Source organism: Mustela erminea, chromosome 11 (assembly GCF_009829155.1).
Source record: "Mustela erminea isolate mMusErm1 chromosome 11, mMusErm1.Pri, whole genome shotgun sequence".
NCBI lineage: Eukaryota > Metazoa > Chordata > Mammalia > Carnivora > Mustelidae > Mustela > Mustela erminea.
Genome location: NC_045624.1, coordinates 49,312,736 through 49,383,359, shown reverse-complemented (window position 1 = coordinate 49,383,359; position 70,624 = coordinate 49,312,736). Strand labels below are relative to the sequence as shown.

At 42.0% G+C, this 70,624-nt stretch overlaps 3 protein-coding genes across 14 annotated transcripts; 2 read left to right on the top strand and 1 right to left on the bottom strand.

Moving 5' to 3' along the window:
- Nucleotides 1-7,749: 7,749 nt before the first annotated feature.
- Nucleotides 7,750-33,877, top strand: NFE2L3 (nuclear factor, erythroid 2 like 3). The gene is made up of 4 exons (XM_032305655.1): nucleotides 7,750-8,646; nucleotides 27,706-27,882; nucleotides 31,758-31,841; nucleotides 32,450-33,877. Exons 1-4 carry the CDS (start codon nucleotides 8,062-8,064, stop codon nucleotides 33,638-33,640), a joined length of 2,037 nt encoding a protein of 678 aa, XP_032161546.1. The 5' UTR covers nucleotides 7,750-8,061; the 3' UTR covers nucleotides 33,641-33,877.
- A 4,492-nt stretch (nucleotides 33,878-38,369) lies between these two features.
- HNRNPA2B1 (heterogeneous nuclear ribonucleoprotein A2/B1) lies at nucleotides 38,370-48,764 on the bottom strand. 8 transcript variants are annotated; one of them, XR_004277018.1, is made up of 14 exons: nucleotides 48,538-48,763; nucleotides 45,525-45,560; nucleotides 45,317-45,427; nucleotides 44,990-45,136; nucleotides 44,480-44,690; nucleotides 44,237-44,338; nucleotides 44,075-44,155; nucleotides 43,296-43,358; nucleotides 41,866-41,985; nucleotides 41,484-41,606; nucleotides 40,779-40,861; nucleotides 39,699-39,928; nucleotides 39,263-39,400; nucleotides 38,370-38,716 (listed from the first exon to the last, which is right to left on the bottom strand). XR_004277018.1 is itself a non-coding variant. In XM_032305646.1 (12 exons), the coding sequence occupies exons 1-11, from the start codon at nucleotides 48,541-48,543 to the stop codon at nucleotides 40,800-40,802; spliced, it is 1,062 nt and encodes a 353-aa protein (XP_032161537.1). In that variant the 5' UTR covers nucleotides 48,544-48,763; the 3' UTR covers nucleotides 38,370-38,716; nucleotides 40,779-40,799. The 8 variants fall into 8 exon arrangements, 6 of the variants coding, with proteins under 6 accessions (XP_032161537.1, XP_032161536.1, XP_032161535.1 ...); XR_004277017.1 differs by lacking the exon at nucleotides 39,699-39,928; XM_032305646.1 differs by lacking the exons at nucleotides 39,263-39,400; nucleotides 39,699-39,928.
- A 435-nt stretch (nucleotides 48,765-49,199) lies between these two features.
- CBX3 (chromobox 3) lies at nucleotides 49,200-60,733 on the top strand. 5 transcript variants are annotated; one of them, XM_032305651.1, is made up of 6 exons: nucleotides 49,200-49,577; nucleotides 51,021-51,072; nucleotides 53,938-54,080; nucleotides 56,728-56,890; nucleotides 58,975-59,069; nucleotides 59,438-60,733. In XM_032305651.1, the coding sequence occupies exons 2-6, from the start codon at nucleotides 51,049-51,051 to the stop codon at nucleotides 59,562-59,564; spliced, it is 552 nt and encodes a 183-aa protein (XP_032161542.1). In that variant the 5' UTR covers nucleotides 49,200-49,577; nucleotides 51,021-51,048; the 3' UTR covers nucleotides 59,565-60,733. The 5 variants fall into 5 exon arrangements, with proteins under 5 accessions (XP_032161542.1, XP_032161543.1, XP_032161540.1 ...); XM_032305649.1 differs by lacking the exon at nucleotides 49,200-49,577 and adding an exon at nucleotides 49,717-49,849; XM_032305650.1 differs by lacking the exon at nucleotides 49,200-49,577 and adding an exon at nucleotides 49,725-49,993.
- The last annotated feature ends 9,891 nt before the right edge of the window (nucleotides 60,734-70,624 follow it).

The following is a 70,624-nucleotide window of genomic DNA, read 5'->3' as shown; positions in this document are numbered from 1 at the left end:
CACTTCCGATGGCTCCTGGCGCTCAGAGCAACCTTGCTCGCATCTCTGCCTCTGTCTTCACATGGCCTCCTTCTCTGTGTGTCTGCTTTTCTGGTTCTTATAAGGACACTCTCAGCAGACTCAGGGTCCACCCTAATCCCATATGATCTCATCTCAGTCCTCACTTTACATCCGCGGAGACCCTATTTCCAATTTAGGTCACAGTTGGAAGTTTGGGGTGGATGTGAATTTGGGCGGACACTATTTGGCCCACTATAATATTGTAGACAATATTTGTTCAGGAAGCAACAACTCTGATGAGAATTTATCTTTCTATACAGGAGGTGGAAGGCTGGCAGGGGATGGCAGGGGGCTCGGAATAGGCTCTACGGGGGGCCCAGAAAGCCTGCCTCTTTCTTGTAGTTTGGCAGTCAACAAGCTGCCTTGAAGTTAAGATCTGACAGAGTTTCTGGAGTCCAGGATAATAAAACTAGAAATTGGATAAAAACAGCAAGGACAAAGATACAGTTAAGCAGGAATTGGTTAATGATGTGGATTAGCACAGAGAACATTACAGCTACTATCAAAAATGCAAATATGCTCGAAGGGGAAGATCAAGCAAATGAGAGAATTCAGGTGCTAAACTAACCATCAGTTCAGGAAGTAAAAAACGCATCAGCTTCACTAAATAATGATCAGAGTCGTTGGCCTCAAAACTAGCTTTTGATAGCAAAGGGGCAATTAATCAGGCCACTAGAATCTGGATTTCTATTAAGTCCTTATTAGGGATTCTTGGGGTTTCTACTTTCTGGATGATCAGTGACCTTCCTCAAAACCCAACTCATGTGTGGCTTCCCTATTGTCAAGTAGTGGGAAAGTACAGAGTGAAGATCAAGGTGATAAACTTTCCAGACGTCATCAGGCAGGTACCCGTACTAACCAAAAAAGTAGGGAAGTCGTATCATAAAGTCAGAGAAAGATGCTTTCGTGTTTCCCTTCCAGCTGGAGATTGAATCCAGAATAGAGTGTATCTTATTTTCCAAACTATGCGGTGGTGTTTTCAGGACTGAAAGCCTCATAGGTAGGTGAGAACATGAGTTTGATAGTAGTTTAACAGAACTCCTCATTCACGGCCAAGACTTTCAGACACATTGAAGGCCAGATGGGAACTTAGAAACCTGTCCAGTTCAAGTTCTCTCTGTGCATGTAAGAGGTCTGAGGTCTAGATACATAGGCACCCCTTCCAAGATGACTTGCTTGGGCTAAACTAGGATTAGAACCAGGAATCCCAAGCACTGTTCATGATATGCTTTGAACATTCTCACCAGGCAGCCTTCCTTAAACACCTAGAATGTCAGAGTAAAGTGCTACTCTGCTTTGAATAAGTCACTCTGGGTTTGCATAAGTGTATCGAGTCACTGTGAGGGGCTAAAATAGTATCTTCAGTCAAAAAGAGCTAGATACCAAGTAAGTGCTGAACGAATAGTTTCTAAATGAAAAGAATTCAGAATAAGACCAAGGGACAGAGGCTGCCCAGATGTGCCCAAGACTGGTATCCATGGTTTCCTCTTGGTCTTGGGAATACCACGAAGCCCACCCTCCAGCTTTCCTGGCTTTTAAGCATGGCCATGAGGCTGAGTTCTGGCCAATGGAATGTGAGTGGAGTCACGGGGGTCACTTCCTGGCCTGGCCCACAGGTTCCTCCCATGCTTGGTCTTCACTCTCTTTCTCCACCACCAGCTGAACGAAGATGCTGAGGACCTGGAAGAAGATGGAGCCACTGTAAGGATAGGGCCTGTGTCCTCAAATGACCTGGAAAAGTTCAGGCACTCCTTATCCCAAACACTTTTTTGATCAGCGAAATAAGAAAGAAGTAAGCTTGCACTGGGCCAAGCCACTGAGATTTGGGGGTTATTTATTATAGTGATTAGCTGCTCCGATCAGGTTTGTGTGGGCAGTTAACCAGAACCAGGCCCAGAATAGTTTAGAAGCTAGACACTTTGGTTGTGATGGACAGGACCAAGATTGGCAATGCAAACTCCCTTTGCTCCCAACTGTGTTTGCTGCAAACCTGCAGATTTCTCCTTCCCTGCTGATCAGCCTCACTCTGTCCCCTCGACCTCTCTTCCTGATTCCCTTTCCATCCTCTGCAGGCCCCTTACACACGTGCCCGTGTGCGTGCCTGCACACACACATGTGCACACAGCAACTTCAAACTCTTGAAGCTTAACCGGAATGTAAAAATTCTAATTCGCACTATAGAGGTGAGATGGGAGGCAGCAAAGCTCCTTCGCTTGGGAGTTCCCTGGCATAGGCCTGGCCTCAAACAAATTGATTTCACACAGGAGGAGTCTTAGGTTCCCAGATCTGTGGTGTGCACTTCATCCTGTGAGCATGGAACTCAAAACTGTGCCCTAAATCCAGGAGTGGTTATTTTTTTTGCAGGAGATCAAAAAGGAAGAGCATCCTAGGAGGGACAAACCAATACGTTATTTTCCCTGAAACTTTGCCAAGAAGATTTTAGCAGGTTTGACACTTTCAAAAGCCATGGGAAGCATGTATTGACTGAAGAATGACATTTCCTCTTGCTGGAGGAGGAGGGTGAGTGATGAAGAAACCAGCCAAACAGCCCAGAGGAGGTGTGGATTGCAGTGAAAAGTGGAGAGATTGTGGGTTTGCATTCTGAGTATGGTATCGCACATGGGAAGGTCTTGGTACACAGTGGGGATCAGCACCTTGCAGCTTCTACTATGAATGCTGTGTGCGAGTGCATCGAGGTCTGTCATCATCATCACAACATTCAAAACAGCTTCATAGTCAACCTTTCAGAAAATTCTGGACTAACGAGAGAAAGAAGACAAACTCTTCCTCTTGATTAGGCATCAGCTGATTCATCATCACGAAGGCAGGTACTAGACAGCAAATGAGTCCATTTATAAATCTATTTCACAGAAGCCTGTGGCAAAATGTCTTAACAACTGCAGAGTCATTTAAATTCTAGTGATTATGCCTAGTTGGAAACTAGCTATGCTGAATTCTTCCTTCTAGATAAAATGACTTCTATCTCAATTCATATCTTGGACTTTGAATAGGCTCTTTTGCTCAATCCTGGAATTCCTACTACAGATTCAAAATTTCCTGTGGCTAACATTAGCAGAAACTTTCAAAAGAAGGATGCCAAAGTTCTAACCTGTTTTCTTCTTTGCTGGTTTTGGATCGATACTTATAAGAAATTGATGCAGAAGGTGGCACTGGTGCTCAATTCACAGCAACTGTTGATGGCTGTGTTTTGTGGTAACTATCTTTCACGCCAAGCTACAATCTTACATTTTAAATTGGGGTAAACTAGATTATTGTGTCTCAGGACCAGCATGTACTACTGCAATGTTACTTCGTAGTTATTAATTATTCATTAACTATCTCCTTAACCCACAGGATGTGTTAGTTATGGAGGCTGTGTAACAAGTTACCCCAAGACTTAGTGGCTTGAAAGAATATTTATTTTCTTTAAAGATTTTACGTATTTATTTAAGAGAGAGAGAAAGCAAGAGAGATTACAGAGGGAGAGGGAGAGGGAGAAGCAGACTCATTGCTGCGTGGAGAGCCTGATGCAGGGCTTGATCCTAGGACCCTGAGATCATGACGGGAGCTGAAGGCAGACACTTAACCACCTGAGCCACCCAGATGCCTCTTGAAAGAACATTATATTCAAGTTCTTTTTGGGTCAGGTATCCATGTGCCATTTAATTGTGTCCTGTGGTTTGAGGGTCTGTCACAAGGTACGATGGAGGCGCCAGAGAGGGCTCCAGTCATCTCAGATCTCAAGCAGGGAAAAATCTGCTTCAGAGCTCCCTCGAGTGGCATTGGAAGGCCTCAGGTTCTCACTTGGCTGAAGATGCTAGTGTCTCACCACCTGAGCTTCTACTCAAGATTACGTACAACATGTTCTTCTCCAAGAAGAACAGAGTAAGAGATGGAGAGAGGAGGAAAGTGCTGTGGTTGGATTTTTTGTGTGCCCCCAAAATTCATGTGTTGAAATCTAACCTCCAAGATGATATTATTAGGTAGGGCCTCTCCGGGAGGTGGTTAGGTCATGAGGGTGGAACTATCATGAATGAAATTAGTGCCCTTATAAAAGCCACTGGGCAAGCTCCCTTGTCCCTTCCACCATGTGGGGATACAACAAGAAGTGAGCAGCCTGCAACCTGGTAGAGGGTTCTCTCCAAAACCTGCCCAGGCTGGCACCTTGATCTTGAATTTCCAGCCTCCAAAACAATAGATTCCTGCTGTTTATGAGCCACCCAGTCCTATGGCATTTTGTTATAGCCACCAGAACAGACTAAGCAAGCAAGCAAGAAGCCACTGAGTCATTTTGTAACCTAACCTTGAGGATGGCATCCCATCACTTTTGCCATATTCTATTTGTTGGAAGTAAATCACTAGGTTTAGCCCACACTCAGGGGTTGGGAAGCACTGGGAGTCATCTTAGAACCTGACTATCTCACAGGAATGCTACTGAAGGCAATGCTAATTGCCGGCGAAGGACCAGCTTTCTTTTTTCTCCCAGTCTGTCATAGGTCAGTGCTTTTGTAAAATAAGAATTCATTTCTAAAGACAAGGGCATAAAAAGGGAAACCCACTGATCATGTGTTGGATGTCACACAATGTCAAATTGCTGTAAAAATCTCTAAACTCTCCCAAGTCTATTACCAACCTCATCTGAGCCAGAAAGTCTGTGGATCGGCACCAGTCTTGGACCATCCCTTGACTAACACTGATTTAAGGACTTTAACAAACATAGGTGACTTTTCAAGGCTTTTACAAGATAATGGTTTGCACTTTTCATTTGGCTATTCCTGGATGGAGGGATTTTAGAAATTTTAAAAAACCGAAGTAGAAGTCATTCCTCTAATCACACTACTCTCTGCAAATCTAAAATTGGGACCTCTTGTGATTAAAGTCAAGAGTGTGTGGGATTGATTCTGAGTCTCCTGTTTAAGATTTTACTGCAGGGTCCTTTATGTGTTCCCCTCTTCACCAGTCTGTAAGCTAGAATTAAGACACTTTTGAATTAAGCAGTCTGATAAATATGATTATCTAAGCACATTTTTAAAGATGAGAGGAGAGGGGTGCCTGGGTGGCTCAATGGGTTAAAGTCTCTGCCTTTGGCTCAGATCATGATGCCATGGACCTGGGATGGAGCCCCGCATCGGGCTCTCTGCTCAGCAGGGAGCCTGTCCCCCGTTCCCCCCCCCGCCCCCCGCCGCCTGCCTCTCTGCCTACTTGTGATCTGTCTGTCAAATAAATAAATCTTAAAAAAAACAAAAACAAAAACAAAAAAAGTTGAGGGGTCAGCCCCCTTCCCAATGAACCTTACACAGGAAGTTTGAATGCCTTTCCTGATGCTACGCTATTATTCAGATCCCTCAAAACACTTCTCCAATCTAAATTCCTCAATTCAACTGAAAAAATATATATTTTGAGCACCAACTCTGTGTGTAAGATTCTGGAAGCTCTGACCCTGAAGAAAATACCATCCCTGTTCTCACCTTGTTTATAGCACTTCCTTTATTGTCATGTACATGTCAATATTTTGGCACATAAGTACATTCTTTCTCTAGTTTCTGAGTGTTTCAAACACCTCTATCTAATCTCCATAATGAAATCATAAACCTGCCAAGAATTTCATGTTCTTCAGTCTTCAGCACAGCGGCCGGTGGTGTAGTAGACATTCAGTTAAAAACCCGAGTTCAGTGGACATGAACTGAATCCAGAACATGAATCCCATGTCCAGAGACCAAGTGCCGTGAACAAGGCTTCATTCCCAAACCTCACTAGCCTAGCAAGCATCTCTCCTCTAGCCTTTTTGCCACCCCCTAACCCATCCTTCAGGGCTTAAAGAGAAGCAGCTTTAAGAAGTCTGCTTCTAGGGCGCCTGGGTGGCTCAGTGGGTTAAGCCGCTGCCTTCGGCTCAGGTCATGATCTCAGGGTCCTGGGATCGAGCCCCGCATCAGGCTCTCTGCTCAGCAGGGAGCCTGCTTCCTCCTCTCTCTCTCTGCCTGCCTCTCTGCCTGCTTGTGATCTCTGTCAAATAAATAAATAAATAAAATCTTTAAAAAAAAAAAAAAAAAAAAGAAGTCTGCTTCTGTCCCCCTAGCTCCCAGTGGGAAAAATGAAATCTAGTGTGAACTTTTCATACTTAGACCCAGAAGAGAGAGCCAGGTAGAGAAAGGGACCTTTAAAAACAAGTCTTTATTGGGGCACCTGGGTGGCTTAGTGGGTTAAGCCTCCGCCTTCGGCTCAGGTCATCATCTCAGGGTCCTGGAATTGAGCCCCACATCGGGCTCTCTGCTCAGCAGAGAGCCTGCTTCCCCGCGCCCCACCCCACTGCTACTTGTGATCTCTTTCTCTGTCAAATAAATAAAATTTCTAAAAAATATATTAAACAAACAAACAAACAAGTCTTTCTTGCTCAACTCCTTACACAACTGCTAACCCTCAGTTGCTCATCTCCTCTTTCTCCCTCCCCCATCTGAGGAAGGGAGTTAGGGTTAGTAAAAGCTGCATTTGCAAGGCCAAGGGCTGAGTACCGTGTGGGCAAAGAAGTGAGCCAGACAGGTTTGTTTTTGTTTTTGCTTTTTGTCCTCAAGAATTTACAATGGGCAAATGAAACCAATATTCAGCTACAACACAAAGTGCAATGTGCCAAGTGTTGTAATGTTGGCGTATGGAGAAAACACTGTGGGAGAACGTATGAGGGAAGAGATTAATTCCAAATGGTGTAAACTCAGAGGATGTATCTTTGGGGCTAAGCCTTGGAGGATGGGTAACATAAATAATGAGCAATACTCAAAAAGGACTTCCTATACCAAGTGCTGTGGTTGGTGGTTTAGATGCATCTCATTTAGGGTTCATTAGGCCTGCTGGGGAATGTGTATTATAAGTCCCTCTTTACAGTGAGGAAACTGAGGCAAAAAGTAATTTATCCAAGGTCCGGGCTAGTAAGAGGGGGAGTGGAGGATTTGAACTCATACAAGCTAACTCTATGGTGCTCTTAGCCCTTAACAAGCAAAGGAGACCAGAAGGGAAGGTCTAGCCGTGTGCAGGGAGGGCTCAGGGGACAGCAAGGGGTTGTGATGCTGGGGCACAGGACCTGGAGAGGTGAGGTGGGAGGTGTGGGGGTGTGGGTGAGAACTAGGGTTTAGGTGGAGTGCTGTTTGATCTCAAAGGCAGCTGTGGAATCTGTATGTCAAACTCTGGGCTTTACATAGAATATTTCATCTAACTTAACCTCATCCCTACTGGACAGGTACTATTATCCCCATTTTAAAGATAAGAGAACTGAGGTACAGAGAAGTTAAGTAACCTACTCAAGGTCACACGACTAGCTGATCGGGGCTGGGATATGAAACCAAGGGTTGGGCTCCTGAGCGTACGGCGCCAGCCCGTGTTCTCACGTGAGTGGTAGCCCTTTACATGCCACCCAGTGTCTCTACTTTTCCCCCAGTCTACACATCCTGTCCCTTCCCAACCACCTTTGCTCCTGACCCCCTATTCCACCCGGCACATTCAGCGACAGCCGCCCGGCCCGCAAGCACTGAATTTGGACCATCTCGGGGCCGAACACTCTCTTCTCCCAGAAAGCTTTGTGTTTTCCCGAATAAAGAGCTCTTTAGCTGGGAAGCCCCGCCCCCTGCGGGCCCCTCCTACAGGCGCCAGCCCGGGGCGGCTGTGGGCGTGTCCCCGGCGGCTGCGCCCGCGGCTCGGGGCGGGGCCTAGTTGGGAGGCGGAGCTTGATCGCGTCGCTCGGCGGCCGGGCGGCGGGGGAGGCAGAGTGTTCTTGCAGGTGTTTTCTCTCCCGCCTCTCGTGACCCCCCCCCACCCCAGCGCCGTGCGGGCTGCCGAGGGAGCGCCTTTGTGCCCGGCCCCGAGAGCCCGCGACGGCTGCTACGCACCCGGGTCCATTGTTTCGCTTCTCTGTCTTCCGGGCAGGTGCCCGCAGCGCCCGCACGTGCCAAAGCGGCAGCAGGAGAGCAGGGACCCGCGGGCGCCGGCAGGGGCGTCCCGGGCGCGCGGCTGGAGATGAAGTACCTGAAGCCTTGGTGGTCGGACGGCGGCGGCCTCCTGCACCTCACCATCCTGCTGAGCTTGGCGGGGCTCCGCCTGGACCTGGACTTGGACCTGGACCTCTACCTGCTGCTCCCACCGCCCACCCTGCTCTGGGATGAGCTGCTGCTGGCCGGAGGCCGGACGAGCTCCGCCTACGCGCTCAGCCCCTTCCCAGCCTGGGGAGGGTGGGGGCGCGCGGAGCAGCTGCACCCCAAAGGCCGGGAGCCGGACCCAGCGGCGGATCCCGAGGGCCGGCTGCTTTGGGAGGTGCGCGCGCTGGGGGTCCCTTTCATCCCCCGCACCCGAGTGGATGCGTGGCTAGTGCACAGCGTAGTGGCCGGGGACGCCGACGGGGCCCACGGGCTGCTCGGCGCCCCCGCCGCCGCCTCTTCCGCGGGAGGAGTCGGCGCCAGCTTGGAAGACAGCAGCCAGGCTGCACCCGGGGATGGCGGGGACCCCCGAGCGGCTGCAAGTAGCCCCTCGGCCGCCGGGGAAGAGGAGAAGGCGCCAGCAGAATCGACGGCTCAGGTGCTGGACGCCGGCGGCCGCGCGAACCAGGTAACCGGAGAAGGGGACGCGAGCGCCGTGCTGGGGTAGCTGGCCAGGAGCCCTGCAGGCTTGTGACGGACCCACGGAGTGTCCACAGCCTCTCTGCTTCCACCGTCCTCCCCTGGGTGGTTGCAGTTTGAAGACCACCCTTTCCTCCCCTTTTTGTGAATCCAAACGAAATCTGTTAGTGCGGTCGCTACGGCTTTTAGGTGTTTGAGAAAAAGTAGGCGAGACCATCCGTTTGGTTGTAGAGGACACCTTTCCTGTGTTCGGTGGCCGTCAGGAGTAGTTCGGGGCTGCGGAGGGGAGAAGGCATGCTGGTCATTTTCTTGCCTACGGTTTTCGTTCAGTACCTCGTGTACACGGAGATGTCTTTTTCTGGAACCAGCGGATCCAAAAGGGGCCTTTGCCACCGGTAGGACGCGTTTCTCTTAAGAATCCATGCTCCCGGTCTAACGTGATGGCCCCTGCCCAGATTTTAACCCAGTTGCATTTCCTTTTCGCTATTTACCCCTGATTAAGGAACCGTGGCCAGCTGGCAGACAGTGCTGCTGTGACCTAACCATCCCCGGCGCCTAATGATCCTCCTCTCTTCTGGACCATGTGTAACTTTTTTTTTTTTTTTTTTTTTGAGAAAAAGAGAGAGAGAGAGCACGAGCAGGAAGGAGGGGGCAGAGGGATAGGGAGAGGGACAAGCACTGCTGAGAACAGAGCCCGACCCTGGCAGGGTCCCAGGTCCCCAACACCATGACCTGAGCCAAAGTCAGTCATTTAACCGACTGAGCCATTCAGGCACGCCATGTGTAACTTCTTAGGAGCATGAAGAAAGCAGGTACCCTGATGGTCACCTAGTGGCTAAACAAGTGCCCTTTGGTTTATGGTTTCAAATCCTTCTGTTTAACATCCTTCTGAAACAAAGTTCACAACGATGGACTGATGGGAGTGTCCCTGATGCTCCCATGGGCTCTTGGAGTCTAAAGACACTTATTACCAATTACCCAGGGTGCCTTCAACGGGGCCTTTAAAAAAAAAAAAAATTATTTATTTATTTGACAGACAGAGATCGCAAGCAGGCAGAGAGGCAGTGAGAGAGAGATGGGGAAGCAGGCTCCCTGGCGAGCAGAGAACCCGATGCGGGGCTCGATCCCAGGCCCGGCGATCATGACCCAAGCCGAATAGAGGCTTTAACCCACTGAACCACCGAGGCGCCCCCAACAGGGCCTTTTTAATTATCTCATGGCCCAAACCTTAGTGTTAGCAGTCGGTATCGATCAACAGGTGTTCCTTGGATGTTGTTTTCGCGGAGTGCGATCTTACGCAAAGTGGGAACTAGAGCTAGACAGGTTTGTTTGCCGCTCTTCAGAATTGCCCTGTTAGTGTAGGCGGTTGCCAGACGAGCTTCTCCACCCTCTCCCGGAGGGGTCATTGTGCTGAAGTGCCTGTGATTCACTGTTATGCAGATCCGATTCCTTCCTCTTCCTGAGGCAGGAACTAATGGGGTGGGGGGTGGGGTGGGGACTGAGTCTTGGTGGGCTTCTGTCCAAAACAAAAAGTAGAAGGTTCTTGTTGCTCTCTCCTCCGGTGTCGACCTTCACCTGAATCCTCTGCGTCCTAAGGAGTGGTGCGTGCTGCACTCCAGACGTTCCTGATTTTGTAACTGGTGTGTGTGTGTGTGTGTGTGTGTGTGTGAGAAACCCAGTGCCCTGTGCTGTGGCATATGCCACCCACTTTGCAAAGCATACCAGGGCCTGCAGGGAGGTGAAGCTGTTCACTCTGGGAGGACTTCCTTCCCCTTCTCAGCGTTACTACCTATTTGGGCTGGCAAATCTGCTTAGGGGGAAGCTCTGGGGCCAAGGACTGGCCACATCTCCATGGAGGGTTGGGCCCCACTGAAGTTTATACAGGCCAATCTCCTGGCATTGCCTTCCACAGCCGGCATGCGTGGACCTGCCGGATCGTGGTAGCTGCTGGGGTGCCCTGGTTAGGTTCGTCCTGGCCATGATCCGCTGTGGAACACCTTATAGTTTTTACCTTTACTGGTTATGCCTTTTAAAAACAGAAGCAAAAAAAAACCAAAAACCAAAAAAAAAACCCAAGGCGCTTCTATCTGGTAGTAGGTCCGTATAGATTGGTAACAGAACCTGAGCTTCCTGACTCCCGTGTTAGCACGTTAATTAAGCACCTGTGCTGTACCCAGGGTCTGCAAAACAACATGCAGCTGTGTGGGGTGATCCCCCCCTCCCCGCCCCAGGCCTCAGCACCACTGCTCTCTGATGCTGGACTGACTTTTACAAGCCGATTGCACCATCCATCAGTTCCGAGTTTACAATCTAGAACCTTGACTGGGGGGACAATGACACCAGGGTTTGCAGTTAGCAGACCGGGGTTTAGGGCTATCACTTACTACTGTCAGGTGATGCTTATTTTAAGGTTCGTGCGAATTAAATGGGAAAAGCATACATGAAGTGCCAGCCCAGTGCCTGGAATGTGATTGTTTTGCCTCCGATCTCCCGCTGCCCTCCTTAACCTGCCCCCACTCACTCTGCGTGCCTTTGTCTTGTTGATGAGTCTGCCCAGGTTTTTTGCTGGCTCAGGGGGTGTGGTGTGTTGCAGCCCGACGGCCTGGTTTTGAATTTCAGCTCTACTCCTTACTGCTGTGTGACCTTGGGCCAGTTTCCTCACCTGTCTCTGCTTCAGTTTCCTGACCGGCGCAGTGAGAATCGTGAAGGTACTCGCAGCGAGGTACCTCCCCCACCCAGGACATCGTGAGCCTTCATCCATTCCACATCAGAGGCTCAGACATTTGCAGGGTCCCATCTTAAGCACTTGATAAAAGTTAGCTACTGGTATCTTTGAAAAGAGGGAGAGCTTTGTCCTGTGGGAAAATCAGGGGTTTATGGTGTTTGTTTTTAAACAGATAATTCCAGTGGCTTATATTTGAGTTGTACGAGATTCTGGTTGTATAGGATAATTTTCCATAATTTTTGTCCATTTGCAAAAATGTGTTGGATTGGGGGGTTTTCCAGGTATCAAAAGAGGTGCCACTTTGGTTTTTAGCTGGGGGCGGTCATTATCTGAAAACAGTATCCGGAATTCCCCGGGGCAGACCTGCTTCCCTTCAAAACCATTCTCTCAACATTCTCTCAACAACCGATGTAGCACATGTTTTCAAAGTAGTGCCTGGGTTAAACTGGGACTTGAATGGTTCTTGCAGATTTGAATGTGTGAGCATATTTGAAGACAAGGGACTGCCTGGAGCCAGCCCCAGTATTTGAGAGAGCTGGTCTCCATGTTGAAAAGGAGAAGCTTGTAGTTCTCTCTTTTTTTTTTTTTTTTTTAAAGATTTTATTTATTTGACAAAGGGAGAGCAGCAGGGAGAGGGAGAAGCAGGCTCACTGAGCAGGGAGCCAGGTGTGAGTCTCAATCCCTGGACCCTGGAATCATGACCTGAGTCCAAGGCAGACTCTTAACCCACTGAGCCACTCAGGCGTCCCACTTGCAGTCCTTTTGATAATGGTTTAAGCCCCAGAACCAGGACCGTGCACTGGGTGAGACCCCGGCAGGACCTTGTGGCCTGGACGGGGTGTCTTCAGGTCACTGGAAGAATCTGATACAACAATCAGTACTCCCTTCTAAGAGTAAAGAAGACGAGGAAGCTCCTTGATTGTTAGAGTAAAATTTGTTCTTAATTTCAAAAGCAGAGTTAATCCCTGGTGTCTGGGCAATTGGAGATAGACGAAGTTTCAAACACTTGTTTTTAACTCATAACTGTGATACAGATAGAGTCTTAGACCTTCGTACAACCCAGTATAACAAAATTTCAGAGAAGGCTCTTTGCTAAAAGACTCGGTTCGGTAAAAATTCACCTGTGGTCTTAAGGGGAAGGTTGGCATAGGTCACATATGAGTGTCCCGGGGCTGCAGTAACTGGGTGGCTTGAACAGCAGAACCTTACTGTCTTCAGTTCTGGAGGTGAAAAGTTGGAAATCAAGGTGTGGTTCCTTCTGAGGCGGTCCAGGCCTCTCTCCTAACTTCTGGTAGTTTGGTAACCCTTGGTCCCTCCCTCATTCCCTCCCCTATTTTAGTTTTAAGTAATCCCCACACCTGTGGGCCTTGAACTCACAGCCCCAAGATCAAGAGGCGACCCTTGGTTTCCACTGTGTCACCCCAGTCTCTGCCTTTTTCACAAGACATTCTCCCTATGTGCTCATCTGTATCCAGTTTTCCCATTTTGTTAGGACACCAGTCATCCTGGATTAGGGCCCGCCCTACTCATCTTAATTACATCTACAGTGACCCAATTTCCAAATAAAATCACATTCAATCAGTTCTACTGAGGGTTATGGCTTCAACATGTGAATTTTGAGGGACACATGTCAATCCATTACACGCTCATGCCCCTTTTCCTGGCAACTCTTGGGGTGTTCAGCTCGCTTAGCAAGTAGGCTGCAACAGTTTCTGGAAGCAGTTGATCTTAGTGGAGGATCATTGGCCGCAGGATTTGGTGTATGCTCTTGAGCGAACCTGAGTTGGTTGGTTGGTTTTGCTGACTTCATGTGCAGCTAACCCCAAGGAACCTTACTTCAAACTTTTTCCAGTCAATCCTTCACCTCAGTTTGTGGTTTACAGAACTGTCTGCTCTTCGGTGTCCCTTGTATCCTTTGGCTACTCTCCATTCTCCCTGCTTCTCAGCTCAGAAATCCAAGTATAGGGCCCAGGGCAGGCTGGGCTGGTGGGTAAGTGTGCCGGGCTCTGGGGTCAGACCAGCTGCTGCAGATCTCTGCCCCACGGCTGCCTGGCCATGTGGTCTGGGGCGCACTCCTGAACCTCTCTGTGCCTTCATTCCCTTCTCTGTGAAGTGGGATGGTAAGAGTACCGTAGGGAGTCATGGTGAGCATTAAATGAGATCATACACGTTAACGGTGTTGGTACATAGCACGCCCTCAGTAATGTCAACAAGTGCTGTTCGTTCAGCTGGGGCTGTCATGCCTCTTCTCCGATTTATTCCCATTCGTTCTCTTGCCAGGTACAGGTTTCCAGAGCTCACCTTTTCTCTTCACTGTCATCTGGGGAGCCTCCACCAGCTCACTACCTACCTGCCGATTTGATATTTTGTCATTCGAGGCTCGGCATTTGGCTCGTGTGACCGAACTCCCAGCTCCCCTGGCCGAGCTCACCTCCCACTACCCGTGGCCTACTTTCCACCTCACACTTTCTCCCTTCCTTTTCCCCAGACAGCCCCGCAGCACCTCACTCTGTTACCTTTGCCCAGAATGCATCCTTTCATTCCTTCCAAGTCTTCTATTGTTAAGATCTCAGACTCATCTCAACTATCGTCACCTCATCGACAGGCATTTCCTGTTCTTCCTCCGAGCCCTGTTGCACTGTGTACCATTTCGTCTATGGGCCTTGGTGTGCTCTACTTGGAACCGCTGTGTCTTGAGCATGGAAACTGGGTCTTCATTTAACCTGGAGGTAGCAGCAGAGACAGGGTGAAGAACAGACACCTGCCCTGCCAGCCTCTCCCGAGAACTGCTCATCTATCCCCCTCACGGGCCTTCCAGAACTTCAGGATCCCGTGAGTTTGAATGTGTCTTGGGTCATTCAAGGCTAGAAAGTAGGTCAGATCTGAAGTCCTGATAGGCCATCTGACCATTTAATGCCAGTTTGAGTGGATGGGGGCCGTGGAAAGCTGACTCTCAAGCATTGTAATTAATCAGGTGGTGAAACTTAGGATTGCCTAAAGTTCTATAGCAGGTTAGTGACCTTACCCAGAAGAGAACAAGTCAGCCTTCTCACGCACTGAGTTACCCGCCTCCCACCCACGACAAAACTCCAGGCTTGTGAAGGCACACTTCCCCCTTTGTGGCAGACTTTTGATACGAAGAAGTTATTCTTGGCATCTCGTTGTTAAGGATCTGTGTGAATATTCACATATACTTCTGGGCAGCTGAAGCCGGCCAGGGCTCCCGCGCACCCCCAGGTCGTTTCCGGTTCTGATAGTTTTGGCAGAGTGTGGACGGGGGCATGGAAGCAAGGCACAGCCTTCGGAGGTTGGAGAGAACTGGGTTCCCATCAGCATCAGGGTTCTTCGGAGAACAGTACCAGTATAATCAGTATACGTGTATGTTTCAGAGATTAATTTCAGTTGGCTGGTGCCATCATGGAGTCTGGCAGGTCCAAACTCTAGGGTACCTGGAAACCCTCTGTGGGGACTTGCTTCTGCCGCAGGCGTGAGGCAGAATATCGTCCTCAGTGAAACCTCCGTTTTGCTCTTAAGATTCTTCCACTTGTTGGATGGGGCTCACTCAGATTCCCAAGATCTTCTCTTCCTGAAAGTCACTTGGTTGATGTAGCTGTTAACCACATATCCTGAATAATAGCCTATCAGCAACGCATTGGTTAGCATTGATTGCATAACCGAGGGCAGTACTCGAGCCACTCTGACGCATGGAACCAGCCCTCACACCACCCCAGCTCCATCTCTGCTGGGCAGCCTCGGTGAGCCGTGGTTTCCAAATTGCAGAAGGGGAATATTAACCTGTTTGCGGGAGAGTTCGTAGGAGGATTAATCACGCCGTATGTCACAGGGCCTGTGTAGGTCCCGGCATGTGATTTAGATGTGTCACAGAATTTGCTGATTGCCCCGAGCTGGGGGTCGAATCTCCAGGAAACTGCTATCCTCTGGAGGACCATACCAGACTGCTGGGTCATGCTGGGGCCTGCTTTGGTGAGACAAGAGGAATCCTTCTCTCCATGAGGGGGAAATCGTGCTGGAAGTAGCTGAGTGGATTGGGGATGTTGCATGCTGAGATCGGACTGAGGGAGGAATACCACGGGCAACTCAAATATTTGGAGAGCTGTTATGTAAGGAAGGCCTTGGAATTGTTGAGGAGGTAGACCCTGAACCTGAAGGCTCATCTAAAGGGAAAACTTGTTTTGAAGGTAGGCTCTATGCCTAGTGTGGGGCTTGAACTCCTAACCCTGAGATTAAGAATTGCATGCTCTAAGTACCGAGCCAGCCAGATGTCCTTTTTTAGCCTTTCTTTCTTTTCTTTTCTTTTTTTTTTTTTTGAGATTTTATTTATTTATATGACAGAGACCCAGTGAGAGAGGGAACACGAGCAGGGGTAGTGGGAGAGGGAGAAGCAGGCTTTCCGCTGAGCAGGAATCCTGATGTGGGACTCGATCCCAGGACCTTGGGATCATGACCTGAGCTAAAGGCAGATGCTCAGTGACTGAGCCACCCAGGCGCCCCTTTCTTAGCCTTTCTTAATTGCTGAGTTTTCTTGGGGCGCCTGGGTGGCTCAGCCAGCTAAGCATCTGCCTTTAGCTCAGGTCATGATCCCAGGGTCCTGGGATCGAGTCCCACATCAGGATTCCTGCTCAGCCGGGAGTTGGCTTCTCCCTCTGCCTGCCACAACCCCCCTGCTTGTGTTCCCTCACTAGCTCTTTCTCAAATAAATAGTCTTCAAAATATAAAAGAGCTGAATCTCTCCGAGGGTGATCAGTTACTAAGTTGCTTGTTAAAATGCAGATATGGGGGCCCACCCTAGACAGGCTGGACTAGAGCCTCTCAGGTGGGGGACCTGGGAGTCTGCAGTTTCCCCAACTCCCAGTGATCCATCAGCCCAAGCTTGCCCTCAACCGTAGTGCTCTTCTCCCGTGGCCCCCCAGTATCCCACAACCCCTGCCTGAAAGGGGGGCCTGCCTGGTGAAAGCCTGCCCTTCCCCAAATTTAAGCCCCAGAACAGCAAAAGTCCTGGGCCACAGGGTTGGGGCTAGTAGTCAGGTTTACCAGGTGCTTTCAAGCTGAAGCCACATCTCTCTAGATCCCTGCTGGAGGATGGGGAACTCACTGCCCAAGAAGGTAATAATGATGAATGCAGAATGTCAACAATCAGGTTGGGGTCCTGACCCCACACATAGTTGAAGATCCATGGAGAACATCTGACTCCCCCCAAACTTAACTACTATTAGCATAGTGGTAACCAGAAGAGGGGATGACAGGTACTCTGTGGGCTACGTGCATTGCATTCTGTGTCCTTGCCGTAAAGAAAGCTAGAGGAAATACAGTACGGGACTGTAGGAAATCCACGTATAAGCGGCCTCCATGCAGTTCAAACCTGTGTTCTGGCATCAACAGGAGCTTGCACAGAAGGGCAGTTTAAAGCTCTTGATTAAGTTCTAACACAGGCAAAGCCAAGATAGAAACATCAGAACAGGAGAGAACTTTCTAGGCAGGTAGAAATGTTCCACGACAAGTGGAGATGTGAGCCAAGTGGGCGCCTCTGTTGATCAGAGTGGTACAGCTGAGGCGTATGCATTCCTGCCTGTGTGAATCTGGCCTAAAACCCCAGATGGACTAGTTCTGCGGGGAGCCCGGGGACTGGTATTGATGACAGAAGCATGGTGGCACGCGACAGTGGCTGACACTGGGTGATGGCTCCAGGGAGCTTTTATGTGTTTGAAATGTTCGATAATAAACATACAAAAACAGTGTGTGTTTTGAGGCCCCCTTGGCCTGCCTTGCCTCCCTGGGTTAGCCGGCACAAAATTAAAGACTCATAAATGAAATTCTCCTGCTTACCTCCCTGCTGCCCCAGCCCCTCAGCCTGTGTGAAGGGGACACGTGGCAGGAGAAACAGCACCTGTTAAAACCAGAGCCTGTGAGCTGGTGCCTGTGCCCTTGTGGCCTAGGTGTGGGGGCTTGTGCTTAGAAACACGGCTTCTTTTTACACTTGCCTTCCAGTGGCCCATCACATGGAATGTGTTCGTTGTAGCCGCGGGGAGCGTTCCTGCCAGGTGTCCCGCTGCCCCCTAGGCACCTCCAGGAGATTCAGACATGAGTTTAGCCTAGAACACGCGTTGTTAGGAAAATTCTCAAGGGTCTGTTCCAAGAGAACAGGGACTCGAGAGATGGGGTCTCCGGGCACTGTCATCTCGCAGTTCGTGGCCAGTCTTGTTTTGTCCATAACAGCCCTCCCCCTACCCCCTTATTCTGAAACAAAGCCCAGACATCATCTCTTATGATTTTTGCGCCAGTTCTTGGCAGGGACCTAGCAAAGAGAAAAGAAAAGCCCAGCTACGTCCCGTCTTGCTCTCTCCACGACCTTTACTGACTCTGACAAACTTCTGTAAAGATTTCTGTATATGGAAGAACTCTAAACATAACCAGAGGACAACCATGAACACCCCTAAGAAAGAATCAACTCTTAATTCCTTAATATCCCTACATTGCCAGTGGATATTCAGGTTTCCCCTGAACACTCCATGGCTCCTCTCTCCACGGTTGGTGTGTTGGACCCACAATGGGAACAGGATCCACACCTGCCCCACAGACCAGTGTGCATGTGGAAAAGTGATGCTCACACTGCCAGGGGGCGTCATGTCTGGCCCCCTCCCACCCACTCCCCCCCTCCGGGGTGGGGGTGGCGCAGCCCTTCCCTGCACTGATCTCCTGCTCAGGGTGGGGTGGCCCAGTGGCCCGTGTGGGTGGAGGCCTGGCAGGAAGCAGAATGTTCCCTCGCTGGCCCATGTGAAGGGACTTCATGAATGACTTGGTACAGGAGCAGCGGGGGGTGGGGTTGTTGTGCCCGAGTTTTCGTGTCTGAGAGACCACCAAGGAGCCAAGCACTGATGCAATCACATGAGGGTTTATTTGACAGGCTTAAGCTTGGGCCCGAGTATACCCGATGCAGCGGGGTAGGGACTTGGACCCCGAGCTTAGTTAAGGCAGGGCTATTTATCAGCCATTTTTGGATCTGAGCCCTCCTGTTACTAAAGCAGGGTGGGGCTTCCTAAAATAGGGTGGGGGTCCTTAGAACTAAAGTAAAATGGGGGAAAGTTCAGCCCTTGGGCACAGAGGGGTCTGAGATGGCTGTATTTATGCTAAGGCTAAACCTGAGGTGGGATGGCTTTGATTTTTCTCCGCCTCCACAGGGTGGGGGGCGAGGGGTGTCCGAACGCCCAGAGACCAACCACGGCATGGGGGGCGGTGAGGAAGGAGAGGCGTGAAAGTGTTACCAGAGCGTGGTGAGGAGGGTGCAGTCACCAGTCCCTGAAGATCAAGGGGGAGAAATGACCTGACCTCGGCCTTGTTCACCCTTCAGTCTCCTGCCTCTGCCTCCCACTGGTGAGCCCAGCTGGAAGGCAACCTGCTCCGGAGTCCCCGAGCTTTACCAGGGACAGCTTCTGCAGGCATACCAAGATTGGCAGGGACAAGCAAGAACTAGTACAGTGGCTGAGAGGCAGCTAGGAAGTCTGCAGAGGTCTGCAGCCAAATCCTGGTTCTGTCACTTAAAAGCTGTGTGACTTAGGGCAAGTTGCTTAACCTCTCTGGGCCTCTGCTTCCTGTTCTGCCCCAGGAGGTAACAACAAGTCCCTATCTTACAGGGATGCTGAGCAGCATAAATGAGATCATGTATGGGGTGCCTGGCCCATAGCGAGTGCTCAATAAATGTGAGCTATAATTATTATAAACGGCTATTAAAAACCACCCAGGCCAAATAGGACACAGCCTCTCTTTATCTGGCTCCTTGTTTCTCTCTAGACCTGATGACTCCAGCTTGCCTCCAGCCTAGAGACAGGCCACACAATTCTTTGGCCTTTACCCCTCTCTCTCTGATGTCATGCTTCTCTGTAGGCACCACATTGTTCTTTGTCTTTGAAGGTTCATCCAGCCCTAAAGGTCAAAGCAGGTCTCGGTTGATCCTCCCCCAGAAGCATAAATGAAAGGCCCAGTTAAGCCAGCTGGAACTGTTCACAAAGACTTTTTTCAGGGTCAAACTCTGCATCACAGTATTCAGGTCCCAATACATTATAATAAGTACAGGCTTGGAAATCATGTTGCCAGTTACCAGGAACGTCAGAGAGTCCGCAGAAAGAGAAGCCCAGCTTTGCTCCTCTTGTTCCCTTCCCACCATCTCCACCGACTCAGAAAACCTGAGTGCAGGGTTCTGCCCCTTACCGTTGGGGGCAGAGGTGAACAACAGCTGAAGGACAGCTTTCGTTAGTTTCCAGCCCCTCAGGAAAGAAAAGATCCACGTAATTGTCATTTTAGATGGAGTAGGATACGTGTCGTAAGGGAAAATCTGGAAGCCATTGTATTTGAGAGGAGGGCTGAGTTTTAGCCGAGGCACCTAAAATGGCACGTTCTGGACCCATGCAGAGGAAGAGATGAGTCACCTCCCAGCCAAGAGGGCTGTGGTGGAGAGGACCTTTCTGGCCGGTGCCAGTTCAGCCCAAGTCACTGGATTTTTTAGCTCTGGTTATTAGGCGCCACAGCTCCCAAGTTTACGACGGCTTCCTATGGCAAGCATGGAAACTTCCTTTTTTTTTTTTCTGAGTCTCAACCCCACAAAAGTAAAAATCACCTACACACAAATAAAAAGTAACTTAATGATAGGTTTGAGTGACCTGTTCTTCAAGAGCATGGCCCATAAATCTCCAGTCTATACAACCATGCTTCTAAAGCACATATACTCTGTATGTATCCCAGGTCCATGTCACCGAGTGGAGAAACAGGAAGAGAGCAAAGATAAGAATTACTGGTGCCAGGGCCTTTACTCCCTTCTCTTGACCTCCTGATGGAGTGGCCAGCAGTTAATTTGTTTAATTGCAACTCTTCAGAATCACAGAGTAGAAAGGAGTAGTAATTAGTATAACATCTTAAATGTATAAAGTACGTTTCCTCCTCTAATTCCTTAAAATGTTAGGAAATATCCTTTCACTTCAACGGACACGGAAACAGAGAGTCAGAGTGGCCCAAGGTCATACAGCTGATAGGAGTAGGATAGGCCTTTTTACTCAGCCATTTTTGGATCTGAACCCTCCAAATGGCTTTTTTTTTTTTTCTTTTAAGATTTTTTTTTATTTTGAGTGAGCACAAGGGGAGGAAGGGGAAGAGGCAGAGGAAGGAAAAGAATCTCAAACTGACTGTATGCTGAACACCAAGCCCCACCTGACCTGATCCTGACCTGAGCCAAAATCAAGACTCAGACTCTTAATCACTGAGCCACCCAGGCACCCCTCATAGGGCTTTTGAGGCCCTTTGTACTTAAACTACAAATGCAATAAGCCTTTTTGTACTTTCTAAATAGAAATGTTATAATATTGAATCTTCTACCCCTCCCTGCCTTGAGATCTGGTCTCCTTTCTTCCTGCCAAGATAAAATTTTTAACTGTGATGTCACAGATTGGGTTCCCTGGGAGGGGGACTCTGAGATCAAGTGCCATGGGCACTACAACTAGAGAAGGGAAGATAAAAAGAAAGCAGGATTGGACAGAAGCAGAAGTTAAGCTTGATGCAGGCTAAAGAAACCAGGAGCTTGGAGGCTAACGTGGTTCATTACAGTTGTCCCACACTGGGCCAAGATGGCCAGGCCGTTATACTCTCCCCACCCAGGGGAAGGGTATGACATTAGGGGAAGTGGTGTCAGCAGTTGAGGTGTTCTTAAAGGCACAGCTAGAGGCTCTCTGCCCACTTGTCCTTCCTTGAGGGCAGTCTGGGCTACACAGCTCCATGGGTGGCACACTAACCCAAGGAAAATTCTTCTCATCTCTGTGATGAGATCTCTGTTACCTTTATGGCAGCTGTCAGTAAATGATAGTTGACTGAATGTGTGAAGAACCAGCTAAGAAAATACTGAATACCTAAGGCTGTGCATGTTAAAGCATCTCTCTTCCCCACATCTGTGGAATTCCACCTGCCATCCAGATCCACCCCCCCTTTTTTAAAGATTTTATGTATTTATTTGACTGAGAGCACAAACAGGGGAGCAGCAGAGGCAGAAAGAGAAGCAGGCTCCCCAGTAAGCAAGGAGCCCAGTGTGGGGCTTCCTCCCAGAACCCTGGGATCATGAGCTGAGCTTAAGGCAGACACTTAGCCAACTGCAGACCCTTAACCAACAGAGGCACCCTAACCACCAACAGCTTTCTTATTGCCAGTTGCCGTGAAGACGTTTCTGTCCTTACCTTGTGCAGCCTTCAGGCAGCATTCAACACCATCAGCCACTCCATCCTTCTTGAAACACTTTCAGATTCTGAGACATTACTGTCCTCTGCCTTCCCCTGTACCTCACTTCCTACCTTCCTCAGTCTTGGCTGATTCCTCTGCATGACTGCAGAATGTTGTGGTTCCTTGGGACCGGGCGCCAAGCCTCCTTTTCCTTGCTTTGTACTCTTTTCCTAGAACCCTGTGGGGTTTTGTTGTTGCTGTTGATGGCATTCCCAGTTTATACCTCCAGTTCAGACATTCACTCTCAATTCCAGATTCCCATCTCAGCAGTGTAGTGGAACATTTCTACTTGACTTTTCACATGTCAGATTTAACATATCCAAAATGGAAGAACTCACTGTGTTTTTTTCTCGTTCTCTCCATAACTGTCTGCCACGTTATTCAAGCCAGAAATCTGGGAGTCATCCTTCATTCTTCTCTTCACTCTATCTCCTACTTCCTGTCTGTCAGCAACCCTGTGTGTTCTTTCTCCGCAGTGCATGGGTTCTTCCACTTCCCTTTCCATTGCCACCGCCCTCTTCCAGATTCTTAACTTATGGCAGCAGCCCACTCACTGGTCTCCCCACTTCTACTCTTGAATTTGTACAGACAGAATGGGAGGAGGGGAGTAGAATTCTGTGCTATTAACAATCAATAAGAAAAGGACTGACAGCCCAATAAAAAAAATGGGCAAAGGCTACAAATAGTCACAGGAAGGAAGTAGATGCTTTAAAGCTTGTGAAAAATGTTCAGCCTCACTCAATAGAAAGTAAAACTACAATGAGATATCAATTTTCATCTATCAAATTGGCACTTTTATCCACTGGGGATACGAATTTAAATTACCACAAACATTTTGAAGGGCTATTGGGTAAAATCCATCGAATAAAAAAAATGCACTCATCTTTTGACTCAACATAAATTTTGGAAATTTATTCTACTTGCACGTGTATGCAAAGAAGGATAGATGAGACGTTTTAATATTGTTAGAAGGAAATATTGGAAACTAAGGAAGTAAGTTATGGTAACAGGCGTACCAGTTCACTGGAGGTTATCTGCGCCTTCAGTGCCTCCCTCTCTTCACACAGCTCTCTTCTGTTTCTTCAAATCTCAGCCCAAATACCACCTCTCCTTTGAGCCCTTCCCTGGCCCCGTTCTAAAGAAGGTCTCCTCTTTCTTTGACTTGCCATCACTTGAGTTCATTTGCATTTCTGGCTTCCTCCCTTTAAAAGAAAACTTGGAAGTGCCAAACAATGTAGGTTTTCACTGTTGTAACCCCAGCATCTCGTGTAGTGCTTGGCATTCGGTATGTATTCGGTATGTATGAATTGAGTGAGTGACTAAAAAAATTGTTGAATCTCAAATAAAAGTCCATATATTGTCCTTACTGGTGAACCATTAAAAGCATTCCCACTGAAGTCAGATGCAGAGTGAGCATGTCAGGTACGATTTTCTGATTTAATGATGTATTTGGTCTTCACCCCCCTTTCTGGCCCAGAGCTCCCAAAACTGTGGGTTTCCTAAAAGTTAAGAGCAATAGGAGCATCTTTTGCTATGTACTATCTGGTCTTTTTTCTTCCATTCTTAAAGTATCTCCAGAGCCATAAAGGTGAAAGGAGTGTCTTTTTTTTTTCTTTTTTTTAAGATTTTAAAAATTTATTTGACAGACAGAGATCTCAAGTAGGTGGAGAGGCAGACAGAGAGAGGAGAAAGCAGGCTCCCTGCCGAGCGGAGAGCCCAACGCAGGGCTGGATCCCAGGATCCTGAGCGCAAGGCAGAGGCTCTAACCCACTGAGCCACCCAGGTGCCCCGAGTGTCTTGTTTTTTGTAACAAGCCTGCTGCAAGCATTCTTGATCTATGTTAATAAGGTGACTTTTGGAAAGTCCCTAAAATGGGGCGTGCCAGGGCAATCAGCCAGATGATTAGAGGGTTGGAACTTTTGGCCCCTACCTCTCAGACCTCTGGGGAGGCAAGAGCAACTGGGGACTGAGTTTATGATTTATTCAGTTATGCCTACATAAAGAAGCCTCTGTAAAAACCCTGAGGGATAGGGTTCAGGGGCCTTCCAAGCTGGTGAACACGTGGAGGTGCCGCCCTGCATCTGGAACCTCTGTGTATCTCATTGTTCCTGAGTTACAATCTTCTATAATAAAACAGTCACCTAGTAAGTAAAATTTTCTCTCAAGATCTGTGAGCTACTCTAGCATATTAAATAAACCCAAGGGAGGGGGTTATGGGAACCCCCAATTTCTAGCCAGTGATTCTGAAGCACAGGTGACAACCTGAACTTGCACTTGGCATCTGAAGGGAGGTGAGTGAGCAGTCTTGTGAGACTAAGCCCTTAACCTGTGGGATCTAATGCAATCTTCAGGTAGGTAGTGGCAGAATTAAGTTAGCTTACAGGATGCCCAGCTGGGTTGCAGAAATTGCGTGGTGTGTGGAAACGCACATATCTAGTGTTGAATGAAGTAGTGTTGTAGTAAGAGTATCGAGAGTAGACACACCAATAGTGTTTTCCTCGTATCAGGTATCATCACTATTATTTAAATGTTGGAAGAGGTGAAAATGATAAAGCAACTGTTAAGACTACTGTATACACTTTGGGGAGAAAATGCAGGTTAACAAGATTTAATGCAAGAATATTTGAGGCAACCTTTCCAAAGTGATTTTGCCATGTGTGGATTTTTAGGGCAACTCATTCGTGAGATGTAATTTCAAACTTTTAAAAGGTTTTTTTAATAAAAAGTATATATCCTTTACTCAGATTTACCTGTTTGCATTTTGCCCCATTTGACTTTTCTATTTTGTAATTATAGTTAGCTATCTATCTATACATAATTCTTTTTGTTGGGAAACATGTAAGAGTGAATTGAAACCATTTTGTCCCTCAATACCCAAATACTTAAATGTATATTTATCAAAATTATCAAAATCAGGAAACTAACGCATATCTAAGACTGTTATCAAATGTGTCCATAGTCTTTTGTACCAGATGTATAGTCTTATACCAGATGTGTCCTGTATAATATATTTTTCCTCTTGGGTCAGCATCTAACCCAGGATCACACTTTATGTGCCAAGTCTCTTAGTTACTTATAATCTGGAAAAGTTCCTCAGCCTTGGGTTTCTTGACCTCTGGATTTTGGAAGAGCATCAGTCAGTTTTATAAAATGGCCCCTATTTTTATTTATTTTTGATGTTACCTCATGATTGAGATTATGAATTCTGGGCAGGAGTAATGGAAGTATGGTATCTCTGTGTCAAGAGGCACATAATATTGGTTTATTTCCATTCCGTGATGATGGATTTTACCACTTGGCTGAGGTGGTACTTGCCAGGTTTCTCCTGTAGTGTCACTATTTAAATGTTTCTCATCAAACCTTACTCCCTAGTTTGAGCATCCATTGATGATTTTTTAACCCTACCATTCTCCCTCTGTATTTATTAGTTGCATTCTACTGTAAGAGATTTTTCCCCCTCATTATGTGTATTTTATTTATAAAATATATTTTTATATTTTTGTATATTTAATATATACATTTATATTCAAATGGACTAATTGATTATTCCTTTTAGTTCCATTTAATGGTTATTCATTATTATAAGATAGGATTTTTAACCAATTTCTGCTTCTTGTAAAGTGAGTAGTGTTCATACATAATTTCTCTACATCCAGTTTGTCTCTTCTAGAGATTTTAGGCAGGCCATTACCACTCTCAAAGTTTTCCCTACCCCCCTAAAAAAATCCTTCCCAGACTGGTTTACTTGGTTTTCTTATGGGCTTTATCCAGGCCTGTATTAGCTACCTGATCCCTTTGTTTCACTTGTATAACGTTAGAACGTCGTCTCGTGTTTGCAAGTTCGTGTGTTGTAACTCACATACTACACACTACACATTAACTAGAGACCTTGCTTCACAGCTCTAAAATAGGTCTTGCAATTTAGAGTTCAGAAGCTCTTGTGCCCACTGATAGCAAATTTATAAACAAAGTTAGCTGCCTCAGGATTCCAGAATTTTGGATTTGATTAAGCAGCTTGCCTTGGCAAAAGATAGACATTGAAAGACTGATGACCAGTCAGTTACTTTTTCCTTCCTTCCCCAAATTTAAGTAGGAATCAGAATTGTAATTGCAGGAAGGAGCAAGATAATGGCAGCTCACCCATTGGAAGAGGATCCCTATCAAAGTCTGTGGATGTTATTATGTCTGGGAGTTCATCTGTTCATCAAATACCTAGTAAGGGTCTACTATGTGGCAGGTTTTTGGATAGGCAGTGGGCATACAGAAACTAAACAGCCTCTACCCTCAAGAAACTAGCTTTCTAGAAGGATAAATGACAAATAGATTCAGCTGGTGCTCAATGCTATGAAAAAAAAGTAAGGGATATAGTGATGGGAGAGATGCCTTTTTTCTTTTTTTTTTTTTTAAATAAAAGATGGTAATATTTGAATAGAGATCTAAAGCTTCAAAGCCATGGGGCTGGGGATGGGAGAGTGAGCAGAGGGAGAGCCCCGTAAGCAGAAGGAGCAATGAACAGGAGCTGAAAGGTGGGAGAGTGCCTGGTATGTCTGAGGCTGAGCGGAAGAATCAGCCAAAGAGTAGTTGGTGAGGTAGGATAATAGGAAAGGCCCTTGGATGCCAGGTAAAAAACCTGTTTCCAGGAGGAGGGAGTACGGAAGGGAAATGCTGCTGATGGGTCTGGTCAGGTGAAGGGGGAGAATGCCAGCTTGGAGAGGGCCTGGTGAAATGTTTCAGAATGCCCACTGGAGTGGGTTCAGGAGAGAATGCAGGGAGTCCAGGTGATTCTTTGGAGGATTATGCTCTAAAAGGGACCAGAAAAATGGGACTGGACCTAGAGAGTTATATGGGACATCAAGGGAGGGATTTTTAAAGAAGAGAGCTTAGCTGTTGGTTAGTGGTGAGAGTATCCAGATAAGAAACACTGGATGCAGAAGAGGATAGAGCAGCAGCAACAGTGTCCTTGAGCACATGAGCAGGACCGTGTACAGAGACTGACTGAGGCAGGAACAAGACCAACACCGCATCAGGAGGGAGGCGGAGTGTGTCAGGTAAGGGCAGTGAATAGAGAAGCACATAAAATCAAGTGCCCTCTAGCGTGTCAGCTTCCTTTTTCTCCTCATTTTATCTCCTCGCTTCTGGCATCTGTAGATTTTACATTTCTTTGACCTGTGTGTGTGTGTGTGTGTGTGTGTATAATTAGCATTTCTTTGCTTTTTAGTGTGGGGGTGGTGCTGCTGTCCTTGAGTTTAGCCCAGTGTGCTATGGCTGCTGAAAAATAGAAAAATTAAACATTGATCTTCTGAAAAGAGTTTGAGAGGCCTTGATGTTAGAGGGGGGAAAATTGTGCGCTTTTCCTATAATTAAAAGTATCAGTATATACAGTGTATGTTAATGGTTAACTTTTAAATCTCCAGTTAAATTAAAAAGTAGGACTCATCTGGGTAAGTAAGCATAGTCGAAAATATCTATGGAGATGCTTGTTAGTCTAAGCTTTGTTGTTAACTTTCTTTTTTTTTTTTAATAAAAACAAAGTTTTCCTGACTTTAAAAGAAACATGTTGTAAAATATTCAAACAATAATGTATAGTGTAGGCAGTTCTTTTCACCCACAGTTCCCCAACCTTATTCTACCTTTCAGAGAGAACAATACCTTGTAATAATACTTTTCCAGACTCTTCTATATATATTTGATCACTGTTTCCAGCTTAGCTGTTTGATCTGTTTTCAACAGAAAATGAAGTAAAAACTGCCTATTGGCCACCCTAACTTCTAAATCTAATCAAATTTTTAACTATTTTAAACTTCAGGCTTTATAAATGCATATAATTTAAATTATGCAGATTCAACAGCTTGTGTCTCAGTGAGTTTCTTGGGCTTTGTTTCAGAATTAAAATATTTCTTAAATAGTGAAATAATGCAATGCAGATCTTAGCTTTTGACTTACAGTTTCTATGATCACTGAGCAGTAAGTATAATGCAGTTTTAAAGGTTGTTTTGGCTTCTTTGGGGAAGTATGAACTTCTGTGTAGCACATTTTTGGGTACTTTTATAGGAGAATGAAGTACTGAGAGAGAGGCATGAAGCTATGTGTCACAACTCCCAGAATGAGGAAAATGAGCAAAGAGTATCAGCCCAAGAAAAATCACTACAGCAGAAGAATGAGGATGAAAGTAAAATAGCAGATAAACCTGACTGGGAGGCAGAAAAGACCACGCAATCTAGAAATGAGGTAAGCATATCCGAGTAGCGCAGCCTTACCATTTTGGCTATAAGGTATTTTTTTTTCCTTTTTAAGATTTTATTAGAGACAATGAGTGCACAGGAGTGGTGGGAAGGGCCACATGGAGAGAACAAGCAGACTCCCCCAGTCAGCAGGCAGTTCGATGATGATGACCTTATGGGTCCAGATCCCAGGATCCTGACCTGAGCCCAAGGCAGATGCTTAACCAACTGAGCCACCCAGGTGCCCTAGTAAGATAGATTTTATGGCTTTGACAATATGTGTTGGTAATGAATTTTCCATGTAAGTGCCCTACTGTAAGCAAATCAGATATATGAAAATATGTATTTTTTTAATAGTTGTGGTAGTAGTTATTTGATTTACAAAATAATCAGCCCATAGAATTAGTTATCTTTGGTTAAACTCAAGATTGTGTCTAGAGGGAGTGTATTTATATACACACACCCCACACCCCAGGAAGTTGCTTCCTGATTTTGCTATTTGCCATGGCAAGGGATAAAGAGGTAACTGCCATGCTAAACCCAGGAATCCTCAACCAGCCCTCTGTAGAGGCACCAAGCTGCCTAGGTCTGGGATAGTGAGGCAAAACAACTTGAAGGCAAATCACCCCTTAAAACCAGCTGGGTCTTGGGCTCAAATTCCTTACAGAAGTCTCCATGCTGAATTCAGGAGCCCATTTTCTACCTCTGGCCAGGCCCGGTGGGACAGGCTCCTTGGCTATTCTAACCATACCCTTTGACTAGGAGATGATGTATTATAGAAAGATGAATTCCAGAGGCCAGGTTGAGAGATGGAGTCTTTCTGCAGCCTGTGCTTCCTTTCCTTCTACTCTGGTTTCTCCTCAGCCCTGCTGATACCCTAGTCCACAACCCTGGCAAATATACACTCCGGAGATAGGCCTGGAGGTTCGAGAGACCCTTAACCCATGTGGCACTTCACTTGGAAGGTGTACCCTTACAGGTCTTGCCCTGATGACTCTCAGGCAGTAACTTGCCCCAGATGGGGAACCATGTTTTTATATTTAACGTGACGTTTTAGTTAGAATAGTGAGAGACACTGACCAGGGTCACCTGGGTGTGGGCCTCTGCCTTCAGCTCGGGTTGTGATCTTGGGGTCCTGGGATTGAGCCCCGTGTTGGGCTCTCTGCTTGGCGGGGAAGCCTGCTTCCTCCTCTCTCTCTGCCTGCTTCTCTGCCTACTTGTGATCTCTGTGTCAAATTTAAAAAAAAAAAAATTTCTTGGCAATCCAGATTACACTTAACAGGCTGCCTGGGTGGCTCAGTTGGTTGAGTGTCTGCCTTCAGCTCAGGTTGGGATCGAGCCCCATGGGACTCTATTCAGCGGGGAGCCCGCTTCTGCCTCTGCCTGCCATTCCCCAGCTTATGCTCTGTGCCTAATAAAGTCTTAAAAAAAAAAAAAATCACGTCTCCATTAACTGAATGAAAAGAATGTCTTAGTTGTCCATTTTTGTGTAAGATCTAGTGTCTCAAAATTCTTAAATTATGTAGTAGACAGAAGAACTCTGTTGCATGGATTTCAAACAGATGTAAAGGCCCTTAACTAGAAAGCATGTAACACATCTGATATTTTAAGGAGTTTTTGTTATTGAAGAAGTGAGGGCATGTTTAAGGGAAACATCATGAATAAGGAAACTCTCAAGGACCAGTAAAATTATGAAGCTGTTAGCCCCATCAGGACAGAAGGGAATCTGGGAAGAGCAAGCCCTCAATTGTTTCTAAGGCACATCAGTCCCTCTTTCCATCTCAGATCTGTGTCTCGGATAGACCCAGACCAGGGCCTGGCTCAGTAGGAATTAGCCTCTCAGTTTGCCATCTCCATGGGCACTGAACGGAACACATAAAGATTTAATGAAACATACCTGACTGGCCTGAAGGATCAGTCCATAATTCACTTAAAGCAGAATGGGCTTTATACCATAGCTATGTTCTAAATATTAAGGCTTTCTTTTCTGCACATAGTTTTATTTACCTACAATTTTAAGATTTTCACAGGAATCCAGATTTGTGCTGATACTCTTGCTCAGACACTTCGGACCATCTGCAAATTTTGGTCAGTGGTTGGGCCAGGACTAATGACTCAAGTTTGGGATCATTAACAGAAATAGAACTCTTCTGAAATATCTTAAGAAATTAAAAACCATTTTGAATTAACAGTCAAGTTAGCAAGTAAGTCTCCAGCCCACTAAGAATGTATGATTTGCTAGTAAATGAAGAAATCATATCTACCAGTTGAGCTTAGATGGTCCTGTAGCATCTACAGATACAGAAAGCCTTAGATTTATTGTATTACGTGCCTTGAAAACATGGCCTCATAGAACCCAAGGTATTTAGTGGAAAGGGAAACCAGATATTTGTATACACTTAAAATAATTAAGTCTAACACTGGTCTGAACCCTAAAAAAAGGGGGGGAACCCTCAAGTACAAAGCTAGGGGAGGGGAGTTGAGGAATGTGAACTTACTAAAAAGTAAGGATAAACCCCTATGATAGACCAGAACCAGAAATCTTGAATAAAAGTATTTTAAGTGCATAGCAGAACACAAAAGCCAGAAAGGGAACTCTGTAAATACAACAAAAAGGCGACTCAAATCCATAATTTAAAAGCTAATCAGACAACCAAAACTGAAGCAGCTCCAGTGAAAAAATGGATACAGATGTCACAACTGAGCCTGGGGTTAAATGAGAAATGAAGTCTCAAGCCCATACCTGGGGATACCAAAATTCCCCACTTAAAGCTCAGAATTTGAAGTCTTCTGTTAGGAGATGGGACTAGGACGATCCCAGAGACATGAGCAAGAAGTAGTCTATCCATCCTAGAAATGAGAACCCCAAATGAGCCTGGTGTTTGAAGTCTGAATCCACACTACCATTACAATCAGGAAACCTGATCCAAAAAAGCAAGGACTACAAAATGGTATCAAAACTGGTCCTTGCAGAGAAAAAAATATTTTTATAGTTGGTGGGTAACCCTCAGTATGTGGGATTCCTACAGAAAAAGTTAACAACAAAGATGAGCTCACCCTTAAATATAAATGAGAAAGTTCTGGGATGAAGATGAAGCAGTCTTCAGAGTGTTTATGGCAAAATATCTTGAAAATTAAAGTGATTTTAGGACTCAGATTAAAGGAGTACAGAGTCCCAACAAAGTGAGTAAAATCATGAAGTCTCCAAAACATCAAACTGAAGTAAAACAGACTACAGGAGAACAAAACTTTTAAAATTACTGGAGGAAAAAAGAGATTGGCTATAAAATGAGACTGACATCAGTAGCAGGACATGCCTTAGTGCAAAACATTAAATTTGATCATCTTACCACATAAATCACTGTTTAAGCATGAAAGCAAAAATAAATCCAGGTTACAAAAACTGAGTTTACCACTGGTGGAGCCTCTCTAAAAGAGCTGTCAAGAGGAGTTATTTCAGTAAGAAACAAACCTGAAGACTGGGATAAAGCAACAACGAGCCAAGTTGCCAGAAACATTGTGGTAAACCTAAATATTTGACTTGTAAAAATTGCATAATCTTATAACCAATTTGGAGGGTTAGCCATGGTAAAAACAAGGCAGGATGAAGAATACCAACCAAAAGTTATATGGAAGATGAACACTGAAACAGGAATGTAAAAATTCCAAAATAGGCATTAAAAATCCAGGAGAAAACCTGGTTATCCTTTCAAGATTAAGCCTACTGCTTTCGGCTCAGGTCATGATCCCAGAATCTCAGGATCATGTCCTGCATCGCATCTGGCCCCCAGCTCCACAGGGAGTCTGCTTCAATTGAGCCTAAAGCCTCAATTAACCTCTTCTGTCTTTTAACTTACTGGTGAACCTTATGTTTCTTTATAGAGATCTCTGAATGTGACAGAAACGGCTTTCTCTCTGGACGACTTCTCTCAGATGCTTTTGTCACAGCCTGAAAATTCACTGGAGGTAATTAGAACCTTGGCTTTCATTCTTGTAGGTAATCACTGATCCATGAATGTTTAACCTCTTTAAATGGGATGACAGTTTATATACTGTTAACAGTACTACATTATGTTAAGTGCACAGACTGAGGATTACTTTTTCTAGAACTACTTTTGGAGAATTAACCAAGTATGTATACTGTTCCTCCTCCTAAATGATCACAAGGATAGAATAAAATTTGGGATTCACTGAATCAAAAACAGTAAATACTTAACAAATTAAGGCAAGGTTATTTTTCTGATAGCATTTATGTCATACTCGACTATACTGCTCTGATTTACTTAAAAAAAAAAAAAAAAAGAAAAGACCTTGCCCAGACTACTTCAGTGTGGATTTATTGCCAACATTTGGGTTGACTCACGACCAACTTTTATATTAACTGAATCAAACTTATTTCCAGGATGTACCAAAAAACCCGTTCCCTACATACAGCTTCATTTGGATTTGGGGTCACAGTGCATACTGTATTTGCCTTGATTTAGTAAACTGAGAAAAGAGGAGTGCTATTACTAGTTACTGTACTGCTGCTGCTGAAATAAAATTGTGTTTAAAGTGCTTTTTTTCCTTTTCAGGGCATCTCACTTGGAGATATTTTTCCAGGTAGTATCAATGATGGCATGAATTCTTCAACATGTAACATAAACTTTAGCCAAGCTATAAGTCATGATGTGAATCTCCATGACGCCATGTTGCTGTGTCCTGACAATACATTTAGAAGAGAATCAACAGCAAGGACTTCACAACCAGAAGAACCATTTCTGCAGTCAAATTCTCGTATTACCAATCCTGAACAGACCCTTCCTGGAACCCATCTGACAGGATTTCTTCCCCTTGTTGGCAATCAGACAAGGAATCTAAGTCAAGACCTTCTACATGACCTTGATATAAGCATATTTGATGAGACAAATTTAATGTCCTTGGCCACGGAAGGTTTTGATTCAATGGAAGTGTCTCAGCTTTTTGAAGAACTGGATTCGGATTCTGGGCTTTCCTTAAATTCGAGCAACAGTACCTCTGTCACCAAGTATAATTCCTCTTGCTCAATGTGTGAAGGCGGCGCTACAGGTTATAGTGACCTGGAAGGAGCTGTAGGAGGCTACTACCCAGATCCCAGTAAGCTTTGTCACGTGCGTCGGAGGAATGATTCTGCCTTTCAACACATACAACATAACCACACTTACCATGTAGAGCCAGGTGCTCTAGATTCTACCCCTACATCTTTTTCACAGCATGGGAAGTCACAGAAAATAAGCAAGCACCTGAATGACACAGACAGAAACTTAAGTCGAGATGAACGACGTGCTAAGGCTCTCCATATCCCGTTTTCTGTAGATGAAATTGTCCGCATGCCTGTTGAATCTTTCAACAACATGCTAAGCAGGCACTACTTGACAGATTTACAAGTGTCACTCATGCGTGGTATTAGAAGAAGAGGGAAAAATAAAGTTGCTGCTCAGAACTGTCGTAAACGTAAACTGGATATAATTCTGAATCTCGAAGATGATTTATGTAACTTGCAAGCCAAGAAGGAAATCCTTAAGAGAGAACGAGCCCAGTATAACAAAGCTATTACCACAATGAAACAAAAACTGCATCACCTGTATCACAGTATTTTTAGTAGGTTAAGAGATGATGATGGTAGGCCTGTCAATCCAAACCACTATGTTCTTGAGTGCAGCCAAGATGGAAGTGTTTTGATTGTACCTAAGGAACTAGTTACCTCAGGCCACAAAAAGGAAAACCGTAAAGGGAAAAGAAAGTGAAGAGAAGAAACTTAAGGTGGATTCCATTATGTAGAAGTTAAACTGATACATGGCCACAAACCACTGAAACTGCTTCAAAGTATTATCTTTTACTACTGCTACTTGAATCACTCAGGACATTTTGAAACTCTTATGGATTAAAAGTTTGTGGGAAATTTTGGGGAAGCCACAACTTTTCAATCAAGTCCAACTATATTTATGCAGAACTCAAATATCTATGTACAAAGAACAGGGTGACATGAAAAGTAGACAATCCAGTCATTTGGTTGTCATTGTTTTTTCAGTAACACAGTCACTTCAAAGAGCAAACACTGGATGTAAATTATTTTTAAACATTCTGGTTTTTTGTGACTTGAAATGCAATGTAATTTAGCTTCAAGTTTTAATTTTTTAGCATTATAGTTATCACTGAATATACGGAGCCTTAAAAGCTATTTTATCTTTGTATGAACACTTAAATTGCTTTCTGTGGAAATAAATTTGAATTTATAAAAATTTCTTATACAGAAATTCTAACCATTACTTACCTTGGATATTCTCCATAAAACCCACATTCAGAAATACAGGGGAGTATGTAGCCAGTAAGGCAGCATAGTGTGGGTTTGAGTATTTGCACAAAAATTGATCAGACTCGGGGCGCCTGGGTGGCTCAGTGGGTTAAGCCGCTGCCTTCGGCTCAGGTCATGATCTCAGGGTCCTGGGATCGAGTCCCACATCGGGCTCTCTGCTCAGCAGGGAGCCTGCTTCCCTGTCTCTCTCTCTGCCTGCCTCTCCATCTACTTGTGATTTCTGTCAAATAAATAAATAAAATCTTTTAAAAAAAAATTGATCAGACTCAGGCCAAACTAAAGTCATCCCTTTGACTTGGGTGCCAAGAAAAAACTGGACATTCACAGAAAGTTTATGCCTCTTAATAGACAAAACAGACCTACCCAGCAAGTTAAGCCAGCCTGTTGAAATTCCTACACATCTAGGACATGGACCTCTCCCCCAGAAGGCCTCACGTAACAATGTGAGAACGTTACAAGCCACACAAGAACACAAACCAACAGTAAGGGGAAGTCAGTAGAGCATGGACTTCACAACTAAAAATGTGAACATCTGGTTAAGAAGAGGACAAATGAAATACTAGAAACGGCATTTGAAATGAAAGCTCAACGAGCTTATGGCAACAGCAAGATGGAGATTAATTTCAGAAAATGCCCAAGGTTTGCCAACATTTAACATGCATACTGCTAATGTTCCAAAATTAGAGTCAGAGTCGTCAAATATTTCTGCCATAATGGTCTGCCAGAGTTATCACTGAAGTATCACCTTGGCTTAGAGAAATGCAGTGCTTTCAGTAGATTTTTATAAGAAGCGTTTTTAAACTGAGCCTAAGCAAGGTTGTTTTTTTTTTTTAAAGATTTTTTTATTTGACAGAGAGGGAGGAAGGGAAGCAGGCTGACTGCCAAGCAGAGAGCCTGATGCAGGGCTCGATCCCAGGACTCTGGGATCATGACCTGAGCCAAAGGCAGCGGCTTAACCCACTGAGCCACCCAGATGCCCCAGGAAGGCATTTCTTAAGTCTAGATTTTGCCAACAAGATGCTTCTAAGGTTGTTACAGTCAGTTTTGCAGGGTCTATTCAGATTAAACTCTTTAAGGGAATACACCTCAGATTGTAATTTGGTAATTTCAGCTGCAAGGAAGGCACATTTCTACAGAAAGTCCTTCACATCTACAATTTAATGTTCCATGGTACAAACTTACCTATGAGTAGCCTTATCTACCCAACTGTGTACTTAAGACTGGGCATTATCCTCAAATCCCTGAAAATATAAATACCACAGTAAACTATACACCAAAGGTCCACTCTGAAACCCAAACCAATGGTTTGAAATCTGCAAGGTGTATGGTGCACTGTGACCAAAGGTAAATGCACCAAACTTCCAAAGAAAAATCTGGTTTCCAAGGATGTAAACTAGAGCTGCTTACTCTACTCTCACGATGCACGTTTCAGCAGTGGAAATCCCAGGCCAAGATTTTAGTCTAAATTCCCTTGCAGATGTGGGATACCTGAAGGACTAAATTATTCCAGCTACTGTTCTTAAAGTGTAATTATCCTGGAGCTCAGGAAGATATGTGAATGGTTGAAAAGGAGAAATCGGATTTGGTTTCTGACCATGTTAAAAATCTCAAAGTTCTCACTAAAGCTATATGCACTTTACCTGCCACTCCTTAAACTGCTATATCCCTCCTGTTACCCTAAGATGACAAACACAGTCAAGACTGTTCAACCGAGAAACAATTTTATCAAAATAAGGTTCTGATTGTGGGAGAGGTAGGTGACCTCATACCTCTAGTGTTTCAGGTTATCTGGTATAGGGTTTACAATTGCAAATTTCAAGGGGATCAGTAAGACAGTGGAGATCAGTAATGCTTATTACACTTAAGCAACTAGTTAATTAACCCTTAACTTTTGAAGACCTTTTCTGGTGGGTACCCCTTCCCCTCCTGCATCTGCAGTGGATAGGCCCAAACGTACAACTCAGTCTGAACTGGTCCCAAAAGTTAGTCTTACCTTCTTCACCTATGGAAAACAACTGTTAATGCAGAAGTCACTCCTACAATTATGAAGTTAAAAAGGAAGAAATCTCAGCATCTCATTTGTCCGTATCCAAAGAAAGCCTTCATATTCCAAAAGTAGCCATCAACAGACATCCATGCTGAACCATCTTACAGGTGAAATTATATTTTCAAGTGTGTATTAATTTCGATGCAACATGTACTAAAAATTGTCTGGGTAACTTGGATTCCTCTCAAGGCTGGCCTCAGTTCAACCAGGACCTTTCGAACATTCAGAAAATCCAATCTGCACACATTCAGGCCCCAAGAACACTCAGACTACACCGTGCACATACTAAGACTTACACACTTTTTATATGTCTAGATCATCCTTAACATCCCCTTTCTTGGGTAGTCTACTCACTTCTAGTTACATGCATCACCCAAAAATGTTACATCTAAATGATCGGCGCAGTACTAAACAGGGTCATTAAAACTGAAAGGGGTGTATCAACCACCTAGAGGCAGTCATTCCAAAGCTCCGAGATCAGATTTACATCAAATGTTGCCAAGAACGTGTATGTTTTTAGTATATTGTTAGTGTTGTCTACCTTTTTGGAAAGGAACCCACACTTGTGAACTAGTAATTGTCATTACTAAGGAACAGAGATAGGATTCAAGTTTCCTTAAATTAACTCAGTACTCTCAACACTTAGTGCAAATAGTTATATAATCCCTTTTAGACCATCTTGGCTTATATTCATACACCAGTTATTGAAAACCTTACATGCAAGAGTAAGTTTCAAAACTTCCAGTTAAGATGAACACTCCTAATGTGGAAGCCAGCCCTCAATATGGCTCCCAATGATGCTAGTTTCCCAGTAGTCCAAGGAGTAAACGCCCTCCATTCACATGATATGACCATTAGGATACAAGGTACTGCCAAACACTGATTCTGTTGAGGGTTTTTTGACTGCTCCAATAGCTAAGTATAGGGAAAGAAATAGCCAGCCCCAACTTGCCAGCCTTGTCAGTATGCCCTAGTGAAGCTTTTCCTAAAGGCAACCTTGAACTTCAGCAAAATTCACACAGCTAAGCAGTTTGTTTTCAAGTTATTGACCTGAAAATACTGTAGAAAGTAACAAATTCAGTGTTGCTCCAAACTGCCTAATATTGAACTTCAGGATTAAGTCTTGTATAGAATTTATGCAGCAACATATGCAAAAAAATGTTCTGTGTGGAATACTTATCAACTACCTTAAATCTTTAGTTCTAATGGAAATTAGCAGCCCAATATACTTACACAAGGGAGTGACCATGTGGATCATTCAACATTACCTGCTTAACTGCAATAAGCCAGTTCTTTTCAGGCTATTTTGTGCTGTATTTTCAAAAAAGTTTGTCCTGATTAAGGGTTCAGTACTTCAGGTTGTGCTGTTATACCAACTTCATTTACCTCCTTCAAAACCTTCAAATTATGGACCTGATTTTGAAGTACTCTGAAGTTTAGTTGATGGACACATCTACTGTATTTTAAACAAGTAACAATGTAGCTTATCTTCTGTTAATCATCAGTCTGACTTACCTGTGAGATACACCTCATCATCAAAACCAAACCCCCCCCCAAAAAAAACAAAACAAAAAAAAGCCCAAAAAAGCCAAACCGGTTTTATCAGCCTATGTATCTTTCCTGTTATCTTTCATTGTTTCAGGTAATATATACAAGAAAGCTACTGCTTGTTAAATTCTGTACACCATGTTTAAACCTTTAAAAATTTAGACCACTGAAACTCAGTTAAAATGCATGTAAATCATCAACATTTGAGTAGGTACTATGACAGACTGTCTCAGGTCTTTGCAGTCACTTAACTGGGACAACTCTAGCGGTTTAAAAATATTTTTAACAACGCCACCAGCAATGTTTTACATAAAAGGTAAAGCCAGAAAACTAGAGCAGTATTCAAACGCTGAATGTACAGTATGTAAAGAATGGCATTTTATTAGGGACAGCCAATAATGTCCACAAATCCTTTTCTCATTGGACTATCAATACTGAGAGAAAAATGGCAATATGCATAGTTTTTTCAAACTGCTTTGAAAAATCTAGGGGATGGCAATCTTTTAGACAACTGAATGTTTATAGAACAAGATTCACACATTTTATGTGTAAACATTACACCAAGTATTTTAATACAAAAGTGTTTATTTTATAAACTTTATATTTAAAATAGAATTTTTATCTGTCTACTCACAAAACCTAGTTTAAAACATGATACATTTCTCTCTCTCGCTTATCTGATGTTACTCTTTTACAAACAACACTCATTTTGTAATTGTTTTATATTAAGAACCTGTACTAAATGAAGTTTGTATTTTATCAGAAAACATTTCCCTTTAAACTTAAAGTGCTTTTTTTTTTTTAAATGAAGGCACCAACAAGAACTACTTTCAGATGGTACAGAATTTCTTATTTCTTGAAGACTCTGTGGTTGACCACTTCTTCATTAGTTACCTGCAGCAAGACACCTTCCTGCCAAAGGAAAAAAAAAGTATCTGAAGAAGTTTATCATGTTTGTCCAAAGAACCTAAATAACTTCAGTGGTGGTCTTAGGATCAAAGAAGACTCACTGGTGCATACAGTAGAATATGCCCTGATTATCACATTCCTGAAAAGGCAATAAAGCCAGGCAAATCAAACTCTGATGACATTTAAGAATTTCGGCAGCCAACCTACATCTCTCCTATAAGGTACGGGGTTGGGAAAAAATTATCACATTTAAACCCAAATATTTAGTACTGGATACATACAGGATTTATAATGTAGACACTTTATTTGTTAAGAATAAACTATCATTTGGAAATAGTTTCAACCATTTTACCCTACCTCTCCTGAACCTGATCCTGATAAGCATGTAAAACTAGAACAACCATATAACAGAAGAACAAAATATCTTTATTTTTAATAAAAACCACTAGAGTTCACTCAAAATGCTTGATCCAAGAAACGTGAATACACAAGGGTGTAATGATGGGTAATTTCATGATTTATTGAACTTGCAGCCTAACTTTTACCTACCATTTTACTACCAACACCACTGAAGGAACCAAGAAAAGCTTTATTAATGATCACTTGGCTTGCGCCTCAGCTGTTGAAATGAAGCACTTTACAGTCTTTGTGGCAGCAGAATATACTTGTCCATGGTTCATATCAATGCTAAAATTCCAGCAGGGAAAAAAATGATATGTTAAGCACCTGAATCTTCATAGAGGGAGAGGGGGTGGGAAAGAAGGAAAAAAAGGGGGGAAAAAACAACCAAAATAATTTAAGTAAATGACAGATTGGAAAACAGGGTTTATAAGATTATTCTCTTGAGTTTATAAATTGTTAAACTCAAATTTATAGCTATGTTAAACTACATAAGAACCACTATACTGAAAGACCATTGAAGAGTAGTATTAGTTTATCTTTTGGGGAGGAAAATTAAGAAAGAAAAAGTAAATTAAGATCTTACCTAAAGAAGTTTAACTGAAGCTTAGAACTATTTTGCTCTACACCCTCAGCTTTCGATGTCATCCTTATAAACTACTGTAGTTTAAAGCTTTGCAGAAACAGCACAGTTTTTTAAGACTGGCTGAACTTAGTAGCCGTCAAGAGTTCTCTTGTACTAGACCTGTATCCCTGAAGAGTACCTCGCTGGGGTTATTTCCTTTCCTTGCATTGAAGAAGCAGCATCTAAAAGATCTAAAAAGGTGTTTCTCTTTGCAGAGATATCCCTTAAGTTATCTAGATAATTTAATCCTGATGAATTGCAGACAACACACTTATAACTGACCAGCATTTATCTTACACAAATATAACAACAGCTTTGCAATGGACCTTAATTATACTACCCACTCCTTAACTTATTTAAAATAAAAAGTCTATAATTACACAATTTCCTTTAGAATTATTTTATTAAATCATAAATGTACAACAGCTTCTTAACTCTACACACGCACTTAAATTTTTTTAAAGGAAAAACGTTATGTCTTATTACACCATGATCCTGGCTAATAGCTTTTCAAAACTTTGAGAAAAATCTTAAAAAAGGTTTCACATGTCACCTGAAACTTACAAATTTAACATTATCAAAGAAGGAATGCTTCTACACTCTTACAAAGACCACTAGAAAGAAACAACAATTAAAAAGCTAAGAAACTGTCTCAAAGGCATTTTTTTTTTTTTTTACAATCCTTCCTCCACAGTAAGGTAATGTTATTAAATAATCCAATCCATTCACAAAATGGCTCTCTGCATCTGCTCTGGTGTCTTCTGCCATATCACTGCATATTTATGCATGACTGAGATAAGAGTTTCCTTAACATTGTTATTTCGATAACCTGAAGCTGTTCTGTTACCTCTGGGCTCTCATCCTCTCCTATTTATACAGTGAAGCCTGTTTCAACAGAAGTAAAGAGTAAAAAAAAAATAGGTTATGAAATTATCCATCTAACCAGATTTTAAGGAAAGATAACATGATCCTAAAAAGCTTTTACTCCTGGCAGCTAGATCTCCCAAGACAATAATAATGTAAAACTCAAAAGCTACTTACCCATGGCAAATAGGAAGAAGCTCAGTATCGGCTTCTTCCTCCATAACCCCCACTTCCTCCACTGCCTCCAGGACCATAATTTCCTAGAATTATTGAAACAGCAAGAGAAAGCAAACTTATTTCCAATTTCCATAATAAGCCTGATGCTATCTATAGCTAGACATAACCCTCCTTGAAACACAGCTCATAACTTATTTGCTTATGGTTAACCTACAACCTGGGCGATGAATTACCCCAGACTCACAAAGTTTAATTTTGCCCTTTACACTTGAACATCTTACTGCTATTCCTTTATAGAGCTGTCAGTATAGGGTTAAAAAAAGGTATTCTAAACATAAGAGGCATAAAAACATTGGTTTAGTACTACAACTGTCACCAAACCTTAAATAAGACTTTTAATAAGTAATCTCAAATTTTTATTCAATTAATTTTCAAAGAGATAATGCCTAGAACTTTATAGAACTTGTAATGTGCTCAATATTCTTTGGCTTTTTCGTAGGAAATAATTAGCCAAAAAAAAAAATAAAAATCCCCACCTGATATGCCCAAACCACTTTCCCAAGTCCAAAATATTTATACCACTAATATCCCACCATTTTATACTGAATTACAATGTTAAGTATTACTCTAACGATCAGATGTCTTCATTCTTAAAGTCATCAAAGTATCCTGTAATCACAAAATGTAAACAATCTAACAAATTACCTCCACCATATGGTCCCCCCATGTTCCTGCTACCACCAAAGTTTCCACTCTTCATTGGACCATAGTTAGAGGGTTGCTGGTTATAATTTCCAAAATCATTGTAATTTCCACTTCCATAATTTCCTGTGAAAAAATTTGAATAGGTTTTGCACAATGACCTTCAAAATAACATATTCAAGCATTAAACCAGTGAAACATGGTAAGCATATTAAGAACAAATCTCCCAGAAAAACAATCATCAGAATAAATGCAAGACCCCTATCTACAACTCTACAGTTTTTTAAGACAACTACTGACAACATTGTAATGCAAAATCTCATGTGTTAAAAGTCATTAATTCCAATCCAAATTCCCACATAAAGGTTGCAGGTGAATTTATTACCTCCTCCATAGTTGTCATAACCACCTCCGTAGCCCCCACCCTGGTTGCCATATCCAGGTCCTCCACCACCATATCCTCCTCTTCCTCCTCCATAACCAGGGCTACCTCCAAAATTGCCACCTATTATAAAATAAGCCTTTAAGTAATTACTTAATATTTTCAATGGCATTTGAACTGTCTTATCACACCCATTTCCAGCTTTCCAAAACACATTCTTATAAACAAAGTACTTATTTTATGAAATCTCTTCCTTAACAGCCCCAAGGGCAGAACAGAGTACCTATCCCTGGTAAACATTTAGGGGCAGGGAGCACTTGTTCACAAACTGGATAAAGCCTATACAGAGACAAATTCTTGCAATGCCACAGCTCTCCCCTGACAGCTAAGATTCTCTATGAAGATATCCTGAAACACTTGTGTTTTGCCTAAGGACTGTGGGAGCAGACAAGAGGCACAGGGTAGCAGGACCAAAAAAAAGCCACATACCCCTAACTGGTCCAAAAGATTAAGTTCCAAGAAGTTGTTTCCCCATAAATTCCCATGTCTCTTAAGTAATATGCCCACTACACCCGTTTTCTGAGTAGAAATGGGGGGGAGGACCAGAAATTAGCAAACTTGTATGTAATTCAGAAACTTAAAATGGCAGTCTCCAATTACTGAAATACAAGAACTCATCTTTCTCATAATACCAAATTAGTATTTGGATTTCAAAGCAAAACTGATGTAGTTAGGATATAGGATTAACTTAACCGTACTCAAGGAGTGGCAAAACCAGCAATCAGGTCTATTACTAGCTCACCATTTTTAATATCCCATTCTTAATAGGACATTTATCAGTAAGCATGTAAACTTTCCTGTACTCCAACAGAACATACATCTAATACATCACTTGTTATGGAACAGTGGCTCACAACTTGAGCTGGTCCCAAGAACACAACTGTACAATTGTGTATTTTAGGAAGTTTTCAGTTACTTTTGAAAATAAATTCCATGGGGGATTTATCCTGGTAAGGGACTAATTTTAAGATAAACAACTAATCTTACATACCCCTCCCCTTACATGTTGACCACGATTATTACATCTAGTGGTCTGTTTTTCAGGAAAACAGCACAGAGAATACATCTAGATCTGATTCTTTGCTTAAGAAACAATGGGATAGCATGACAGCAAAATCTTAAAAGCTCTATTAAAATCTTTCTAAATGATTTTGCAAATGGTATTTAACACATATAAGCAAATAATACTTTCCATAAGGTATACAACTAAAATGCAAATTATAAAGGAAGAGCCAAATAACTGAACCACTACCACCTAAGCCCTTTACAAAGGTAAAATGCAGAACATTAAGAACGAATGTGTAACATACAACAATACAAATACATATTGCTTAAATTTTTAAATCACAAACTAAAATGCAACAGAAACTGACCTCCAGGTCCTCCTCCATACCCATTATAGCCATCCCCAAATCCACGACCACTTCCATATCCATCTGTTAGAAACAGAAAGAAAGTTATACTCTGTTCACCCTCGTTTTAATTTAACCTTTCCTCTGCATTATTAATACTTCTGAATGAAAATAATTAAGAACACCCTCTTTGTGCCAGAAAGGTACTGTTACTCATTTCTTTAAAGACAAAGACGTACACGGACAAATCTCCCAAGGCAATTGTCTAATTTGTGGGCTTAGACCTGGCAAGACTTAATTTTTAAGAGATTCCATTTATTTATGCATAAGATCACTTCTTGGCTTTTTGGCTAAGATCAAGTTATTTGTAATTGATGCACAAGAATGAGATTCTTGATTATCAGTAATTCAAATATAACTGAAGTTGAAAAGAAAAAAAAATATTAACTGATACAGACCTTTTAAAGCCTACAGACAAACAAACTCTCCACAGGTCTTCACTTCCCACTCAGGAGCACACCCGTTTTTTTAAAGCTAGTTTCAAATCACAAAACTTTTTTTTTTTTTTCTTTTTTTAAGTGTACTACTCTAAGAAGGATCTCTGCAACTGATTGTCTTGGATTACATTTTTAACTATAACCTCCTACCTGGCAAATTAAAAATATTCAACCAGGATACAATCTATTTAAGTCTTAAAAAAAAAACTTTAAAAAATTAGACTGCATTTCCTCTAATTCAAACTGAATGAATTTTTAATTTAGCATATATACCCTTATATAACATTTAGAACTCAAACTTACCAGATCCTCCTCTAAAGTTACTTCCTGGTCCTGGTCCAAAATTTCCACCACCACCACGAGAATCTCCAAAACCAAAATTACCTGTAGTAAGTGACCAGGTTAGTAACAAGCATTCATTCAAGTAAGTTTTAAAAAGAAAAATAAACACGAGTTAAAAGTTACCTCCTCTTCCACTTCTAGAACTTTGGACTTCCTGCATTTCTTGTCTAGACAGAGCCTTTCTTACTTCTGCATTATGACCATTGATGGTATGATATTTCTGCACTGCAATGAAGAATTCACACTCCATTATATAAAAATTCTTTTATCAGTACACAACCTGTACAATCTACCCTTTAATAAAGTTAACAAACCCAAAACCTTGTATGTAAAGAGCAACACAACCTACTGCTTATAGACACTTACACACAATCTTATCCACAGGATCATGATCATCAAAAGTAACAAATCCAAAGCCTCTTTTCTTTCCAGACTGTCTATCAGTAATTATCTCAATGGTATCAATCTTTCCATATTCCTCAAAATAATCTCTAAGATGATGTTCCTCAGTATCTTCTTTAATCCCACCAACAAACAGCTTCTTCACAGTTACATGAGCCCCCGGTTTTCCAGATTCCTGAAATTATGGGAGAAAAAAAATCTTAACAGAAGAAACCAAAACAAATTTTAAAGCACACTATCTGGGAACCAAAGACAGCCTTTATTCTACGATAATACACCAGATAAAGCAACATCTTACAACTAAGAACCCAGGTTTTTTTGGGGGGAGAAAATAAAAGTAAATCTAAGAAAAGCAAAGAGTAGAAAACTAATAGAGCATGTGAAGATCCAAAACTTAATTCTTTCAAAAGTTAGTGTAATCTTCAGTAGGACAGAATATTCTTTGTATTAACGGTACAGTTATATTTTGCTTACCTCTCTTGCAACAGCACGTTTTGGCTCAACCACTCTACCATCAATTGAATGAGGTCTTGCAGCCATGGCAGCATCAACCTCAGCCATGGATGAAAAAGTTACAAAGCCAAATCCTCTTGATCTTTTGCTTGCAGGATCCCTCATAACCTTAAAACCAAAGGGGAAACTTTAGCTCATTTCATTACTTATGTTATGAACTAACAATTTAAAAGACTAGTAGTTTTCACAATGAACAGAAATCAAAATAATTTTCTCTGCATTTTACTCAACATCTTAAACACCTAACAGTTTAAAAACTAGTACTGCAGGCGCTTTTCTATAACGTACCACACAGTCTGTAAGTTTCCCCCATTGCTCGTAGTAATTCCTCAAACTTTCTTCTGTGGTTTCAAAGCTCAAGCCACCAATAAAGAGTTTACGGAACTGTTCCTTTTCTCTCTGCAAAGGAGAACACCATTTCAATTTTTATTTACATTTCCTCTTTGTATGCAGGAAATTAAATTCTTAAATATGAGGTGACCTGCTGGCAGAGTACCTTTTTCCTCTCCAAAGGAACAGTTTCTAAAGTTTTCTGGGGGGGAAAAAAAAAACTTACATCAAATTTAAACCATATGTTAAACTGCATATTAGTTGTGTTACACCAAAAAAATTTCCCCAGCTGATCTACACAAGTCTCAAAATCATTAATGCTTGATCTAAATTTAAATGACATTAAATTATTTTGAATAAATTTAACATCCCTTTATCTTAAAACTTTCTGAAAAGAGGAATAGACCTATTCTCTGATCATTGAAGGTTTAAAGGACTTTTATCAAAATCTGCATTCAATCCTATTGCCCAAAACAAAGAAACTGGCTTTTAAATATGCATTGTAAATATACCGCTTCTTAATACAAAAACTGTTGTTTACTCATAACCCAGAATTTACCATTTCAGGATTCAGTGTCTAACAGTCACATTTCATTTCTCTTTTCTGCTCCCTCTGGTGGTGATTCTAATGCATTGCAATTAGAGAAAAAAAAACCCACCAAGAAAAATCTTTCCCCATATACCAACTCTCCATGAAGGACTGGGGGGGGGGGGGGGGGATATGGATGACAAAAAACTTAAAACATTCGATGTTATGTACCCAAAGAGCCTTATAAAATCTGCCCCCCCCCTTTTGACCAAGGCACAAATAACATGACCAATGCTGGGTATTCAGAGCTTCAATACTTTTTAACCTACCTGGGGTTTTTGTGGGCATACTTGTATTTGGTACTGACAGGATACAGAACAATCTGAATTATTACTGAACCATTAGTGCAGTAAACTGCTGTAATCTAACCTTTCAAAAACCATAAAACTTTAAATGATCACTGTTAACTACTCAGTAGTTTTGTACTGCTACGCTTTACACTTCAGGGAAAGGAGAGGACAAAACCAACAACCACCCACAAAAATTCGGGTGTACTGGCCTTACTGGCCATCTGGCAAAATACACAACACAAATGTCTCTAATTTTACAAGTGTGTTGGGGGGGGGGGGGGACAGGGGACATGAGTCAAAAAAATTCTAAGCCCTCTAAGCCACCAAGCAAATATGTTGCATTAACAGCCCTGTATTTTTGCCTGTCAGTGAAGGAAAAAAAAAAAAGTTATACTGTTTTCAGAAAAGTAGGTTAAAAAATTAAAATATTCAAAAACCAGAATAGGTCATAATGTCCTATTATTAGTGTATAATACAAATCAAAGGTCAAATATAACTTCCCATATAAAAGCTTATTATCAGCAAATAATATTACAGCTCTCTCAGTTCTTATGGAGGTATCTCCCTCCACGCATGAATTTCCAAACAGCTCAAAAAAGTGATAAGCATTTAATAAAGATTTTTTTCCCTGCAGTTCTCAGAACTGTGAAAAAATTTGAAAGGTGACAAAAACTATGAAGCTCCCAAAATACTCAAATAACTCGTTAAGCGATTATCTGACATACTGGTATTTAAATTAAGCGGATTTATCTAATTAGCGTTAAGTCGGTCTTTTACAATCCACATTTACGCAGTTAAAAAAAAAAAAGCATTTACAATAATTCTTACACATCACTAACAAAAGGCAAAAACTCATTACTTACCTCAATTTTTTCCAAACTTACCCGATGTCCACTATCGATTACAAACAAAGTTATTTTATAAGTGTGCTTAAGGTCAAAGAAAATACCCAATCAGGCCCCCTTCGCTTGAGACCTTATTCTTACAATGATCAACCATCATAGCAAACATAGATGAAAAAAGCAAATGACAAAGTTCAAATACATAATAGCCCAGCCGTTAACTCGTAACGAAGGATTGAACCACGTTTTAACCAAAGAACCGAAGATAAAAATTTTCACTTTCCTCTTAATTCCTACCGTATCTCAAGAACCTCTATTACCCAATAAAGACTGTTTCCCAGCAAAAATATTAAAACACGAGTAATTCTACAGTTCAAAAGAAATCTTTCAGGAAAATAATTGTGAAACCGACAGCCCCCCCCCCACCTTCCCCACTGCCACCCAGTCGGTACTAACTTAAGGCTCCCAATTTTTATTTCTAAAGTTTTCTGCGATTCGACTAGCTTTTTAATCACGGCAAACCCAGATAATACCGATACTCCAAAAAAAAAAAAAAAAAGAAAAGAAAAGAAAAAAAAAAGAAAGAAAAGTAAAGAAAAGAAAAGGAAAAAAGGGGGGAACCCCCCACGACAGTTGAAAAGCAAAATGTTCTTTGTAGTACGGCTCGACTTAAAACTGGGCCCAATACCCTGGGTGGTAGTTTTACCTCCTCGTCTTAAACCGTGTGAACCAGCCCCGGGGAACCGACTCCCCCACCCGCCCGCTCTTCGGTGTGGCTTCTGAACGCAATGGCGCCATTTCATCGAGGGAAAGGGAAAGAGACTCTAACGAGGTGCGCAGGACTTTTAAAGATCCAAGCTCACAAAACACTCGGAATCCACCTCGAAACGGCATGAAAACAGCCCGAAAAGAAAGAAAAATAGTTAACCACTTCTGTTCTTCGTTAAAGGAATCAAATTAGCAGGATCCAGAGATTGAAAAGAAAAACGCCGCGAGGAAGGAAAGGAATGAAAATGGCGGCCGCCAAATCCGGTTCCCGGGAGAGGGGAGGGGGAGGGGAAGCTCCGCAGCCTCGCTCAGGAGGATCCGAAGCCCGCCGAAAAGCTCAGATGCGGGGACGCCGGGCCCCCCAAATAAGCGTGCTTTGAAAAGGGAGTAAGAATTCCCGCCTCCGCGCCCCACTTTTCGCCGAAGGAGGGCTGCGTCCGCCATGTGGAAATTCCCCATCCCCCACCCCCAGCAAAGGGAAATGGCGCCGGCAGGCTGAGGGTGGGGAAGATACTGTTCAATCAGGCCTCCACTAACGAACCCTCTTCAAAAATATCCTGAAGCCAACCGCTTTTGAAGCGGCCCTATTTCACCGCGACTCTCAGACGGAGGCGGGTGGCCGACTTCTACCGAGGCGCCAACGGCCTCGCCATGCCCTTTTCAATAACTCATTGATTTCAAACCCGTTACCTCCATCGCGGACTCAGTCGCTTCAGCCCGATTTCCCGCAGCCGAGCGAGATGAGAGAGATCTCCGCGGACGAACACGAACCGGACTCGTCCTGGCGCTGTAGTGAGAACTGCCGCTGCTCGAGAAACAACACCGCTAAGAGCACCTCCACACGGGACTCGGCGCTGCTGCTACTGCCGCTAGAGCCGCTGCCGCCGCTTTTCTAGAACCTTCCCCCCGACTAACGCGTCTTCCCCTACGTCAGGCCGTTGCGTAAACGCCCTAACCGCCGCCAATGGCGGGAACGCTGTACGCCCTCCTTACGCCAGATACGTACTCCTCCCCCCCTTACAGCCAGTAGTAGTGCTTGACGTCACTTGCGTAAATGGTCTCAGTGAATTGCGGAAGGCTCGAGTCCTGCGTATTTCTCTCTCAGGGAATTGGGTCCAGCCCCCGCCTTAGCGCAGGGCAGGTGAAAAACGGTCGCGCAGTTTGAAATTAACGCTGTCGGGAGGAGCTTAAAGCACAGTCCTAAAGTCCAGCCCCCTCAACCCGGGAGGTGGTCCCCGTCGCAAAGCCTCTGATAATCCGTGCCTCCCGCGCCCCGCCCCTGATCTCCCGCCAGAATAATCGTAGCAGCCTCGCCCCTCGATTTCCCTCCCTTAACTCTCCACCCGCGCTGAGGACTGACTCGGCCCCTTCCGGAAACACCCGAAGCGACTCCTAGTCAACACGTTACACTTCCCGCTCCACCAACCTACTTCTGACCGTTTTGGGGAGTCCACCCCTCGGGTTCAAGAGAGGTCTTTGGAAAGAGTGGTCTGCGAGGGGCACTCCTTCTTAGCTCCCAATTCTCCCCAACCAAGTTTCTCTTCACTCCCTCACCCCTGGCGTTTGGAGGCACCCACTTATAGGGGCGAGAAGTGGGCGGAGCCCGGTTTGGGCGCTAGGCGCTGCTGCTGCGAAGCAGAAACGCCTCCGTCTAGAAGATCAGTTTCTGTCCTCGCCTCTACTTCCCTTTCCCTCCCCTCCGGGGACCACCAGGCGCCACGCCGCGAACGGTAAGTGCCGCGCCGCCGCAGCCTTCCACCTGCCCCGGGCTCGGGTTCTCGGCGGGCGCGGCGCTCGGCCCCTCCCCCCGCCGGGCGCGCGCACCCGCCCGCCCCGCCCCTCGCGGCCGCCCGGCGTGGGCGGTGCCACCCCCCCCCCCTTCCAGCGGCTGCCCAGCGCGCAGCTCCCCACCCCCCTCCCCCTCGGATGTGGCTGGAGCTTGAGGCGCGCAGGGCCGGAGACGCCGCAGACCCGGGACCCGGAGCAGCTCGGAGGCGGTGAAGTCGGTGTCTTTCTTTCTCTCTCTCTCTCTACTTGGTTGTGGTGCCTAAAATACCGCCTGCGCCCCAGGGATCCCCGCCACCCAGCTCCCCGCTTTCCGCCCTTCCCCACCCGACCCCGAGTGGGGAGCTGGCGGGAAGCAGCGGTGAGTCGAGCGGAGACCCCGCGGCGGGCCTGGGGCTGGGCCGGCGCCTGGAGTTAGTGGTGGGGGAGGGGGAGAGGGAGACTATCCTAGAGAGGGTAGAGAGCCGTGGCGACAGCCGCCTTATTTCTAGACAAAGCGCATTTCCTTTTCCCCTCCCCCATCCGCGATCAAGATGAGGGGCCCTCCTCCCCCTTACGGCCTGGGTCGGTGACTGGGGCCTCTAATGAGGGCGGTGCGTTCTCCCGCATCAGCGCGGCCCGCTGTTCCGAGGCTGCGGCGGGCGCTCCGTTACGTGGCTACCGCCGGGTGGGGGAGAACGCGGGCCCGGTGGTGCAGTGCCCTTGAGCCCCCGGGCCGCGGCCTTTGTTTCTCCCCGCGGATGGGCTGACCACGAGGCCCGCGCTCCTGGGTGGGGGGCAGGGGCCGGGTGTTTAGGCCTCGCTAAGCAGGGTGGGGCTTATGGGGAGCGGATAGAAGAGGTGGTTTGTTTTTTGAAAGTGGCACGTAATGGGACTGAAGCATCTCGATATGGTGTTTTTTCTTTTTCAGTTTTTAAACTAGTGATTATAAAGGGGCAGGGTTTCTAAGAAACCAAGTTGGGGTTTATAGGCGCCTCTTTGGACTGTTAAAAGGTCTAAAGGGAAAATTCACAATAATTTATCATTGTAATTGGGTGGTCACGTCGAATTTGAACCAAATTATTTGGCCATTTTCTTAAAAAGGCTGGGTATGACATAAATTGGATTTAAATTGGAAAAAAAAATTGTGCTCTTTTTTTCTTTTGTAGAACTATCTCAGATATTAGCGTACCCACTATAAGGTTTTCTAGACCCACCTGGTTAGAGCACTGATGTACTCAGCAGGCATAGATCCCTAATAACGCAGGATCTCAAACCTGCATCTCTGGATTTGAGTACAAGTTTTACAGTATACGATACATAGGTGGGGGTTGGAATCCAAACAAAACTTGTGTTTAGCTACCTTTTTTCTGTCATGCAAACTTCTTAACTGTCATGCATTTTTCTAGTAATAGCTCTTCAAGTCTGCAATAAAAAATGGCCTCCAATAAAACTACATTGGTAAGTTAATGAAAACCTAAAATATGTAAGGATCTAACTCAAATTTTTTTCCCAAAAATTATAACTTAGCATCTCTGTAGTTGAGATATTTACAGCCACACGTATTTCCCAGTCCCCTCTCCCCCATGTGATGGGGAGAGTTAGAGGCGAAAACGAAATCATTACATTGAGATACTTACTGACTTGGCTTAATAATGTCTTAATCCAATTAGAGAAACCTAATCTTGGGAGGATAGCACAATGAGTTATTTAAATACTCTTAAAAGTATTTTAATCTTGAAATAAAAATAAACTTTTGCAACATGGAAGGAGCATTAACAGACAATGCTGTAAAGCCCTTGCTGTTGGGCGTAACATTTCCTAACTCATCCTATGATGAATTCTAGAGAAACCAGGTATTTTCAGTATTGCTTAAAGAACAGGAACCTTATACACCTAGATTGGAACAAAGGTCATTCAATTATTTTGCTCATGTTGTCCTGTTTCAGACTTATTCTAAGATACATAAACCCCTTAAATTCAAATCATTGCCATTTTTCTAAAAAAACAAAATAAACAAAATCAAATCTGTGTCCAGGAAGGCTAGATCTGGATCTTTTGAGCAATTAAATTGTTTCTCCACTTTCTTAAACCCTAAGTTTGCATTCTTAACACTTTATGAAAAGTTCTGTGAATATGTAAAGACTTAATGTATGTTCAGGCATATCAAGTTAGATTTTTTGAAAACACTGAAATACATAAAAATTGTGAAATTCAAAATTAATGTTCTCACAGTAATTCTAACACATTTCACCAATAATTGCAATCATATTAAAGGCCAGTATTAACATCTAAATAAAGCAAAAGATTTGGGTTTGGGTTTGTATATTCTCCCCTTGGGTTTCACATTAAAGACCAGTTTGGTTTTCAGTTTTTGCCATCATAATGTTGCACATTTTACTCAAATATCCTGGGAAACATTTAAGTAAGAAACAAAGTCTGTGGCACAGATGATTCCCAGCAAAGTCATCAGTGGAAAATGCACAAAGCATGTTCTGTGCTCCCTCAAGATTGAACTGTACTTCAAATTTCATAAGCAGTAAACCAAAGTGTAGATGATTGAATTGACTATATGGTTACCTGTGACCTTCAGGTATTGGAAGAAGGAACTAGCTGTCCCTGCGGCTTTGAGGATGAATAGAGATAAAGCAAACATAGATGCTTAGGTTGCTTTGGCAGACAGTTTTGATAGTCTTCAGTGTCTGAGTGACACTTAAATATCTGATCCTTTGTTAAAGGATCATAAATTGACAACTTTGAAAGTTTTTCTTAATCTACCTTTGAATTTTGAGAGGTGAGGTGTGTTAGTTTAGGTGGGAATGTGGGTGAGTTTTCTTTTGAAAAGAAAAAGGTGAACACTGGTAACTGCTCACTGCTTGTGAGTGCCGTGGTAAATATTTCATATTTTTGTGCTAAGGTTTTTTAATCTTTGTGTTTATTCTTTTCACTTTGTTTATTTTTGTTATTCTCTTTATTAATCTCTTACTTTCATGAACATAGTTAATTTGTTTATCACTTAGGATCAGCATCGAGTAGGCTTTTATCTACAACAGTTTTTCTTTTCTCTTGCTACCATTCTTTGTACTGTACAGAATCAAAGAGCTCTCTGACTGGTTGCAATACCCAAGTGTCTTGACTGATGAAAATTATAAGAAGAAAATTGTAAAGCCTAACTTGGAGATGATATCCAACAAAATCAGATGTTTGCTGCGTTATTTTAAATTCTAGAGAATTTTTACTTTTTATAAGTGTGTACACCTCTCAATAATTACATAATTTTAATGTCCTTTTGCAATATTGAGTCACTGCTGTTGTTACTTTTCTGCTTGTATGATTTTAATGACTAGGCAATTGAGATTTTTTTTTAATAACGCCATTGAAATTATTTTAAAATTAACAGAGATATCCCCCCTTAGTCTCGTCTAATTAACCATTTCACGTTTTTGTTTTATCTGCTTTCAATTCATAACGTGAGTTGCTGGGAAATACTGATTTTAGCTTGGTCTTTTGGCTTTTCTCATACTCTTAATACAAAAAAGAAAAAACTAATCTAAAAATTTGTTTATAAAGTGGATTTCCTGGGCTACCTTTTAACACCTGAGAAACCAAGAAAGAAGGATTTTACAATAGAGAATTAAAATCCAGTATTGTGGCCTCTTCAAGTGACATTATAATTTTGTTCCATGTGATCTATAATAATATATACAGACATTATGGAACAATGATAGTGTCCTTTTTAACCTATTAGTGGTCTTAGTTTACTCTACAATTGATGTCAGGATTCTGCACTTACCTCTTTCTGTATAATTGAGACTTTTGACATTGGTATTGAGTATTGAGAAATTAGTATTGGTATTGAGAAATAGGATTGTTAGTGTTTGGAGGCTATAGTTTTTTAATGGGACTATGGTTCACTTAATAAGGTCTCTTATTAGTATTTATTCTCTTTGTACCATTGTCTAATACTTTCTAGTTGTTTGTTGCTATGTTGTAGTTAAAATGAGTACAAACTCTAATAAATAAATTTGGTCTTGTAGACTAGGTAAGGCATTAGATTTGGAAAAGATAAACAGTATTTTCCACATAGTGTTTTTGATTATTTTTATTATTTCAGCCATGAGGATGGGTGATAGGTTTGAGCTAAAATGGGATTAAGTATTCTTTTTGATTATCTGTTGACTTTTATCTTTTCAGAATGTGTCTGCCTTGGGATATAGAAGTAAAAATATAGATGTCAGATGCAATGATAATGTAAATAATTTAGTCTTTAAAATATACCAAAAAATGAAAAAAGATGTTTCTTAGGTCTTTTTCGTTTTATTTTAGCAAAAAATGGGAAAGAAACAGAATGGGAAGAGTAAAAAAGTAGAAGAGGCAGAGCCTGAAGAATTTGTGGTGGAAAAAGTACTGGACCGACGTGTAGTGAATGGGAAGGTGGAGTATTTCCTGAAGTGGAAGGGTTTTACAGAGTAAGAAACCTGGTGCTTTTATTATATGTTTAACTGCATCAAAGTGACATTTAAAATTTGCTTTTAGTCTGGGTTTTTAAAATCCATTTTCTCATAGATTTCTTTATACGTAAAGACACCTTTGATCCAAGGTACTTTGAGATCTGTTTTAAAAAGTCACATCTTGTACCCCTGGGACAAATAATACATTACATGTTAATTCTAAAATTTTTTTAAAATAATAAAAAGTCATGCTTTTAGGGGCGCCTGGGTGGCTCAGTGGGTTAAGCCTCTGCCTTCAGCTCAGGTCATGATCCCAGGGTCCTGGGATAGAGCCCCACATCGGGCTCTCTGCTTGGCAGGGAGCCTGCTTCCTCCTCTCTCTCTGCCTCTCTGCCTACTTGTGATCTCTCTCCCTCTGTCAAATAAATAAATAAAATCTTTAAAAAAAAAAAAAAGTCATGCTTTTAGCCTACAGTCATAACCAGTCAGATTTGAAATTAGTTGATTGCCTTGGAGAATCAAATTTATAAGAGTGCAGTTTATTATATAGTGCATTTTAGTGTAGTTAGATACTGTACTGATTAGAATATCTAATGGACATTGTATTCTTACAAAGGACACTAAAAATATTGAAGCTATATATAAAGTAGACTGGTGGGTGTTGAACAGAAGTGCTTATTATCCATGACTTAGACCACAGGCAGTAGGTTTACTGTATCCTAATCTCCTAAGAAGTGGTGTGGGCATTTTTTAAGCTCCTTAGTTCTTTATGTTCCTTGTTACTAATTGCTCTTATAGTTATTATAATGTTAGCTGTATTGTGAATGACTCATGCAAAAATTCCAGTCTTACACTTAACATTTATCGTGTGCTAAATCTACTTAGATTTTTCTGCCTTATACCACAAAAACAGCAAGGCTCTGTGGTCAGTGACTTATTGAAAATGGATAGGTAGAGATAGACAACAGTTTTCTGAGCATGGCAGAGATGGGAGAGTGTGCTAGTCAAATATTTAGGCTTTGAATATCTGTTACCTACTACATGCCCCGCCATTTACATTTAAAGATGTCTCCATAGCAATTTGGGGATTACAAGTTGAGGGGAAGTTTAAGATTCTTTATTTTATCCTTCTAATATCCTTAGTTGAGCTCTTAAATACAGTGTAAGTTCATAATTGACCACTAGAAAAATTTCCTACAGATAGCAGAACAAAGCAAAATAAGTCCTGAACTATTCTAAAATTAGATTTAGCTAGTATGCCAAAAAATTGATTACCATCATATGATAGGTTTTTTGTTGTTTGTTTTGGAATCTCATGAGACATTAAATGCTATTTGTCTCTGTCTAGCCCATAAAATGTTGAGAAACTTAACTCCTTGTCTCCCTCTTTTTCTCAAACTTAAGGCCATTGGCTTTAAGTATGGCTAAGAACCTACTATCTGCAGTACAATGTATTAGGTAATATAGAAGTCTGTAATGAAAGTAACACTACAAAATGGAGGCTCTGCTTCATCTCTTTTGTCCTCTATCCTCTGATTCAGGTTTGCCAGTTTTAGCATCTTAGCATATCAGAAGACACAAGCTGTAACCAGAAGCTTAACTACCTTTCTTTTCCATCGTCTCTAAAATGATTAATTTCATTCTATCTTGTTCTGTAAAGGCTTTCTGGATCACAGTACACAAAGTTAGCAAGCCTACAGGGCACCTGGCTGGCTCAGTTAAGTAAAGCATGTAGTTCTTGATCTTGGGAGTAGTGAGTTCGAACTCCACATTGGTCAATAGAGTCTTTAAGTGAACAAGCATATCACTAGTGTAGGATTATCTGACATTCATGTTTGGTAATTGATACTCATTTTCTTTGCAGTCCCTCTGAACAACACATGAAAATAGTCATCTCAGCATTATATCAGAGGTTGCCAAACTTTTTCCTTAAAGAATCATGTAGTAAATACTTAATGTTTTGTGGGCTGTACACCTCTTATAATTACTCATCCTTGCAAATATAGTACAAAAGCAGCAGTAGACAATTCGTTAAACAAACGAGGACAGCTTTTTCTAATGAATGGGCCCTGATTTCCTATAATTGTCATTTTGAAATTTTTTCCCAATTAAAAATGTGGAAAACATTTTTAGTTGCCCAACATACAAAAGCTGCATTTGACTTTTGGGTTGCCAACACCTGCTTTTTATCATTGCCAAATTTGAGTACGCAGCAGAAGTTGAAAATACTGCCTATATAGAATGCCTTAGAATTTTTGTGTTTTCAAACATGGTGTTGAAGTTCCCAACCGGAGGCATAATCTAACTGATCTGATAAAGTAATTTGGGGTGGGAATAGGGAATCAACATTTTTCAAAAGCCTTTGTAGAGAAATTCTGAAGTGGGTTGTCTATGTAACTTGGGAAAATACTAGTTCCATTTATTCTGCTAGAGCAGGTATAGTCAACTTGGAGGTAATACAGCAGACTGCCCACTTACTAGAGGCTAAGAAAGTAGACCCAGGAAGTATAAGATTTTCTCAAAAGAATGTGGGGATAGGGAGAAAATGGTAAGCATCTGCAGTATAGCAGACTTTTTTTTTTCCCCAGATATATGTTAAATGAACATGGATAATGGTGATGAATCATATTTAATTGATTTTTTTTTTTTTTTTAACCAAACCCAGTGCTGACAATACTTGGGAGCCTGAAGAAAATCTAGATTGTCCAGAGTTAATTGAAGCATTTCTTAACTCTCAAAAAGCTGGTAAAGAAAAAGATGGTACAAAAAGAAAATCTTTATCTGACAGTGAATCTGATGATAGCAAATCAAAGAAGAAAAGAGATGCTGTAAGTATAAGATATTGCCTAGCACACTGACTAAGTGAAAGGTTGATGGCTTGATTTTTAGAATGCATTTAAGATACTTTTAAAATTTCAAATATTTTAAATGCTTAATATTTAAGACGAAAAGGATAGGCATGATCTAGCCTCCATCATATAAATGTTCAGTAATAAGTGCGTATACCACTTAGATTGTTGTGCTAGTGTTATTTTGAGTAGATTCATGGATTTGATCCCTGATAAGCCATTTCCTGTGATCCAGGACTGGCAGTCTTAAATACGATGAACACAGAGATTATATCATTGTAGTCCCTTACAATATAGTAAAAACAATCCACATGGCACATCCTGATAGACCTTATAGAACCTTATAGACCACAGTGGCATTGACCACCAGAACCTGCTTTCACATGTGACCTTTGTTTTTTCAGAATATTGCCAAACAACATTTTGATTTTGAAGTATATAAATCTTTAGTACTAGAAATTTTTAAAATATATTTTGGTGTGAATTGAGACAGCTGGTTCATTAACTGCATGAGTATTTTGATCCAGTCTTTGCTTCACTAATGTGTGTGTGGTTTTGGGCAAAACACCTAACGACTTGTTTAAACCCTCAATTCCAAAACATTGTATTTCCCATGCCTGCTAGCAATTTGGGAAATGGTCTTGATTCTGAATTAGTATTTAGGCTTGGGAACTAAACATAAAATAAAGATTTATTGATAAGGTGTTTGGGTTTAAAATTGGATCATTTGAATTAGATGCCAAGTAGTTTACAGATAACCTGTTAAATCTTCATGGCAGATCTGCTAAGATTATAGGTATTATCCCCATTTTCCAGATGAGAAGCAGAGGTTCACTACAAATTTGGTTCTGGATGCTTTAGCAGCCAAAGCAAAAAGGTAACAGTGTTAAGAATCCATAAAGGTAAATTGAAAGTCAACCGTATATTCAGCAGAAGCACTGTTTAGTAACAGTAGTTATCCTACACTGAGCTCTTACAGTGTGCCCAGCAGTGTTCTACATAACTTAATTTGCATTTTTTATACTACAAAATGTCTGAGACCGATAGTATTGTTCCTGTTTTATAGGTAATAAACCTGAACCACAGAGAGATTAACTTGCCCAAAGCTACACAGTTAGTACAGTTTAGAGTCATCATTCTAACTAAGTCAGGTAATCTGGCTCCAGAACCTGGGATATTGATAGAAAATTCTGGTAGGGAGAAGGGATTTCTTAATCTAAGCAGTTCTCAAACTTTTTTGGTCTCAGAACTCCTTTGATACTCTAGAATTTTGAGAATGCCAGAGAACTTTTATTTGCATGTGTTATGACCATCAATCCTGTTAGAAATTAAAACAAAGTTCTGAAACATTTGTATATTCAGTTAAGAAGGACAGAACCTATTGTATGTTCATAAGTTATCATGAAAAATAACTTTAAATGAGAAGAGTGGCATTTTACAGTTTTGCCTGTCTTTTCAGTGTCTAGCTTAAGACAGTTCTGCATTTGATTTGCTGTCTTAATGTTGTTTAGTGGAGGCATATGAAGGTACTCCAAAGTCAAAGATAAATGAAAGTGGGGGGGACCTTGCAGATAACCAGACACCTACTAAAGGTCTCAGGGATCTCTAGGGGTCAAAACCATGTTTTATGCTAGATATTTCTTAATACTATAATGGAGATTGATGACAATACTGATCAGTCTGACTTGAAGTTTTTACTATTTTGCTATTTGTATTTTGTGTGTGTTTTAAAAATATGTGGATAATTTAAACAAATTCCTAATAATTATTGATGAGCTAGCAGAAATAAAGGGATTAAATTTGTGTGCCTACACAGTTCTGTTTTTTTGATGTATTATAATAAAGAAGGGCATTTGTTTTCTTGCCTCGAGATTCAGAATACTTTTAGATACCTGGATTTGTGTTTTAGTAGTAAATAAGGGTTCTTTCTCTTGTCATTCTTTTCCACTTTCACTTGAAAGCTGTATTTCATGAAAACAAATGGGAAATTAATATTATTAGTTTGTAATATGGAAAGTGGGTGAAGCATTTATGTACATAGTCATTTAACATCTTTTAATCAGGCTGATAAACCAAGAGGCTTTGCCAGAGGTCTTGATCCTGAACGAATAATTGGTGCCACAGACAGCAGTGGAGAGTTAATGTTTCTCATGAAATGGTAAGTGTGTAGGTGGTTGCTATTATATTTTAAAGTGAGAGTAGATTATTTATTTTAATTTGTGAAGCCTTATCTAGAAAAGGTTCTATAGTTTTCCTCATTAGATAGTATCTGCTGAAAAGATGATTCTAGGATTTTTGTTTTTTGGAGGGTGGTGGGGGAGTGGTTGGCTTTGTTTGCTAATGGTGTTTTAAAGCAAAGATCGGCCTGTTTTGGAAAATGTAGTTTTACTGGAACACAGCCACGAATATCACATCCTTCTGAAGCACTTAAATACCTTTTGATTGAATTACGATTTAAGTGAAAGATTCTCAGTTGGCAAAAACAGTTGAGACTTCTGACTGAGCATTTTTTTTCCCTCACGACAGGAAAGATTCAGATGAGGCAGACTTGGTGCTGGCAAAAGAGGCAAACATGAAGTGTCCTCAAATTGTAATTGCTTTTTATGAAGAGAGACTAACTTGGCATTCTTGTCCAGAAGATGAAGCTCAATAATTGTTTGCATTGCTTTTTATATATATTTATATATATATATAAAATCTGGGTCTTTGTTTTTTGATTTATTAGTGTGAAGAAATAACATTCTAATGAAAATCAAGTTTGATATGTTTGTTTTGAAGTAGTATTGGGGGAGTTGTTGGGGTTTTTGCATCTATAGCACTGGTTACTTTAAACAAATAAAAGCTTTCTGTAGTTGCTTCCTTTATCGGAAAAGAATATTTGAGACCATGATATATTATCCCCCTGCATTAGAGAACCTTTTCTAAATGTTGGGGGAAATCTTCATAGTCTTTACTCAGTCAGAATTTGTGTTTAACTCCTATATGCCTAAGGACCATTCTGGGTTTTTTGTTTATTTAGGGGTTTTTTTGTGTGTATACTTAAAATACATAAGTGGTTTTTGTTTTTAACATTCACCAAAACAAAAACAGCATTTTATAACCATGGATAAGCCCATGTTTCTGGGATGCTATCATTTTCAGCATTTTAAGAAATAAATCACTTAAACTGAAGTTTTTCCTGAGGCCTTAACCTTCAAATTTTGTAATTAATTGGACAATTTAAATATAATGTAAACAATTTAAATTGGACAATTTAAAAGCAGCCATATCAGAATCCATATCCTTCTCTACAGCCATATAAACGCAAGTATATTTGCAAGATCCCTGAAAGGAAAATTTTATCACTACCAACAACCTCCCCACCCAAATGACAAAACTAGACAAGTCCTTGTGTGTTTTACTTAGGTAAGCAATACTTTAGTTAAATGGACATGTAAAGGTTCCTTCTAGTGAACCATTCCTTTTTAAGAAGTTGAAATTCTCTGTGCTGTATTGACTAAAAGGTCGCGATTCATGGACTGTCTGCAACTTCCTTCATGGAAGCTAATCATAATCAGATGGTTAGAGATGTTGGCAGTTTAGCACCTGTTGGAGTAAATGGGTGGACAGGCTTGTATAATCCAAATTCTTCACCTGCATGTTTTTTCTTTACCCCAGTTCATTCCTGACCTGTAGGCTCAGTCTTTTCAGTATTTGAGTTACTGGTTCAGCAGAAACCAGGAAAAACAGTAACTTTGTAGTCAATGTTATCCAACTGTATATTGTTTACTTTATTGTAAATACTGGTAAACAGTGGTCAATAAATAGTTTTATATTCCTTTATGTGATTAGACTTTTTATTAATCTGATTTTCTAATGGGAGTAGAGACATACCTTAGAATCCTGTTCATGTTTATAAATAACACTAAAGCATTAGAGTATATGTCTTAGATCTTTTGAGCTGAGGAGTTTCAAACTTACTAGTATATGTATTTCCACAAAAATGAAAATTGGTTTCTTGGGGTGCCTAAGAGGAATCTGCTTCATTAAAATGAAATTTTGAAAAAAAAAAAAAATGAAATTTTGATACTTAGAATCTAGTTTGTTGAAACCGCTGTCTGAAAAACAGTTATGATAGGATAGATCCTGTTGTGAGAGACCCATTTCTACTAATCTCCAAAATTCATACAGAGAAAAGGAAATCATTTTGCCGTATATCTAAATATTTAATTATGTTGTGTATCTGAAACTGATAGGTTATATGTCAAGTTATACCTCAATTAAAAAACAATTTTTTAAATCCTATCTATACTAGGCTATTTATTACTTGTCTCTTTATGTACCTAGCACTGCTCTCAACAGTGGGTTCCTAGGTGGTACCAAATTCCCTGTTGATATTCCCTATATTAAACTTCAGTAAGGGAATTTCTGGAGACCGTATTGTCCACATACTACTTTTATTACCCCTTATTATGTTGTATGTTTCTTTTTGGTGCTGTAAAAAATTGCTTCAGGTTTAATGGCTTAAAACAGCATAAATTTACTATCAGCTCTGGAGGTCAGAACTCTGATTTGTCTCATTGACCTGAAAAGTTATACGCAGGGCCACTGGTTCCTTCTCAGGGCTCTAATGGTAAAATCTGTTTCCTTGTCTTATTTTCAGTAGCATAGCCACCTGCTGTATAATAGTTCCCAACTTAACCAACCGCTGTAGGTAGGTTAGGTTGTCATTTTTTTTGCTATCAGTGTAGTGAATGTTCTTACATATAATGTGTAGTTAGACTTAAGTAGATAGAGGTTACCATGTATTACTGAAGTCAAGCTTGCAGTGATTTTCTCTCCCCATTGGTCACCATTATCCTATATCCCCACTTGTACTGTAAATAAATAATATTGACCTTACTTTTTTTTAGCCAATCTGATGGTTTTAATTTGGCATGTCTATGATCTTTTCTGAGCATTCTTTTAATGCTTAACGGCTATTTGCATTTCCTCATCTATAAACTGCCAATTTTATAAAAATTTTTAATTGGCACTTATTTTTGTAGTGAGAATATTAACACTAAATTTTTTGTATTGCAAATATTTTTTCCCAGTGTCTATATTTTGACATTTGTGGTATCTTTTGATTGTACCTTTTTAAAAATTTTATATGGTCAACTCTTGTCAGTTTTGACATCTTCTGGATTTCCTGTCATGTTGAAAAATGTTTCTCCTGTCCTGAAGTTGTATGGATAGTCCTAAATTTTCCTAATTTTCCCTGTCATTTTTATAGTAAAGTCTTTAATCAGATTTTGTTAGATACTGTGATGAAGCCTTCTGATTTTATTTATTTATTTATTTATTTATTTATTACCCCCCAAGATGGACATCAATACCACTGAAGAAGTGAGAGGTGTGGGTAACAAAGTTTGCCTAATCCTTTGGATCAAAGAAAACCATATACCACTATAAAAATGTTGGTCAGCGTTTAAAACTGAAGTTTTTCTTTCTCATAAAGGGCCTGAAATCTGTTCAGATACCTGGACAGGTATTGGTGTGGCAAGATTCCTAGGTTTAATACCATTGAGAACAGAAGGGAACACTGACCTGCAGTTTATTACCATTACCAATAAGGTACTTCTAAAACCTCTGAAGTTTTAATAATGTGATTCCTCACTACTCTTTCCCTTCCCTGTGCTTTACTTTTGTGTTTGAAAACAAATTATATATCTCTCGTTTATAAGCCTGAAATCTGGTTCTTGGTTCTAACAGGACCTGATAACTTGATACTGCTCAGGTATTAATGTAGTAAACAATATGGATGCAAGGTAAGAAAATTAGTAAGGGGAAGTAGTCCTTTAGGGTAACTATTAATATACTACCTTACTCTTCTTTCAAGTTTGAACCTTAATTAACTAGGCAATAAAGATAAATGTTGGAAAGAAAAATGTAAAGAATTAGGAGTCTGGGCTTGATTATTACATTTTTCTTTTCTATCTAACAAAGAACCCCTCAGGTTTCTTTTGTCTTAAATACCCGACCCATAAGCTTACGTTGGCTACATTCCCTAGAAGCCTAATGAAGAGAAGTGTTTAATACTACTTGGATATTCCTCTGTGTGTGTGTGTGTGTGTGTGTGTGTGTGTGTGTGTGTATTTTAATAGATAGCACTGAGTGGCTGTCTTAAATTATAATTGATCCTTATAATATGCATTATTTTTATATTTTATTAAACCAACATGAAAGTTGGGTATCAAGCAAAAGAATCTAATATGAAGTGGAATATGAATAATATGTATATTTGTATGTAACCTATAAGATACATTAACTCTTTCATGTTCTGATGAATAAATGAATTTGTACCTTTGAATATTCACTGAACAAGAGCTATTTTAACAACTTAAAGTTCTAGTAATGGATTTGACATAATCAAGGAGTTGATTTTAAAGATTTTTTTTTTTAATTTATTTATTTATTTGACAGACAGAGATCACAAGTAGGCAGAGAGGCAGGCAGAGAGAGGGAAGCAGGCTCCCTGCGGAGCAGAGAGCCCGATGCGGGGCTCGATCCCAGGACCCTGAGATCATGACCCGAGCCGAAGGCATGGCTTAAGCCACTGAGCCACCCAGGCGCCCCTAAAGGAGTTGATTTTAAATGTTAGTGTAATGTGCTGTAGTTTTCAGATAACATGGCAATCCGTAACATATCTGCTAATAGGGAATAAGGAGGGGGGATTGAAGGTTGTTGGGTTTGTGGGGATGAGGTTGTGTGTGTGTGTATGTGCTAAGAATTTATATTATGTTGAAAAGTCACCTGGAGAAGTGCAAAAATATGAAGTTGTATTCATCTGAAGACTTCCATTTCAGTTCATGTTTTTGCTATAAAAGTATTGCAATCTCCATGAGCACATACAAGAGTTTAGTTCCTAAAAGAAATACCTAACAGTTGTTGAACACTGTGCTAAGTGTTTTCCATACTCTTTCTTCCTCAAATGCCCTATGCAGGGTAGGTATGATTGACCCCATTTTACAGGTGAAGATACTAGGGCACAAAAAGGTTAAATAAGGTTGAGGGCATTTGTATGACTTCGGGCATTAGTTGTGGGAATAAAGAGAAGGGAACTGATTTAAAGATGTGGTTTTGTCCATTTTAACTGCTATATGTGTGATTGTAGAATAAAGTGGTTTGGGATATAAAATGAGGTGATGTGGAAGTTGGGAAGAAGGGGATCCAGAGTAACTCCCAAGATTTCATTTCATCTTGTATGGATGAAAATGTCATTTAGTGAGAAAGGGAAGGGAAACAAGTTCAAGGAGGAAGATAAAGTGGCTTTGGACATAACTTTCAGGTATTTTTCCTTACTTTGATTAGTGTATTACTTAGTATACCTAAAATGCATACATCTTACATAATTTGGCTGAAAGTACAAGATAGCAAACTCAAAACTTGTTTGATAAGGGAGATTGTTCACTGGCTTAGAGACAATAATAATGTAGTTCAGAGCACTGGCTCTGGAGTTTGACCGCAAGGGTTTGAATCCCAGCTCAGCTACTGCAGTTACTTAAGTTCCCTATGCCTCAGAATTCTCTATAAAGCTGGGAGGACCTAATGGTATTTATCTCATGGGATTTTCAGGATTAACTGAGAAACATGAAAAATACCTAGTGCTGAATGCCTTGTACTTAAGAAGGATCAGTTAAGTCATTGCCAGTCTCCACTGTAAGCCTCAAGATGACTGGGACCAGGAGCCTGCTTCCTCCTCTCTCTCTGCCTGCCTCTTTGCCTACTTGTGATCTCTGCCTGTCAAATAAATAAATCTCTCTCTCTCTTTTAAAAAAAAAAAAAAAAAAAGATGACTGGGACCCTGGAGTGGTACTACAATCCCAAGACTCACCTTCTCTGGTGGCTGGCTCTCTGGAACTAATCTCCACAAATCCAAAACAGGTGCTGGCAGCACCCAAGTCCCCAAGTCTGCCTCTACAGTGGCACTGAGGTTTTTCTCTCTGCTGTCCAAGAGTCCACAAATGCCCTCTCTGGAACTATCAACTAGAACCAGTTGTGTGGGGAAATAGGATTGGATCAATTGCAGAAGAGTCATTTTCAGAAAAAAGATGGGAGCTTAATATAAACAAAATGTATAATTAAAGCAAAGAATTTCAGCCTATTTGAAAGCACCTTTTAAAAATACCCTTTGTCCTTGCTTTTTAGAAAACTTCTAATGTGAATATTGCCGTGTCCTGAAGCATCATAGAACTTCCTATCAACTCTTACCCTTTTTTACAAATGAAGATTGAAATCTGCCCTTTTCCTTAAATTTGAGTGTTGGGGGGAAAAATCGACTTAGAAGAGTAGAACCAGAACATTGATATTTAAAGCTGCTCTTGTAGATCCGTGAATGTACAGAGAATTTTTACTTTTTAAAAATGAAGCCTATCCTTATTCAAAAATTCTGCATATTAGCTTCCTAAAGGAGAAAAATAAGGACACTGAAACTAATACTAAGTGACTTTTCACTGCATCCTTTTCCCTTAATTTATTTCAGTGTATTTAAGGATCAAGCTCAGTGCTATCCTCTGATTCCCACCTATCCCCCCCGCCCCAGCACTTTTTTTGGGCACTGACAACACCCTAACAATATCCTGAAGTGGTGGTTCTGGCATAATAACCTGGTATTTTTAGAACTCCAGAGCCACTTTTTGGTGTCTCAAAGCTCTAAGCCATTTTGATAAGCAGTAGGGGAAAAGTGGGAAGAGAAAGGGGAGATATGAAGAAGGAAAGTCTAGACAGAAATGGGCATTGGGGGATGTGAGAATGAGATTGGTAAACCAAAGAAGATGCATACTGCATTCGGGATCCATGCCAGCACTCAACAAGGCATGTTGGTAGCTCAGGAACTGAAACCTTTAGATCCCAGGATGGACTCCCTTTAAAGTGAATTCCTTTCTAGCATAGTGTCACAATGAGGTTCCTGTTAGACTTTCTCATCCTCGGTCTCTTTCACGCTCCTGGATATCTGATACCCCTGCACTAGGAAAATTTTGAGTGCAGTAATAAAAACTTAACTGATGTGCTGAAAGGGATAAGAACTTGGACATTTTGCAGTGGGAATGCTTCAGCTTTCTTGCGGTTTCAGAGTGGCAACAACAAGGGGTAACTAACTCCGTTTTACCCCAGAATCCCACTTTTTCTCCCCAGAAAGTCAGGCTCAGCAAGTTTCTGGCACCAGACATTACGTCTTCTAATTGGAGAGCATTCTTAAATTACAGTGCACTCTTATTTTATCACAAATAGGGTATTTTGCTCTCTACAGGTGTTTGTTATGCAAATAAGGGCAGAGAAGGCCTCAAACTTTGTTTTCTCCCTCTTCTGAAATGTAGGGGTCACTGGGGGAAGTATTTGTTTTTTTTAATTTAGACTTTAATAGTAGTGTTTCTACCACTTAAAAACTACAATAGGATCTGCCTAAAGAAAATCAAACCCCTAAGGGCATATGGGTGGCTCAGTTGGTTAAGCATCTGTCCGCATTCAGCTCAGATCATGATCCCAGGGTCCTGAAATTGAGTCCCACGGGGGCTCTCTGCTCAGCGGGGGATGGGGGTGGGGGTGTGTGTCTGCCTCCCCCTCTCTGCCTGTTGCTCTGCCTACTTGTGCCCTCTCTCCCTCTGTCTCTCAAATAAATAAAATCTTAAAAAAATATATCAGGGGCGCCTGGGTGGCTCAGTGGGTTAAGCCTCTGCCTTCCACTCAGGTCATGATCTTAGGGTCCTGGGATGGAGCCCGAATCTGGCTTCCTGCTTAGCAGGGAGCCTGCTTCCCCTCTCTCTCTGCCTGCTTCTGCCTACTTGTGATCGAGCTCTCTCTCTCTCTTTCTCTCTCTCTCTCAAATAAAATCTTTTTTAAAAAAAAATCAAACCCCTAAAATAGAGTAAGTTCAGTTATGGATCATATATTAAGGCTGGAGGAGTAAAGTATATTTTTTTAATTTAAAGGATTGTCGTTTGGGGACTTAAGTGCCTAAATTAATAAAATAGATCTGGAAAGGTACACTTCCCCCCCAAATATGAACCGTACTTTAATTTACTGCATACAATTTATAATAACCCTCCTTCTGCTTATCATTGTTTTCTAAACTTGATAATTTCTCTTTCCATTCTCATTTGTCTATCTAAAGCCATATTTGTCTTCAGTAGCAACCCTGTGTTCCCTATATATATATGGAATATATATATACACACATATATATAATTCCAAGAAAATGTATATATATATGTATATATATTTCAAGAAAATGTATGTGTATATATATGTATATGTGTATATATGTATTCCAAGAAAAGTATACTAGAATGGTCCTGTTTTCCTATTTTGACCTGAAAGAAATGGAAGGGAGGAGCGGTGAGAAGAGCCCAGAGATTGTGAACATACGTTCATTTTCAAGGACAAACTAAATCCGTGATGGAAATTAACACCATTCCTTTTAACAAACAGGTTCAAATTAATAATGGTACAATTATCATGAAATAGTGTTGGCAATTTGCTCTGTTCTTGCTCAGTACTGCCCTAGATGTTGGACCCAGGTCTATTTTAGACAGATACCTCTGACTGGTGACATTTACATCTTAAGATGGGCATTGGTAAGAACACTCAGTTGACCTGAAAATAAAGGACTGAAGAAAACACACGGAATTGTGACCTCTTGTTCAGCCAGCCCGAAAGACTATGCCACATTTAAGAGCCGTAACCTCTGGTCACATAAACCTGTGAATATATTTGAAGCCATTGAATTGTACACATCAAATGGGTAAATTGTATGGTGTGTAAATTGTATCTCAATAAAGCTGTCTTTAAGAAAAAGGTGGGGGGGAGCCGAGGCATAAGAAGGCTCTTAGTTAAAAAAAAAATACTTAAAGAGGAAAATCATACCTCTTATTTTTCTTCGGAAGTTCTTCAATTTCATCATGCCATCATTTTCGGCCTTCGAAATGTTCTGTTCTACTCTTGCCACCATGTCTTCCCTTCCACATGCTTGTATGATGTCACATCTGTAAAACAGGATATTACCCATCTCACAGAGTTAACAGAATTATAATGAAAGTGTTTGGCACACAGTGACCTGAATTGAGTAAACACTTGAGTCTTGGAAAGCCCTCAGCTCCACAAAGCTTAGCTGGGGGTAACAAATTCTTTCAGGCAGATTTCCGACTCAGTTATTAGGGAGATGAAGATGTGTCTACAGTCTAGTATCTTAAGCCACAGAGAACCCAGATGCTATGTATGATGTTGCCAGCAAGGGAGCCCAAGTTTGCTTTCCATTCACAGCCTCACTCTTGGTTATAGACTGGAATTCAGTACTATTCTGGGTTGGTCTTTTGGGGCCCCCATTAGATTGTTCTGACCCTCCTGGGGCTCCAGTGATTTCCTGCAGACTGGAAACCCAAGTATCAGTTAAGAGAAAGAAATCAGAATGAAATGCATCTTCCAAAGATTCCCAGACTTTAGCAGATTTTGCAGGTTTCCATCAGAAAATTTTAAAATAACCCATTATTCACTATTTGTTCATGGGTTGATTTTTACTGTTTTCTCCTTGCCCTCCAGAAAACAAATCCCAAAATCAAAATGCAGAGCAATATCTAAGGTAGCTCAAAGAAGACCCTGAAATAAATAGCTAAAACAACCTGGTGAATTTCAAGAATTCTTTCTCCTAAAATGTCAAATTAACTATTATTACCAACTTTTACCTATGCAGCAACAAATAAAGACTAGTTAGAAGACTGTAAGCCATAAAAGTCCTTAGACTTTGACAGAATTTGAAAGTCCTTATATTTCATGCTTATTGAAAGGACCCTTGTACTAAAATGACTGACTAAATTTAGAAGGAAAAAAAAAACACTGTGTGATTGCTGCAGTACCCCCATCTGTAGCATAGAAGATGCTCAAGATGCTACAAGCCCACTGAAGTCTGACAGAATGGCTGCCCATCCCCTGCCATTCAGTTCCCCTCCCTTCTTTAACTTAACCTCCCCTACTTCTTACCTACTTCTTTCTGCCAGCAGTTACTGTCTATAATTTGCATTTTCCCCGTAAAAATACATTTCTGAGTTCAGACTTACTACCGTGAGCTTCCTGCCCACCCCAAAAATCCCCTTACCTCTCACAGTATTATAACTGTCTTCCTGTCTTCTGTCTTATGACAAGCCCTCCACGGAGGCAGGAACTGTCTCTTGCTCTCTGAGCCTCTGTTCCTAGCCCACACCCAACCTGTTCTGATTAACCATTTGTCAAAGATAGGAATAAAATCTCAACTAGTTACCTGTTCAAGCACCACATGCAGCCATGTGCTCCCAGAGCCTGAAGACCATTTCCATCTAACTTTATAGGTTCAAGCTTTGCAATGTCCTTACCAACCGTTAGCTAAAAATTCAACTCACTTCACAAAACAAACACATTTAGCCCTAGACAGATGCAGTTCATGTATGTATGTAACATCTCATAAAATCCCAAATAATATCTCTAATACAGCCGTGCCTGTGCATCAAACAGTGTTACTACATCCCAGCAACAAAGGAAGCCCTGCTCTGATTATTTACAGACAGCACATCAGGAATTCATAGCCCTTTTCTTCCCACATACAGAATCCATTGTTCGCGAAGAGTCAACATCTAGAAACATGAGATGGATGCCCAAAAACCTGTGAAGAAATCACTTGCAACGCCTGGGTGGCTCAGTGGTTAAGCGTCTGTCTTCCTCTCAGGTCACAATCCCTGGCTTCAAGCCCCGCATGGGGCTCCCAGGAGCCTGCTTCTCTTTCTCTCTCCCTCTGCCTACCACTCACCCTGCTTGTGCTCTCACTCTCTGTCAAATAAATAAATCTTAAAAAAAAAAAAAAAAAAAAAAGGAGGGAGGAAGAAATCCACTCATCCAACAAAAAAACCCACAGGAGAAAGGACAAGTTGTCTAATTTTTAACTAGGGGGCTAAAAGGTCTACAATTTATCATCTCCTGATGGCAGTTCTGAAGCATCTTCACGGTATTTTTTTTAAAAACTCCAGTAAATAGTAAGGTTTGGGGAATCACATTACCTGTTCCCTCTGTCTCAGTCCCGGCTCTTCTCTTTACTTGTTCCTGTTTCTCATTTCCATGGGTACTGAGGTTGGTTGCTGCATTAAGTGTGAAGGGAGACATGAAATGGAATCCTGGGGCGCCCAGTGTGGCCTGGGAGTGGGTGGGAGTGAAGGGGGCAGGAAGGGCCCGGGAAGCACAGCAGTCCCCCAACAGGCCAGGACTTTCCCCTCTTCTCCCTGCCTCACTACGGCCAGCCTTCCCCCACCAGAATATGAGTCCACTTGAGCTTAACTGTTGTGCTGCCCACTAAGCTTTACCTTCTAGAATAAGCCCAAGGACAAGCAGATGCTTTGCAAATATGTGGGGAATGAATGAGAGCCAGGACTGGCTCCAGTTCCACACTCAGCAGCACCTTTTCCTTCCTATCTTCCCTGGCTTGAGTCAAGCTGGCCTTGGGGTACAGACAATCATACATACCCTCGGGGCTCATGGCTAAGTGTTTCTTAATGGACTATACCCACAACTCAGCAACACTGGAGCAGATCTGTCACACATTGTTGGGCAAATCTTTTTTTTTTTTCTTTTTTAAGATTTATTTATTTGAGAGAGCGCACAAGAGAGAGGTGTCAGAAGGAGAAGCAGACTCCCCACCGAGCGGGGAGCCCAGTGCAGGGCTCACTACCTGGGATT

Excerpts from the sequence above, each read along its gene's own strand:
- HNRNPA2B1 (XM_032305646.1), bottom strand. Across the intron at positions 44,691-44,989 it reads AACGTGCTGTTGCAAGAGAG|GAATCTGGAAAACCGGGGGC; the intron begins GTAAGCAAAATA and ends CCATAATTTCAG. Across the intron at positions 40,862-41,483 it reads GGGGGGACCATATGGTGGAG|GAAATTATGGTCCTGGAGGC; the intron begins GTAATTTGTTAG and ends CAATAATTCTAG.
- CBX3 (XM_032305651.1), top strand. The coding sequence starts at position 51,049 with ATGGCCTCCAATAAAACTACATTG. Across the intron at positions 54,081-56,727 it reads AAGTGGAAGGGTTTTACAGA|TGCTGACAATACTTGGGAGC; the intron begins GTAAGAAACCTG and ends AACCAAACCCAG. Across the intron at positions 56,891-58,974 it reads CAAAGAAGAAAAGAGATGCT|GCTGATAAACCAAGAGGCTT; the intron begins GTAAGTATAAGA and ends TCTTTTAATCAG.
- NFE2L3 (XM_032305655.1), top strand. The coding sequence starts at position 8,062 with ATGAAGTACCTGAAGCCTTGGTGGTCGGACGGCGGCGGCCTCCTGCAC. Across the intron at positions 8,647-27,705 it reads CCGGCGGCCGCGCGAACCAG|GAGAATGAAGTACTGAGAGA; the intron begins GTAACCGGAGAA and ends GTACTTTTATAG. Across the intron at positions 31,842-32,449 it reads AGCCTGAAAATTCACTGGAG|GGCATCTCACTTGGAGATAT; the intron begins GTAATTAGAACC and ends TTTCCTTTTCAG.